Below are 72,089 nucleotides of genomic sequence, written 5' to 3'. Positions count from 1 at the left end.
TTCTGTTTTCCAGAACCTCACCACATGTCACATGGCTCCACCTAATTGTAGGAGTCGTGTCGTGGGTTTGGGCCTCTATGTAAAAGCCAACAGAGTTTGGAGGACACGTCACTATCCTTCTGCAATAGCAGCGTCACTGGGATATTCTCTGTGCTGTACTGTACATAATACAAGTTGTAGAACAGAGATGTTGGTTGGAAATACAATGGCATTCCTGGGTAATGATGTTCCTTCATATTTATAGAACTCTGTCCAGTTTATGCTACCCTCTATAGAAGAGCATTAATGCCATTTGAGAGGGTTTAGGGAAGATTACTAAAGAAGATTAAAGGGATAAATTACATGAAGATAATTAAAGGAACTGGACCTGATTAGCCCATGATTTAAAAAATGACAAAAGGAGAGATTTTCAACTCATGATAATGTGAGCAACAAAATTTAACTTTTTCTTTTCCAAATCCAATGAAAATGGCCAATGTAAGAGTAATCTATTTCTGGAAAGTGGCGATTGGTCCATCTCACATAGAAAAAAACGGATAAGGAAGAATGAAATTTCCATCAAACTGCAGTTCACTTGGGAAGGGAAGCCTTACCCTACACACACTCTTTTATTGCCTAGTACAAAAGATATTGGTTGCAATCCAGTTATGTCTTAGAATACACAACACAGGTGAGAAAAATGCCCATCTGATGGCATTTTGTGAGGGGAACAAAGCAACAGACTCTGCAGGGCATGATTTTTGCTCTAAGGTGCATGCCTAGTGTATTATATTAAGAGGCTGGCAAAGCTTTCGAGATTGGGCATTGTCAATCTGGCTCCTTAGAAAGCTATGGTGCCAGTTACATAAGATGTTCCCCATACCCTCCAATTACCAATAGAAACACCAGACTAACAAAATTGTTCTTCATCAGAGAGGCTACCTCAGTCTATAGCAATCCCTCCTTGCTCTGTGGGAAGACTGCCACCATAGATCAAGAACAGGAGAGATTAAATGGAAATGGTGTCTGAATATTTAAAATTATAATTAGAACAGGGAAGTGTATGTTAGATGTGTAAAAAGGTGGATTGGAAGGTGAAATTTAGAAATTACCCTATAATTCAGATTTTCAAAAAATAAAGAGGTGCAGTTGGTGAGAGGAAGATGTGTTATAGACAGCATCCAGAAACTCAACATCACAGGAAAAAAATAAAGATGCAGTAAGGAATAATAGAACCAAAGGTGACTGAGTAGGAGACCTTTAGTTTTTATAGTTAGGTGGGCAAAATGAAAGATACCAATGTATCCCAGTGATTTTCATTTTTAATATGTGCACTAAAAAGAGGATCCAATAATAAAAGCTTTTTGGCAGGGTAAAAATATCAATAGAAGATGGTATAGAGGAAGAAACTAATCAGACTTTTTTGACAGTAAATTCCAGAACACAATATAGCAATAGATAGAATTGTGAGAATAAATGGATATGACATTAGATTTCAATACTCATTTTAAGATACTCATTTATAAGGGTAATAAAAACATGTTCTTAAAGTTTAACAGTCACATTTTTTTGTTGTGAAAGCTACTTCAGAAAATTCTGTAGCGTCTATATATTCATGGTAGATCAAACCACTCATTTATCAAGGTACTTTCTTGACTCCAGTAATACGATTATGGAGATAAATTACATATAGATCCATAGGAATCAAAACACAGAAAAATAATGACAATCCAATGAGGGCTTAATATTTTTGGAAGCTAAAAATTGTGCATAAATCATATTTATTAAATACAGATCTTCTTTGCGGCATCTGGTTGGCTTATTCGGTTGAGCAACCGACTCTTGATTTCCACCAGAGTCATGATCTCAGGGTCATGGTTTTGAGCTGTATTGGCCTCCCCACTCTGCAGGGAGTCTGCTGGAGATTCTCTCCCTTCCTCTCCCTCTGCTCCTCCTGTTCATGCACTCATGCTCTCCCTTTATAAAATAAATAAATAAATAATAATACAGGTCTTCCTTGACTTATGATGGGACTGTGTCCTGATAAAACTCACCATAAACTGAAAATATTCTAAGTCGAAAATGCATTTAATACACCTAACCTCCTGAACACCATAGCTTAGCCCAGCCTACCTTCCATGTGCTCTGAACACTTACATCAGTCTACAGTTGGTCAAAATCGTCTCACCCAAAGCCTATTTTATAATGAAATGTTGACTATCTCATGGAATTTATTGAATACTATACTGATTGTGACAAACAGAATGACTGTCTGGGGACAGAATGTATGTTTCAGCATTACACATTTTCGAACAAGTACATATATTATGGGGATAATTATTTCAATATTGACAAATAAGACAAAATTGCATGGATAATCAAGAGCATAACTTTCAAATCACAGTTTTATCTCTTGTTCATATTTATGCATAAGTAGAACAGAAGAAAATTGTCAGAGAGAAGAAAAGAGGAGGAAAATCATGGGAAAAAAAAATCAATCAATAGACGACAACCCATAACTTGTCATTGTATCAGTTGTTGGCCCTCATGGTCCCTTGGTTACTGGCAGGTGCAGCCTCTGCCCAGGATGACAAGAGAGGAATTGTAGCACATGTCATTGGCCTGGGGAAAGATCCAAATTCAAAATTCCAAGTATAGTTTTTACTGAATGCATATTGATTTTTTCAATTCTTCTCTCTTTGTGTTTCTTTCTGTATAGTTTTATTGCTATACATCAACTTCACTAATCTTTTCTTTTGCAGTGTCTAATCTGCTGTTAACATGCACTGGTGTATTATCTCAGACATTGTAGTTTTCATCTCTTGGAATTCAACTTTTTTTTTTCCATTTTGGGTCGTTTTTAATCGTCAATATAACGAACTTACTTTCTGAACATATGCAATGCAGCTATGATCACTGTTTTAATGTCTTTTTCTTTTGTTTGTTATGGGTTGTCGTCTATTGATTGATTTTTTTTCCCATCATTTTAGAACCAAAGGTGACTGAGTAGGAGTATATCTTTGACAAGGAGCTATTTACTTGGGTAGGAAATACTGGCCCCTTCCATTCATTCATAACTCCCCCTTGGATATAAGTCAATATCTTTTTCATTTGATATCTCCAGAGCTTTATTTTTTTCACATAACATCACTAAAATCAAGAGCCGTACTTGAAACTGATATAATTTCAACTCATGACCATAAACTCTAAAAGCAAATTTATTTTGATCTTATAACACAGAACGTGTGTGCATTGTAATCATGGATGGTGTATTTTTAAATTATGAAACAAGTTTTATCAATACTATTTATATTACTTTATATTTTATAATTGGAAAAGTGCATTTAGGAACTGTCTTTTCAGGTTGGCAATGATCAATTCACTTTATTTTGGTAAACTCAATGAAAATAGTCTTTGCTTCAATGAAAATATTATACTTTATGTTAATGTTTGTACATTTGAAAAATAGTTGTTTACTGGGGTTTTATTCATTCTGTTCTCTCATCTGACATTTTACATTGTTTTCTTTCTCTGGGATCCTTCGGAAATTTTGAGGGGTGTTTTATGGGAGAGAGTATGAGGCTCTGGCTTTTCTTGTTCGGGAAGGTACTACCCATTCTTTTCTTCATAGCCCTGAGAGTGCCCCCGATGTTCTGCTGACCTCCTGTGGCTTACTTATTCTTGAAGTTGTTTATTATGCCTTCAGATCACCAGCTATCTTTCCTTGTCAATCTCTAATTCTGTGATCTTTTTCTCCAATCCCATACTCTATTCTTTGCCCCTCCTCTTGTGGACTGACAATTTACCTTCATAAAGTATCTTGCATGCATTTCACCTTGCTTTGAACTTGGAATGCATTTTCTTTTTTACCCATACTTCTCACCGGGGAACTCAGCCATCAAGTCCCCTGTTATTCTGGCTTAGATCCTTTAGCTTCCATTCTTTACCATGGCTTATTTTTTTCATGTTTTATATTTTGTTCTTAAAACTAAACGATGCCCCCAACCCTCCTGGTGACCACCTCCACACGCTCCCTACCTATAACCACACTCAAATCTGCCTCTCTAGCATTATGTTAACCATGCATTCACTTGGAGGATTTTTTCCACTGTCCTGTTTTCAACCCTAATTAAGACTGAGTTGCTGTTTTCTCCTGTTCAGTCTTATCTCCATAGACCAATTTTCAGTTCCAAGTGCTCCATATGGAGATACATAGCTGCACTTTGGTGGTGGAAATGTAAAATGTAATGTATGTAGCCCTAAAAATCTGGATGTCAAAATTCAAGACAGGTTCCTATATAAAGCCAAGCAAACTTCTTCTGCCCTGACACTTTCTATGCTTGTAAATTCCCCAAAAATTTGTAATAGAGATTCCATTATCTTTTCCTTACTACTTGTCTGAAGTGATGATAAAAATAGGTCTCATTACATGCAAGAAAGTAAGCTGTTATTACTACCAGATGGCTCCCCGTGATTTGCTCTCAATTCACACCAATTTTCTTCAAATTTATGCCCAGCCCTCAACCCCCACCCCATCTTCATGTCTTTATACACCATTACTAGTCTGTAGAACAGCCTTACAAGTTCCACTGTTAATCCTGAATGGTAAACTGAACATAAACATGCTTTTTCAAAACTTTTCTTCTAGTACCATTTTGTAAGAATAATTTTTCAACAGTATATTTTCCCACCTCTTTTAATGTTGGCATCTAAAAATTTTTATGTGCTAAGTGCTGGCAAGGGATTTTATTATCAGCTATATTTACATACAGCTATTGTGTATCTAGATCTACAACCTTTCTATAGAAATATTGGACCAGCAGATTCAGCTTTTGTTGATGAAAAAATGTATATTATATACTGAAACTTGTAAAACCAGTCCTCCCGGTCTGACCAAAAAGCCAAATTGGACCTGTTGTCTATCAAAAAGTGTGATTCCATTTTTCAGTTTGAATAAATGTGTTGATGTTGTGAGGGAAAACTCTCAGTCTTGAGCACTGTTTGAGCGATGAGTCACTTTATCCTCAAGGTGAAGGAAAACAGTGCCATGAGAAGTGTGGAGTGAAAGGGAGATGATGAGGTCTGTCCAGGGAGTGATGATCAGCTTACTGATGCCATTTTTATATTCTGCATGGCACTTGGGGAGTTACGTGGAAGGGGCTGTCTGTCCCAGATCTTTGCTCTGAAAGAACTGAATTTCAGCTGATTCAATCTGAATGTCCCATTGGAAATTCACGCCAACTCTTCCCCTAAGTAAAAGTTCCTAGCATCCTTCTTGTCAACTTGACATCAAAAATGACAGCTCAAACATTACCTTGACTAGATGACCAAGTCAAATTCATAGTAAAGATCAAGGTCATTACCAGTGAGAAGTTAGGGTGCTGGCTTGTACTCAGTGATATGATGTGAACAGAAAGGTCCTTCACCTCTGTGGTCTTTAACCCCTGTCTAGTCATGCGGGAAAGAAATCATGCAATCTCGTAATAAGAAACATACTACAAAATACTTGCAGAGTACTTCTCAAAACTATCAAGGTAATGAAATAGAAGGGACACTTGACAAACTATAAGAGACCAGAGGAAACTAAGGAGACATGCAAACTTAATGCAGTGCAGGATACTGGAACAGAGAAGTACCACCAATGAAATCCAACTAATGTGTGCTGTTTAGTTACCACAAATATGCAATCGCAGTGTTTTTCATTGTTATACGCATATCATAGTTATGTAAGATGCTGACATTAACAGAAATGGGAGAAATGCATGTGCTGGAATTTTCTGCAGTGTCTTTCCAACATTCCTGTAAATCTGAGTTTGTTCTAAAATCAAATGATCATTGAAAAAGCAAACCTTGATTCTTACCTTAGGCATTGCCCTACGTTTTGCAGGTAGTAGCTTCCCATCCGCCTGGGAGTTGTTTCTCTTGTTCCATCATCAAATTGTGACCAGTTGAGTTTCCACGCATCACTTGGGACATTTGTTCTCAAGCTTTGGTGCCACTTAAAGCTCCATGAGTCCAGAGACAGTTGGCTTTTTGCTTTTTTAATTTGGTAACTGCCTTAAAGGATGCACTCTCCTTTTCATTATCACTTGATTAGGGTTCATTCATGACATTGTGTATTCTGTGAATTTGGACAAATGTCTAACGACATGTATCCACCATTACAGTATCATACAGAATAATTTCACTGCCCTAAAAATTCTCGTGCACCAACTATTTTTCTCTCTCTTGCCCCCCAACCTCCTGACAGCCACTGATCTTTATACAGTCTCCATAGGTTTACTTTTTCCAGAATGTCCTATAATCGGAATCAGGCAGTGTGTCACCTTTATAGATGGGTTTCTTTTACTTAATCATATGCATTTAAAGTTCCTCCATGTCTTTTCATGGTTTGGTGGCTTGTTTACTTTTAGTGCTGAAAATATCCCATTGTCTGGATTTAGCGCAGCTTATTTAGCCATTCACCTAATGAAGGATATCTTGGTACCTTCCAAATTTCGGCAATGATGAATAAAGCTGCTATATACATCCATCTGCAGGTTTTTGTGTGGATTTAAGTTTTCATTTACTTTGGGTAAGTACCAAGGAGTGTGATTCGTGTGTTGTGGTAGGAGTATGCTTTAGTTTTGGAAGCAACAGCCCAATTCTTTCAAAGGGTCTCTACCATTTTGCATCCTATTTGCTGTTGAATATACTTTTAAATCAGGACCTTGAATTGCATCTGGTACACAGGATACTAATAAGTATTTGTTCAATACTGAAGGATCAGAAGCACCTGGGCTGTGTATTTAAAGTGTTTATTTCCCAGGCAAATCCTTAGAGACTCTCTGATTCAATAGGTCTGGAATGGGTCCCAGGAATCTGCCTGTATAATCAGTACCCAGGGAATGATAATGTGCATGGTCTGAAACCCACGCTTTGAGAAACACTGCTTGATGAGGTCATTCTGGTAACCTTCCCTCTGTTGCCTTGTCACAGAAGATGGTTTTGCCCACTTCTGAAAAACGGCAGTTCCTCGTTTACCCTATTAACATATCACTGTGTTCTGAGATTGCTACTAGATTGTCTTTAAAATAAAATAGGCTGCTATGCTGGGAGTTGCTTCATGAACTGTGGTTCATTTTTAAAAATATTTTCTTGAATGAAAATCAGTGAGCATATATGTAAATTCTGACTGTAGGATTTTGGGTAAGCATGCAAGACAGCAAGATTGGAAGGGATATATTTTTCATAATATAGAAACGTGAATCTTATTCAAGTATTTGACTATGCTTCCCTGCAACAAATTCAAGACTTTGCACAGATAAAGACCAAAGGAATAATAAATAGTAAAATAAGGCATTCTCTTACATAACCGTATGTAATGCATATGATGAAATCAGAAACTTAACACTGCAATGCAATGATGAAAATCAGGAACTTAACACTGATCCAGTACTATTCTCTATCTAGAGACCTATTCAGATGCTGCCAGTTATAAGAATAATGTCTGATATTATCCCTCAGTGGCTCTGTTTCTTTAGTTGTTGTTTTTTTTTTAATCTCAAATAACTCCTGAATTTTTCCTGTTATGTCACGACATTGGCACTTTTGAAGAGTGCAGGTCAACTGTTTTACTGAATGACTTCATTTTGAACTTGTCATGACGTCTCCTGATTAGGTTCTGGTTATGCCATAAAAAAAAAAAGGACTGGATTTTACAGGCAGTGTACTTTCCCCTTGACTCAAGGTAGGTAGTGTAAGGGAAGATGGATAGCTGAAATGTGTTGGAAAGCTTTCAAGATGAAATTCTGATTTTCTGTAAGGGGAATGATTTTACTGAGGAATAAAAGAATTATGTAGGGTAGGATTCTTTCTTCATTTTATTTGTATCCCAAAGTGAGAGCATAGGGCGTGATATATCACTGAAATGTATCTTTTGGTTTCTTACCTTTTATTTGCCCTCCCTTTGCCCTTTTCCACACCATCAATTTGTTGGGGAAACCATGTCATTTCCGGTAGAATATCTACATTCTAGAAAGAATGCTTATTGCTGTTGTGTTTTAAAATGGAATTCCTCTTAACAAAGTAAAGTGTGCCTGAGTAATAGAGATATCAAATCCTGGGCCAAATTCTAGAACAGTTTCTTAAGCACTTGTCATTTAAGCTTTTAGCAAAAAATAACAGGCATTTGCAAAAATTCGACATGGATTCACTCGACGCATTTTGCAAGGTCCTGTTCATTTCTTTTTCTTAATCCCAGACTGATAGTCCCAGAAAATCCCTTAGTCATAGTATATCTGGTTTTCAGAAAAAGGATTGGCATAAGCTTCCTGTTTGTTTCTAATGATAGCATCCACCTTTTCTTTTGCTCCTCTCATATGTGAAGAACTTTATAAATACCATCTGGATCTCCTGACCCTGCAAATCAGAACTTAGGAGCTAGGCAAACTTAGATACAGTTCTCAGTTTTGCCTCTTTCTTGCTGGGAGAGCTTGAGTGTGTGCATAAACTCCTTGTGTCCCAGCTTCCTTATCTGTAAGACAATGATAATTATTAGATCTGCTTCAGACAGTACACATTTAATGAGGATTAAATATTTTGAAAATTAAGTGCAGGTAAAAATCTTCACATGGTGCCTTGCATGTAGTAAATTCTCAAGAATTGCTATTAGTTATCACTACCCTCATTGTACAGATGACGAGACTGAGGGTCAGAGAAGCTAAATCTCTGGAATAAAATCTTCCAGCTCCGAGGTCCCCTGCCAAAGTCATTTCCATAATACCATGTTGTCTTGTTATGGACAATTGAAAAGAAAGCATTCTGGAAAATAATTTGATTACCCAGATATGTTTCCAGCTGGGTAGCTCCAGAGGTTCTAAGATGAAACCCACCAATGCTGAAAGTAGAGTATGTGGTCTATAATGGTGCTACTGGATCCTTACAACCATTTTAGTTTTGTGAAAGGGAACGTGGCTGAAATTAGGGTCATTTTTCAAATGCAAAATTGAAAGAAACTGCTCTAGATAATGCCATAAAGGAATTAAGATTTTAAAAATACAAATAGATTTAAATAAAAACTTAAGTTTCAGTTGTGAGATTCAGTTATCTATACATGCAAATATCTGACTTATTCCCATAAAAACAAAACTTTACAAATACTAGCTAGATTATCTTTAGATTTTGAACTTGCTGTGAAGTGTAATAGGGGACTTTTGTGCAACACTTTAAACCCCTGTCTGCCCTTCAGGGAGTTCTTTGGTCCAGAGTAGGAGAGATTATGGATTCTGCATATGCTACAGGTCCCAAGCACGAGGATTTAATGAGAGTGATTGGCACTGGAGGCCTCCATGTCTAGGCACTGAGCAATAAAAAACCCCCTCAAACCATGTGCTCTGATGCTAGCCGCTGGGGAACAACCAGAAAGTATGGTTCCATGATGCTCTGTAGAGATCTGCTTGAATTGGCACTTGATGGTGACTCCATCCTCCATCCTCATAACTAGAATAATTATATATGGCCTGTCAAGGATAAGAGAAGCAGACTACAGCATCATCATGGCCATCCAGTGAAGGCATGTCTGAGGGCTCCTCTCCTTCCTCCCTGACTCAATGTCAGAAGAACTTGTGTTGTACTTGGAAGTTACCCAACATAAACATGTTCTTTGTGTGCGTAGTGGATAATAAGACTGTTCCAGCCAATGAAAGTGATAAAGGTAGGGAATTAGACTGAGGTGATGTTATAAGAATAAACTTCTCTGGTGGGCTCAGTCATGTCCCGCCAGGTCCATATGGTGTACCCTGATTCCTAGTATTTGAGAATGAGGCTGTATTTAGGGACAGGGTTTTTAAAGAGGTGATTAATGTAGAATGAGATTATTAGTGTAAGCCTTATTCCAGTATGACTGTGTCTTGATAAAGAGAGTTGAGGACAGAGACACGCACAGAGGGCAGACCATGTGAGGAGACAGGAAGAAGATGGCCATCTACAGACCAAATAGAGAGGCCTCAGGAGGAACCAGCCCTGGCCATGCCCAGATCCCAGACATTTAGCCTCCAGGATGTGAGGACACATTTCTGCTGTTTAAGCTGTCCAGTCTATGGTACCTTTTTTATGAGCCACCTAACACAACTTCTAATGTGGCAGTTTTTATAAACACAGAATGATGCCATGTTTAAAGCGCAATGAGTTTAGGCAAATGGGCATATCAGCTGGTTTGCTCATCGAGTACTAAAGCCAAATGGACAAAATCGGGGAAGCTGTGCTGGAGATGAGTAGTAAAGGAGGCTCTATTCCTGTCCTTCTCCCTCACCTCCTTTCCCCCATACTTGTGGGCTCTAAGGATGTTTTGCAAAGTGTGATAGTCACTGATCTAGAGGACGTGGCTGCAAACTGCACTCTGAAGGCCTCACCTAGCCCCTCAGTTATCAGATGCCTGGGTGCAATCCACTCAGTTGATTTGAGGATCCCCTAAGGCTTCTAATTCACATTTGTAAAATACTACTCTGGATTAGTTTGTTAGGGAAGCCTAATATCCTGGATACATGACTGAGCGATTTCCATCACTAGACCATCACAGACAACATTGCTCATTTGCACAAAGCAGTGTTTTCACCCATGATGAGTGCTCAGAGGGGGAAGATGCTTTTCCCATGAATGAAGGTCACACTAGATCTGAGGTGGTAACAGCTGGAGCACATGCAGTCTTCCATTCATGAGGCCGGTGCATTCCTCGTGAGGGTAAATGTGGATATATTCATCTGGGGACCACCACTACTGAGCCTTGGAGCATCATTGTTGAGTAATACCAAGCAATTTGACTGTCAACAGTAGAAATGTGTAAGTTAATATTCACCTTGGACCTGGGGCAATAGATTAGTCGCCTAGAGTAGCTATTGCCCTGGACTACTGGGACAGGGTGTGCTTCACAACTGTGCCACCCCCTTGGTCCCTAACACAATGGCTGACTCATAAATATTTCTGAAATGGGGACCCATACTACCATGATGAGAAGTTTCCCACAGAATATGTTTCTATTTCAGTCCTATGGGAGGAAAAGCATGCTGTTGATCCTCAGGAAAGTGCTGTATTTCCTCGTAAACCTCTACAGGGATTACATTCTGACTATCAGCTGTCACAGTCCATGATCTACTTTTATGTCAGTAATGGCGGCCCCAAGTTCATGGTGAAATAACACACCTCCCGTAAATGGACAGAGGAGGTGGACTCCGTAATAGCTACTCTTCGGTGTGTCAGCTCAAAAAGGAGACAGGAAATCATAGTGAGATTACGAAGATTGCTTTACGGTGGTGGCCCTGTAATTACCCTAGTAGAACAGTCCCTTCCCATCTCTTGGTTCTCACTGTAAGATCCAAGTACTTGAACTGAACACTCACAGCTGAACTCCGTCTTCCATCAAATCCAATTGAAAATGCCATTTTGTTTGCTCCTCTTTGCAAAAAGGCCCTCCTATCAAGATAGCTCTAATACCTTTGCACTACTTGTGCTGGGAATCAGTTCAGATGAAAGGCTATAATTATATCCATACGAGTGTAGAATGAGGGGTAAGGGGAAAGAGGGATGGAGACAGAAATACCTGCTTTCAAATGCTGCCTTTGGGATAATCACCTTATTTATCTTTGAGATGATTGTGAACAAGCTCAGGTTAGGTAAGGAGGCAAGTTACTATTTATCTGGCAGTACTCAAATTCAGAAAATTCTGGAAATGCATACTTAGTAAGAAACAATCCTATCAAAGTCTCTTTCTCTTCTCTTTAAATTCCAATGATTAAATTTATTAATTTTCAATTTTGGTCAATTTACATCTAGACTTGACTATTTCTAGGCAGATACCTACTGTGAAAAATAAAAAAAGAAATGATGGTTTTGAAGTAGTTAATTGTTTGAATTTGAATATTTTCTTATATAATGCTATGTTCCATCTTGTAAATCACTTAGGAATAGACTAACATGCACGTCTACACACATATATCCCCTTATTATTTATTTAAAAATCTGTCTGGCATTAATGGAAAGATAATGTATAAGGGAAAACAAGGTATTATCTTGTTTTCCATCATAGGAAGGCTATAATTCAATTCGCCGTTTTCAGTATTTTGAGAGGCTGTCATACTCTTTGTCAATATATTGCAATTAAATTCTGTTTCACTGATGTTCTAATTCATTTATACTGTGAAATCTGATGTTTCCTTAATTGATGAATCCTGTATTCATTTGAAATGTACATGAATTACTTTTATTTATATTTGAAGTGCTACCGAGTTTGGATTTTCATTTCCTTAAGTGGAAATCTATGATTTCATTACAACGACAAAAATTTATTGGTTTGCAGTAATGATTGCACATAGGGGTGAATCACTTAGACTTTACACTATCCATAGCTGCGGTAGATTAAAGGTGGTCATGGATTTTGTACAGTTCTCCTCCTCAAATGATGGAGTCCATTTCCCAACCCCATGAATTAGGACTGGCTTCATGGTTTGCTGTCGCCAATAGAATGCAACAGAGTGATTAATGTTTCAAGCCTAGAATCCCAACAGGCTTGCACTTCTGCTCTCTTTGAACACTGTTGCTGTGAACAAGCCCGTGCTAGCCTCCCGGAAGTGAGATAAGATAGGCAGAGGCTGAGGCAACTTTGCTGTCCCAGCTGAGGCCCCAGAAAGTTGACTGATCCCAGAGATAATCACAAGCAATCAACATGAGCCATCTCAGCTGAGCCCTGTCCCAAATTAACAACCCACCGTAATGTGAGAAAATAGATAATTGCTGTTTTAAGCCATGAAATCTTGAGTATGTCACTAATGCAGCAATGGGTAACTGAGACAGTATCCTCTACCAAACATTATCAGAAAATTCATCACAAAATATATCTATATAAAGGCTGATAAAAGATAGTGACACTAAATTCAAACTTCAGCTAATGTAGAAATTACATTTATGTCCTAATATTTGCTCTGTTCTTTGTAGAATAGGTAAGTTATACGTTTTTTTCATCGTAAACTTATTGGTCAGATAAACAAATGTTTTCATGATGCCAAATTTCAAGAGGGATTTGTCTTGTGAACAGTCCATATATAGCAGCTGTGTTAAAGAAAACACAAAGTTTTTTTTTCCTGTCTCATACTAAAAAAGGCAATTAATGAATAGACAAAGGGAATTAGTCAAATGTGAATGCAGTGAATATTTCTGGAGACATACTTTGACAAATTTTCCCACCTAGAATATCTAAAGAATACATAAGATTCACATGGCCCATAAACCACTTTTCACAACCTGTCTCTAATTCCAATTGTTTTATGTTAGCAGTTATGATCTAAATTCAACTCTACACAGTGTGTCCATAGATGCCTTTAATGGGATTGTTCTCGAGGACAATGGAGCTCATGGTCTAGAATTGAAAGAAGGCTCCTTATTTCCGTGGCTCTCAGGATGTCACGTCCTTCCAGACGTTGTCCAACACCCAACTGTTACCGAGATTTCTCTCATGAAATTGTAGCTATTCAACAGTGCATGCATTTATTCATTTCAGACTTCTTATTTTTGTGACTTCAAGCAGGAAGAGAGTATTTTGGCATAGCAAATACCATGTGTTTGTTGTTGTTGGTTGGTTGGTTCAAATTTAAAAGCGTTGGTCTGTTGGTTGTTGTCCATTGGTTGTTTCAAAAGTAAAAGCGTCACTTCATCATATGTAGGTACTTACGGTTTTAAGAATCATGGTCTCACGAGGCAACTGCCAGGATGAATTAGATGTGAAGTGCACCCCATCTAGCACATAACACTTGTTCAGTGAAACAGTGAAAACCATCTGCTGTAAACAAAGCTTTGTAATGTCTACAAAACCATTGTTGAGCTCTTCTTTCTACTTAGAACTTTTCACCAAATTCCAGTGTTCCTTGAGGTATAGAGATTGGCATCATGCTCTCATTCCTTACCCCATCCTGTAGGCATACACTTCATGACGGGACTCTGTAGCTTCTGCCAGCATTGGGTTCAACTCTGTTGGATTGAACTTGGTTTTGCCTGTAGGTGTCAACACCGTGCGACAGCAGAGGTTGGAAAAGCCTGTGCTTTTCTGTTTGCTCCTGCTCATCTGCCCCATCCTGAGAACACTCCAGAGCTAGATAGAGCTGGTTGGGGCCACTATCTCAGCTGACAGCCAGGCAACTGCAGGCTTTTGTGAGTGAAGTCAACAGACAGCCCAAGAACTGCCCATCTGAACCTAATCTAAGTGCCCAACCCACAGCCTCAGGAGCGAAATAACTACATTTTAGTTTAAGCCACTGAGGTGAGGGATGTTTGGTGTGTGACATTATGGTGGTACTAGACACCCGATTTTTTTCTCACGTCTGCCCTTGTTCAGTTGACAACACATTGAAATCACCCCATGAGAATAGAATAGAGAAGAGAATGTGGGTGTTCTTTCCCCCTGGCATGTGGTCATCCGCATCAATCCATAGCAATCCAACCACTGTCTGATTAATCAACTTAAGTTATTATAAATTAGAGAACATCCTCTGCCCCATCTTATGTTAACATGTTAATAATTGTAATCATTATGTTCCCATCAGAGGGACAAAGTTCAATTGTGTTTCAGACCACATGAGATTAACAGCTGCTTCACCAAGATGAAAAGTGGGTTCACAGGTTATCACTTTTGAGGCATGCTTATATTAGTTCATCCTGGCGCCCTCTGGATGAAACAACTGATAAAGCAGGAAAGTCTTTAAAAAAAAAAATATTCAAGTACTCTTAATAACACCAGAAAATTGGCTGAATAATCGACACCAACATAGAATCCGTGTTTTTGGCACTTACATTGTTGCCAGAAGGATAAGGCAATCTAATGGACTTTGGCTGTGGTCTCAAATGTTAGTAGAGCTTGCCTAACGTTGGAGCAAAGGATCCTGGGTTCAAATGCCAGCATGGTAGTTTATCATTTGGAGGAATGTAGATAAGATCTTTAAAATCTCTGAGTATCCACTTTTTCAGAAAAATATGGGGTTATTAATATTACTTCCATAAGAGTGTTGCTTAGAGAATTAAATCCAGAGGTACATTTAGAATGCTTAGCAGAACACCTGGAAGATATTTAACTGTTCAATAAATTATCATTATTATTAAGACTGCTTGCTGCTCATATAAGCCTGAAAATTTGGGAACAGCACTTTATTGAGAATAAAATTAGTGTAGAATCCTGATAAGCTATGCAGAGAAATCATGAATCACAATGTTTGTGATGCAGAGAGTTGCCTCTTTTTGAAAATGGTGCAGATGTTTATTTTTTTATCCTAACAGACTCATGCCCAAGGGATTAGAGGAAGCACAACAAGGATTGAGGTGTCTTGTTTGAAATAGGTTGTGAAGGGGTGCCTGGTGACTCATTCAGTTAAGCGTCTGCCTTCAGCTCAGGTCATGATCCCGGGGTTCTGGGATCGAGCCCCGCATCGCGCTGTTTGCTCAGCAGTGAGTCTGTTTCTCCCTCTCCCTCTCCCCCCTCCGTCTGCTTGTTCTCTCTCTCTCTTTCTCTCTCTCTCTCAGATAAATAAATAAAATCTTAAAAAAAAGAAGAAGAAGAAGAAATAGGATGTGAAAACAATGGGGAAAAAGACCATCCAGAGCAATATTCAGTTAGGCTGATTTATCATATGACTTACAACATGCCAGGTAACATTGCTGATGCTCCCAAATCAACAGTGATTTTTGGAGTTACATGAAGAATTTCAGAACTTTGAAATCACCAACTTTTGGTATATTTTAAAGAACAATTCCAATGATAAAAATAATTATACTTTAGGAGAAAATCTGACAGTACAGACAAGTGAAAAGAAGAAAAAAATAGAAATCTCTGTTTTTCAGAACATAAATGTTTTGGTGTATTGTCTCCCAATCTTTCTTGACGTTTAAAGGAGAACCACAAACTAAATTCAAAAGTACTTCATAGAAACTTGTTGTTGTTGTTCTTTTTTTTTTCTGAAAAAAGAAAATAAGGTGTTACTTCATAGTCTCTAATAGAGGAAACTAAACAATGAATTCTGAGATTCCAAAGACAACATTCCATTAAAATAACAAAGTTCGGGCGCCTGGGTGGCTCAGTTAGTTAAGCGACTGCCTTCAGCTCAGTTCATGATCCTGGAGTCCTGGGATCGAGTCCCGCATCGGGCTCCCTCCTCAGCGGGGAGTCTGCTTCTCCCTCTGACCCTCCTCGCTCTCGTGCTCTCTGTCTCTCATTCTCTCTCTCGCAAATAAATAAATAAAATCTTTTAAAAAATAAATAAATAAAAAATAACAAAGTTCTTGTTTGTACCCTTGGAATTGCTGTAATAGAGCTTGACATTTCTGAATCCTTGTTCTACTGAAAGGTGAGAGGAAACTGTAAGCAGCGTCTAACAAAAACAAAATTATATTAGACGACCCTATATTAGTAGGTTGGAAATATGCTGATGAAATAAAATCAACAGTATTTTGAGTAAAATATAGAAGTATATTTTCTGGTGTCTCTGCCCCCCAAAAAAGCCCATCTCTGGAATTTGCTTTGGTTTTAAGTTTATGGGCGCTCTGATTTAAGGAAGGGATATTTTAAAATGATCTCATAACACTTCATATCAACATAACCCATGAATCATTATGGTAGAAACATACTTATTTCCTGATACCGATTTTAACTAGTTACGTAAGAATTGACTTTTAACTTCATAGTTACACCAGAGTCCTTGTAGGTTATGGATCCAAAAGGGGGTTGGCTGCAATAAAGTCTGCCTGTAGCTAGAAGGCTGTTGGAAAGCTACATGGGTAATTGCCCTTTCAGGATTTAAAGTTGGCTGTGTATCCTGGCTTGAAGTAGATGTCCTGAATTGAAGTGAATCTCTTGGATTCTTTGAAAAACTACATCTTTCCATGGACTCATATACTCTGGGTCATCGAAGACCTTCCTGGGTGTCTTACCTGATTGACAACCACCCATCAGCTCAATGATCCAGCTCTGAATATGCATATGTGCTTACATGGTTCTGGACCTGGCCATACACAGCCCAGGACAAGGAAACCTTTAAGGAGATAAAAGAAATTGCTAGCAAACCACTTCTGTGACCCTGGACCTAAGCCATATTAAGAAAAGAGAAGCCTATTTATCATCTCTACCACCTGCCCCTTGCAGAGGCCACAAAATGACTGAGAAGAATCTTGCAGTGCACGTGCCAAACACATGAATTTCCCTTTCGATTCTCTGTAAAGCTGATTTCTAAAGATACAATAGGAAATAACAGAGTGATGAATCAGTGCGTGGCAGATCCATAAGTCTTAACACAGAGGAATGACTGGTAGCCTGCCAGTTGATGGAGGAATTCCCCTTCAAATTATTGCTTTAACTCAGATTTACAAACAGATCTTAAAAATACAGAGGGGGAGGTCCCAAATCACCACCTTTCAAAGTTAACAACCAGAGAACTCATCATCACATTTTTCTTTCCTAGAAAAGAACTCCTTTTTGCCACGTATTAATTGAGTACTTACTTGAGTCATTATGTCTTTGCTATCAGCATGTCATGATTTTGGCACTTCCTAATTGGTGCTCACCCACTACATTGAAATTTCACCATTTTTTACTTCAATCAGCCAGATGACTGATTTTCTCTACAAATATATACAAGCATTAAAACTATGAGTTGATAGCAGTGATTTAATGGGATTTCTCACACCACATACCAGGGTTTCAGTAAGGAACCCCATGTTTTATTTCCAGAGTGTGCTGTTTGCTCACTGCAGATGGATGAGTGAAAAAGAAACGTGACCACTTCCCTTCCCACAAATTACATTGCTTCCATAGCTGACTCCTCTATTTTGTTGTTTTTATTGCTATTGCTGTGCTCACCCTAAAGGAAAGATTTTAGTATGAAAGGAAAGTCTGGGTCTGGGCTTTGAAAAAGTATGTGGAAGAAGATGGTGACAGTTGTGTTCATTGTAGCATACGCATCATGGGGTGTCAATGACCAGGCATCAGCCCTTTACAGATATGAGATCTCCCAACTTACTCGTGTTCTAGCAACCTCTTTTGGGGTTTTCAGTGTCCTCCTTGCCCCACAATTTAAAGGCAATCATGATTAAATGGGGGACTATCTGGGATACTTCCATGCATCAAGTGAGGTGTTGACAAAGTGTTATTAGGCAGCATTGGAACAGGTGGAGTTCATTAATCTAGAAAAGGCAACATTTTTTTTTTAAACTTTAGTTTCTTTTAGAGAGAGAGAGAGAAAGAGCATGTGTGAGCAGAGGGAGAGGGAGAGGGAGAAAGAGAATCTCAGCAGGCTCCACACTGAGCACAGAGCCCAGCACAGGGCTCAGTCTCAGGACCCTGAGATCATGACCTGAGCTGAAATCAAGAGTTGGATGCTTAACCAACTTGAGCCGCCAGGCATCCTTAGAAAAGGCAGCATCTTGATGTTGAAATAATTGAAAGTCGCAAGGTGGAAGAAATTATTGTAGGCTGTTGGTTTCCAGAGGGCAGATCTAGATCTCAGAAGCATAAGTTACTAGGAGGCAGAGATAACAAGAGACATTAAAATATGCTAGGTGTGAGAATTCTAAATATGCTACTGTTTCTGAAAGAACATTCATTAATATCATTATGATGTATATTGAGTTTTCCAATCATATAGGTGTTTCCTCATAATAATAATTTTATTGCCTTTCATTTTGTCGCCTCTTAAGACATGTTCAGTAAGTACTATTATTGTTATTCCTGATGTCGGTATTCTTATTATCAATTCAGAGTTTTCCTAGATATTAATAAAGTCTTGGTAGACACATCATATATCACTTGCTCACTTCATTATTGTCTGTACAAAGCTTATTCCTGACACTCCATTAATGCCTGTTCAGTAATAAATAAAAGCAACCCATTGCAAGCAACATACTCTTTTTGGGTCTGATGGTTGAATAAGTATAAAAAGACACTGGAAACCATGTAGAGAAAGCAGGATATAATTATATTAGGAACCACTGTGAAACAGTCACTAATATTGTGCAATACCTTTATTCCCGACAAGAGTTTTTTGTAAATCAAAGGAGGCCTGTTGCCAACATGCACTGTGTATTGAAAAATGGAGACGTTCACAAAGATATCAGCTGGGTCCCTCAAGAGGGGCCCAGGTGCTTCTATTTAGATGTGTCAGACACCATGAAACCCCCAAATGACTTTTAGAAGAACAGGGTTAGAGCTACAGATGTGTCATTTTAATCTAAGAGGAAATGCAAATCCTTTTTTCCTTTATTAAAAATGTGTGTGATGTAGAAAGATTTCCTTACGTAACTAGATACCGAAGAGCAAAGACTATTTGATAGACAAGTATTTGGGTTTGGGTGAGTTAGTTTATAGTTTCCATTGGTTATGAGTCTGCTAGTTCATATATTAATCTGGGTATGAATAAGCAAGTCTACAGACTTCACTGGATTTGAATAAGCTAGTTGACAGACTCTATTGGGTATGGATAAGCTAGTCTGTAGACTTCAGTGGTTATCAATAGCTAGTCTACAGACTCCATTGGGTATGAACAAACTAGTCTATGGGCTTTACTAGGTTTAACTAAACTAGTCTATAGACTCCAGTGGATATGAGTGAGATAGTCTATAGATTTCAGTGGATATGGATAAACCAGTCCACAGAGTCCAATCAGTATTGATAAGCTATTCTATAGACTTCACTAGGTATAAGTAAACTAGTCTATAGACTCCACTGGGTATGGGTAAGCTAGTCTATAGACTTCACTGAATATGGATAAGGTGGTCTACAGACTCCATTGGGTATGTGTAAAGTAGTCTACATTGTCCATTGAGAATGGGTAAGCTAGTCTACAGACTTCACTCCATATAAGTAAACTAGTCTGCAGAATCCATTGGATTTAGGTAAGATATTCTATAGGCTTAACTGGATTATGGATAAGCTAATCTATGAATCCATTAAGAATGGATAATCTAGTCTATAGACTTAACTGAGTATGGATAAGCTAGTCTACAGACTCCATTACGTTTGGGTAAGCTAGTTTATAGACTTCCCTGGGTGGTATGTGTACAGTAGCCTGTGGACTTCTTTCGTAGAAATAGAACTATTTACATGGGGGGCAAATGCACAAGTGAACTTGACAAAGTGTCACGGATGGGCCAATACTCTTGAGAACAAAGACCTGGATAAAATATCATCAGTGTTTTCCACTGAGTACAGGCTTGCCTCTGTTTTCCATGTGTTCTCACAATCACGAGTACAAAATTAAGTGAAGTAGAACAACCTTGTAACTAGTGCTTGCTCATTGTTTAGGAATCAGAACCACAGGCTACTTCCTGATGTTGCTTCTAGTAGCAAGTAATAGTAATAATAGAGATGACAGTAATATTATTAAGTCATTGTGAGAAGTCCTTTGGCTGATGGAGTCTCAGATAAAGTTTTCTGAATGTGTGTTTGGTTAGAGAATGATTCTTAGAACTCAGAATGATTAATAGTGTCGAGGGTTTAGAAATACCTAAACAGTTTGTGACAATCATTTAGATGATTTTAAATAAGCATACAACGAATTCAGAGCTTTTAATAGAAGACAGAGGCAAATTTAAATACTCAGCTACCTCTGTAACATAGGTATTCTACCAATTTAGTTTTAAAATATCTGTAATAATTTGATTAATACATTTCTAATATTGATAATTATAACTAGAGAGCAAGTAATGAATTAGACATTTAAAAGTCACACATGCTAAAATTTTAATTATGTGAGTCATAACAAAAAGTCATAATAGGTTGAAATTAGTCTTTCATTGATAACATGTCAGTGATACTTTAGCTCACGGAATTTTTTTCGTAATTTTTGCTTCTCTGTCACTAATTGTTTTCTCTGACAAACTGAGTAAAAGAATATTAGACATAATAAATGTGAAGAAACTATTTGGATCATTGTCAGGGTCTAAGAAAAAGTCAGGAAAATCTGAATGTTTATTTTCTTTCTCACAAATGATTCCTAGTAATGAAGTGTGTTCCTTGGCTAAGCCTTGTTAAAATGACAGGTTATTTACACCTCTGTTTTAGATGGGTGTCGTCATGGCATTTTAGACTCTCCAGTTTTTAAGTTTTGAGACTTTCTAATTGTGTAAGCAACCAGGCTGTGCAGTCCATAACAAAAGGCAGGGATAATTCAGATGGTAGAGTTTATAATACAGCTGAACAAGGGCTTTGTTTTATATAAAACTGCATCCTGGACTGTTTAGTAAACAGAAATTATTATTCTTTTACCTGCTGCAGAAAGATGGAAGTTGTTTAAAATACAGTATACCTATTACATATTGGAATTAAGCGTCTTTTAGAACATTAAAATATCCTAGGGATGGAGAGAGTCCAAATCACTGGACTCATTTCATGGTTTCACTGAGCCCTGACAGATCAATTTAATATGTGAACATCATTAACGTCAACATTTCTCATGCAATTTAAGGCTCCCACCATATAATATAGGGACAAAGTCCCGATTTGGACTTGGAAAGATAGTTAAGAAAAACCATTAAGATTTAAGAATAGGAGGGGTGCCTGGGTGGCTCAGTCGTTAAGCGTCTGCCTTCGGCTCAGGTCATGATCCCGGGGTCCTGGGATCGAGCCCCGCATCGGGCTCCCTGCTCAGCGGGAAGCCTGCTTCTCCCTCTCCCACTCCCCCTGCTTGTGTTCCCTCTCTTGCTGTGTCTCTCTCTGTCAAATAAATAAATAAAATCTTAAAAAAAAAAAAAAAAAAAGATTTAAGAATAGGAGAAATTACAGTGGTCACTGAAGTAGTATGAAATATTCTAGAACATTCTCCATTTTTAAGCTACCAGATACTTATTATGGAGTGAAGTTCACTACAAATGTGCTGGGCAGGTTTAGATTATTGTTTCAGAGCTCAAGTTTGTATACTTTATCCAATATATATGCAGAATCTATAGAGACACAGCTCATTTTTATCCCCAGCCACCTTTCTACCATCTTGTTTCTTGTGAAGAAGTTGTGACGGCAACACGGAAATCCATTGGACATGGACTGTCCCTGACTTTTAGGCACTTAGTCCTAAAATAACGCTTCCTTTTTGGTCTTTTCCATATGTAACAGGAACATAACTTAGGGCTATTTAGAACCAAATGTGCTTTCTCAAATACAAAGACTGAAGGCATTCATTTTACGCAAATTATCATAAATACTGCCATAAAATTTTTCAAAACTAATCTTTTTATCTCTAATATTTTCTACTGCAAAGAGTATGTTTTTAAATCATATTACAGGGGGCACCTGGGTGGCTCAGTCAGTTAAGCGTCAGACTTAGGCTCAAGTCATGATCCCAGGGTCCTGCTCAAGGGGGAGCCTGCTTCTCCCTCACCTCCCCTTCCCCCCTCTCCTTCCTTCCCCTCCCCTCTCCACTGCTCATGTCTCTGTCGCTCTCTCTGTCTCTCTTAAATATATAGTATCTTTAAAAAATAAAAAGTAAATCATATTACAGGTCTTTGGACTTGTAATCAAGTCATCAAAAGAATGCATCCACAAAGGATTTGACTTTAGGCACTTTTGATTGTGTCTATTAAAAAAAATACTAAGATAGAAATTTGAAATTCTTTTAACTTCATCTCACTAGTGTTTTAAATGGAAGTATGAGGGGCGCCTGGGTGGCTCAGTTGGTTAAGCGACTGCCTTCGGCTCAGGTCATGATCCTGGAGTCCCGGGATCGAGTCCCGCATCGGGCTCCCTGCTCGGCAGGGAGTCTGCTTCTCCCTCTGACCCTCCCCCCTCTCATGTGCTCTCTCTCATTCTCTCTCAAATAAATAAATAAAATCTTTAAAAAATAAAGAATAAAAAAAAATAAATGGAAGTATGATTGTATTTAGAAAAGGTAATAAAACCTTATAATTTGCCTCTCGGAAATGTGAAATAAGGTACGAATGACTCACCTTTGGGAAGGTGATTTTTCCTCGACTTCATTGTGCCTGGATATTCTCATTCTCGGTCACATAGTTTGTGATGACATTCTTTAGACATTCTTGCACACAAAGGAATTTAAGATTCCTATCACAGAATAATTATTATTCTGTGTTTAAAGATCCCTATTTCAGGATGCATTCATTGCAGAGTCAATACTAATAGATCCTGCACGTGTAATAATGCAGTTAATGAGAATTTTGTTCTCTCCTTGAATGATGAGACAAATTTTGAGAATTTTTCCCCTTGGTGCTTCCATTCGCCTATCTCAATAAATGAGATGTCAATAAGGAGCTATTGGGTTTTGTTATTAATATGGGTGACCCTTTTGCTTTCAGCCAATCTTAGGGGAGAATTACAATCCAAGAACTTCTCCATGAATAAGCAATAGCCATTTGGCAAAGTCATACCACAGCAATGTCACTTCATCTCCTAGTCATAGTTATGAGTTCACGTCTGAATTTTCTTCTGCCAATATTCAGGCATCAGTGGGATGGGAAGGACACTAAGGGGGCGTCAGGGAGGAATTTCGTACTTCAGGGAGGTGAATAAACAGGATCTTGTGTCATCTGTTCATCTTTGTGCCGGCCCACTTTTCCAGGTGGTTACAGCACTAGTTCTAGGCATGAATTATAACGATGACAACTCAGTTGTCATAAATGTGGGATGTAGTTAAAAGGAGACTCATTAAATTGATAAACTCAGAATTGTTTTCTTTAGTTTATGTTCCCTCTTAAGTAATCAAGTAGTGAAATAGTGCTCCATACACAATGGAACCACTGATGTATATCATATTTATATATGACATGTATGTATATAATGTATATGTATATGACATGTGTGCATATAGATCATGTATATTATATACACGATAATACACATCATGTTCATATATGTATATATGGTATGCTTTTATATACACGTGTATATTTACATGATACTGAATTCTACCTACCCCAATAGTTTAAAGTTCCTTTGGTGTAATGTTTGTTATACCTATTTCAGTTTAGACTTCTATTTCATTTTGTTTTCTTTTTTCTCTTTCTCTCCTCTCTTTCTCCATTAACTCCAGCAACTTCCGTGAAGAATTGAGAGGGTCAAAGTCCTAAAATGATATGATATTTAAATCTAAGCATGTAAAAAGATTCTAAAGAGCTGTAGAGCTTACTTTTTGCATAATATGTAGAACTTACTTTTTACATCATACTTTTTGCATAATATTTTAAATAACAGTGGATTTGGTTATTTGATCAGTTCAATTAAGCCAACTCATTGTTGCATCAGGAATGAAAACACGTTTACAGGTCCATTTCACTCTCTGGACTCAGGGATGAGCTTCTGAACCATTCACCTTATGCTGTACCTGCTTGCATAGAGTAAATGTAGACGATTTAATAGAAACTTATCCATTGGAACTGAGGGTATGGAAAATTCACATGCACCCTTCTTAAATTGACAGCCATATGCATTCATAGTAGTTTACATAAAAAATATGTACACTCCCTATAAAGAGTGTTCCTTTCTGTCTTTGTGTTTGTTTTCACTTTATTCTGTTGTTTTTGTTTTTACATAGACAATTCATCTTAAAGTATGAAAGAAAAGTTCTCATTATTGGGGAGGCTTGCATTTGCATGATTTTGGAAAAGTAACCATTATCCTCATGAAATGTATCAGATTAAATTCAGCCTTTTCACTGATTAGATTGCCAGCGAGTTTCCTTATTTTCTGTAGCTCTTCTAAGAGTGGGTTAAGGGGCATCATAAACCTACTGAAATCCTGGTTGAACTGGAATGGCTAACCGTGAGCTTAGGGTTTGCTTGGTTAAATTGCTTTGTTTCTTTGAAATGCACACATGGCACGTTGGGCCGTGTTCTTCCCTAGAAACCTCAAAGTAAGGAGTTCTGAAACTTGAGGTTGGCGGTCCCCCCAACCATATCCCATTGTGGCAATTCAGGAGGTCAGATGTCTCAAAGAAGAACCTGGTGTTTCAAGTGTGATACTGTGTCAGATCATGAGCATTATTTAATAATGACCGAGGCGTGAGCAGTCAGGTGAATGGCTCAAATCTTTTATCAAGAGCCTTAGAAGACATTTTATTGTGAAAAGGTCTAAAGATGCCTGGGGGGGTGGGGGGATCCATGAAATGTTCCTCTCGTTGTCTTATATGTGATTATAACATTCTAGACTCTGTTTTGAGGACAGAGGATTTTTAAAAGCCAGCATTTTTATCTAAAAGATTTTTAAAGGCAAGTAAAAAAAAAAGGAAAAATCCTTTCAATCATATATACTATATTTAGCTAATTTGGATGTCGCGTAGGTATTGTCGTTACTGGTCTAAATTTTAGAATATAGATGCCAACATTGAAAGAAATGAGTATTTGCAGATTAAAAGAGACGCATTTGAGAAATTCACCTCATTTTTTTTTCTTCTTTTCCTTCCCTAAGTGCTAATAGAAGTTGAGATAAATTTTTAGAATACAGGTTTTTTTTTTTTCCTGCTGCTACTGTTATCATCTTTCATAGTGGTGGTATTTCAAACTATTTTTGAGATTTTTATTACGCCTACGGGGGATATGCAGGAAAAAATAACTTCATGTGATTTTGTCTGTTTCTTTTCTGAAAACTTCAACAAGTGGCTCGTCAAAGGGACGCTTCATTATAATAACATTTTACTGTGGTACATTATTAGCAGATGATGGTGTGAGGTGTTCATTTCTGTCACAGTCAGGAAACCATTTCCTTGCTGTGCTCTCAATTTAACTTAAATCTTATGATTTCATGTTTTGAACAAACACCTACTTAATTTCTGGTGCTCACTCGGTCCCGCTGATAGCCTGATGCCTAGCGGCTGTGATGATTAATGCGTACAAAGATGGCCAGAGGAATGCATTAAGTCAAACCTTAACTTGAGGATGGTTTAAATCACTTAGAGTGTAGCAACATTTCCCCATACATTTAAAATATATTAGTAGAAATAAATCTCATAGAGCCAGATACTTGTTTTTTTTTTTTTTTTAATCACAACCACAGAGGTTCTTCATATTGCTTTTGGCACATACACAAGCATCTGTCCTTTGGGGAAGATATGCATTTTGACTTATTACTCAACTCTTCACGAAAGAGGAATTAAAATACAGAGTGACCTGCAGATACCTGAGATGCTCCTGAATCCTCTGAAGTCTTCCAGTATTTCTTTTAGGGGCATGTCTGGGTGAGTTGGCAGCAAACACATGTTCTGCACAAATCTATTTTTTGGAACACGTGGTTGTACTGATGGGGGAAAGGCAACAGATGTTGATTCTGAAGAGCCCAGCACTGTTGCATCTGATGTTATGACATCAGATGCAAGGTGGTGAAGTCAGCCTGCTGCATCAGCATCAGGCATGTTGTAGATATTCCCCTCTGCCAAAGACTTATGACAACTTCACGCACATCTATTCACTGTCATGTTTATATCCAGTCTTCTGTATGTCCAGGTCAGCTTTAACAGCTTCATATGGAATCACCTGGAGAAAAATGTTCTGTGGCCACGTAAAGTTTGTGTGTATACTGCGGGCTGGGATCTTGCCACTTGGCTTCCCTTCCTGAATCCTCTCTATACCTACAGGGGATTCCTTGTGGCTTCCGCATCACTTAGTCATAAGGCTGACAAGGCTTGGGCTCCTGTCACTTGATCTCGCATACTGCCTGTCCTTGGTGCATGTGATTTCCCCCTGTGTCAGCCAGCCGGGCATCCTCAGAGTCAGTCTCCATACTATAGGAGAAGTTTGCAGCACACACAGCTCCATAGCCATGCCCCGAGCCTAGCCACGCCCTCAGAATAACCCCGCCCTCAGCATTCTCCCCTCTGCCCTCCCCTGCAGCACACCCTCTCTACATGGGTTCCACCTGAAAACCAATATTTGGAGCTCTGCCTTCACAAGAATTCACCTGACTGCCTGCCTGGAATTAAGCCCACATGCTAATGTCTCCTTCTACACCTAATTTAGCCAAACACCCTTTTCTCATCTTTAAGCTGATGACCCTAAAGAGAGAGCATATCCTCACTCTAATGCATGAGAGCCAACTCTACAGAGTTGGAAAATTCAAAGTTTAAAGGGCTTAAGTCTGGCATTTCAATAAAGGACACCTATTTAGTTCTACACAGATAATTGTCGATAAATCAAGGCTTGAAAGTCCTTTGAAACCTATGGGAAGCAAACAATTTTATTTAAAAGGATTCTTTTAAGATAAATATGACCAAAATAGGGGACAATGTCCAGAATATACACACACCCACACACACATATTTTATTAATGTGACATAAACATGTATGATAAAATTAAACAATAAATAATTATTTGGTAATAATGAATAGGAATTGACCTCTAAAGTCACAAAGGTCCAAAATATGTGCCTATGAGGAGCGTCTGGATTGTTAACAACAAAAAGGTACACGGTGTAACAATGTGTATGGAGTGATTAGATTTACAGGGTTTTCCATGATCCATTTACAGAATGCTTTATCACATGATTCTGCTGATAAGTCCCGGGAGAACATGGCAGGGGGTGGGGGGCAGGCAGGATCACTACTTGACATTATCGGGGGGTTTGGCCAAAGCCCAGGAGCCAGTCCTTGTCTGGGGCTCCTTTGTTTCCTCCAAAAATCTCTCTCCGCTTTTCTGAACCTCACGAGGTTATGATTCTGGTTCTTGCACTGTGTGTGACTCACTCAAGGTCTCCACACGTTTTTACATGACTGTTCAGTGCTGGTGGAGTACCTGAACAGGGACACACTAGTAACGCAGTGGGTCATCCCCAAATCTGGCAGGACATCCCAGTTAGCTCTGGATTGTTTGAAAATCCCCACTACAAAGCTCTACCCCAGAGAGAAGGCAGTCAGATCGCTGAGGAGAATCACAAATCCAAATGTAGAGACAAGGTCCAGTGTCCTATTTGGGAGCTGGCTGTGGTTTAACTCATCCAGTTGTCTCAGTGACCTCCTCCATCCATATTGGCTGTTACCTCTTATCTAATCAATCTGCACGAGCAGTAGGTTGGTGGAAAGGTTTAGGAGACCAGTCCAGGTTTCCAGTCAAAATATACATTCAAATGAGTCTGGGCAGCCACCTCCTGGAAAATATGGAGGAAGATCCCCAGTGACATGAGAGAGTAGGATATGGTCCAAGACCCTTGGCTTTGGGTTCAGACACCAATTCCAATATTGGCTATGTGTCCTCCTGCAAAGATAATTCACATCTCACTTTTTTTCTCTACAAATTCCACGTTACTTCAGTGTGTTTCTGTGAAGATGAAATATGCAAGAAATGTAAAAAAAAAAAAAATCACCGCACCTACTCAATAAATATTAGTTACTCACAAATCCCCATCACAGACTTGGGGAAGTTAGCTGAGACCCCCCAACTCTCTTTTTAATAAGAAAAGAAATGAAATATACTATAAAATATATTTCTGTTTTTTCTTTAATAATTTTTCACCTCATTAAGGTTAAATGTATCTAAACATTTGCTATAAGTTTTCAGTGACATTTAAACTGAATTATCATTTCACTAGTAAGCTTCTTTAGGCACATTGGTTTGTATGTTATAGAAAACACTTACCTTTAGGTCACAAATAGGAAGGGGTAAAATTTGGAAATGTTACAAAGACGATTCCAAATCTCAGCTAACCTCTTTCCCAAAGTGCAACCACTCAGTCTTTAATGAAAATAGAGACCAAAAACAGTTGCTTAAATGTATCAGTGTGTGAAATTCTGTTCACTAAGAAATTCCTCCAAGAGCAGTAATGATAAGCTGTGATTACTGGAAAGCTCAGAACACTAGCAAGGCTTAATTCCAAAGTATTTCACAGAAGGCCACAAATTGTGTTTTCCTAAGAGGAGCTGGGAGATCCAGATTTCATTTAGCACTGCCTAATGTGAGTATTCCATGTCACCTTTTTTTATTTTTTTAAAGATTTTATTTATTCATTTGAGACACACAGATACAGAGAGAGAGACAGAGAGAGAGCATGAGCAGGGGGAGAGGCAGAGGGGGAGGGAGAAGCAGACTCCCCGCTGAGCCAGGAGTCCAATGTGGGGCTCCATCCCAGGACCCTGGGATCATGACCCGAGCCGAAGGCAGATGCCCAACCATCTGAGCCACCCAGGCAGCCCCCATGTCACCTTTTTTTCTCTTATTTTGGATAAGCTTGCACTGATATAGCATCGCCCTGCCCTCCATCTGAACAGGTAGCCACTAAGCCTTGTATGATCTCTTGGCAGCCACCTTGACCAACTGGCAGCCATTAGCTCCAAATTGGTGTCCCAGGGACAGCCATCCACCCCAGTTGTTAAACTTCTCCAAAGGATGTGACCTAACCTTGGTTTTTCTTTCCGGGGTGTTTTGTGCAACCCAGTCAGAATCCATGGCTTTAAAATTAGCCACCATCTGACTTGAGAAGAGTTCATGAGACTCCGAAGCATCAATATCATTCATTGTTAATACTACCCTTTCTAGGACTTTTGGATATGTGGGTCCAAGTTAAGGTTGATCTTTTGGATCCTGAGAAACATACACAAAACTCTCTCCCTTAAGCCTTCGGATGATCATGCTTGGCCAGAGCTTTTTCTTTTGCTGTAATCAGCATTGTAGATCCACCATCAGTCAGGAAAGAAGAATTTGCAGTTGTCCGTGTGCCATAGGGCTTGATGAATGCAGCTTTGAGTGTGCCCATCTGCTCAGGAGAGGAAGGAGAAATGCCATCATGTTTGTGAACTGTATCTTTTCCTGGTATTTTGAAGGGTAGAACATCAGACAGGAGTCCTGTGCTTTCTTGGCCAAGCTGTGTAAGCACAGGGTGTACTCATCCTGTTCCATTTGGGAAACAGCAAAGGCAGTGGCCAATCCATCTGCAGAGTGGCCCATTTTCTCATTGCTGGAGGACTTGGCCACTCTGGGGAGCTCTGACGATGGGAAATTCAATCTGAAGTTAGAGATTAAAGACACTCGCTGACCCACAGTCTTGGCTTCATGAAGATCAAGCATCATATTCCTCCTTTTCCTTGAGTAAAGTCATCAGACATTCACTGTCATGACCACACCACCCTGCCCCAAAACTATCAAGCCAACACCTGTAGTCTTGGGCTTGGTGGGCAGAGATGCAATCCGTGGTGACAGTGTGAGCAGGAGTCTCATCAGGGAAGCCAGCTGCGAAGGGAGGTTCTCTAGCCACATCGCTAGTTTCACTTCTTGCATAACCGGGCCAAGGATGATAGATGCAATGGACAGCTTCCTTTGGGACATTGGTTCTATGTCGCAAACCTGAAAGTGCTGCGCTGGCCAAACCATGCGTGGTCTTTCTGTGAAGTGCCTGACTGCAAAAGTGGAATATGCTCACCATCCACCACCACAATACTCCTTAGATTGGATCTGGCTAAGGTTCTCTTTGATTTGGTCTCGGCAGCTGGAGCACCTCTTGCTTGGAGAAACAGCACAGAGGTCTTGTAGAAAATCGGAGGGCCCATTGTGATGTCCTGGGAAGATTTTTAAATGTGCTGGGACTAGACTATAATTTATTTCGTAAGCCGAAAAAAAAGAGGGGGACGTTACGGTCTGAATCTGTTTCATACGTAGACTACTTTAGAAGTATTTAAATAAGCTCCTTTGGAGTTTGAGTCTCTGTAATGACCTAACACTATTGAATATTTAGCAATCAGTGGTGATTATTGGTTGGTCCATTCAACGATTGGGAATGATAGTCGTTCTGTTCATGATACCCTCTATTCTCAAACTACTCTTTTTTTTCCTTTTTTTGTCTTTTTATCTTATAATAAGGTGGCAAAATAAAATAGATGCATTTTCATGTGTTAGAATAACCTCAACCTAAGCTTAAAATCTGTCCCCTGAATCTCGGTATTCATAAGTCCATCGATGCTGCGCATACACACATATATACACACACTTATCAAAAGTTGATGGTCAAAAAAAGAAGTTGATGGTCATTGGTTTATTCATATGTTTTTTACTTATGTAGAGCTATGAGTGAACATTTGGAATCAGCACTGAAGGCTCTTTCATTAATGTCATTTTTTTGAATTTTATAAAACTTCCTGATAATTACTCTTTTCCAGTCTTTTGATTTTCTGCTTCTGGAGTTCTGGGTGACAAATATGCTTTCTTTTCATTTGTTTGATTCATGTATCTGGTTTCTGTGCTTCAGTAAAAATGCCAACTGAGGGGTTTTTTTTTTTCCTTCTGTGAAGAATTTTTTCAGAGTTCCAAAGGAAATACAGAAAATACAAGATAAGCTACTGCATGAAATAAAATTCATAAAAAGCCCTTCCTGAGTGGTTCTCCAAGAAGCATCCCCTGCAACTTTCTGCAGAGTGCTAACTTTATCTCTTTGATTCAGTGGTCCAAGCCAGCCTCCACTTTCATCCTGCAGATGTAGGGTAGTTTACTTTTCAAGTAGGTCATAAAACACCCTGTTTATAAAGCACTTAGCTACACTGCACAATGCAAAGAACAATATGTTAAAACACACAGAAGCCTTTCCTACAGAATTTGAGATGGAAAAGCATCACAGCACAACGAATCATTCTCAAAAATCTGCCTTGCAGGATTCGTGGGTTTTTTTTGTTTTTTTTTTTTAAGATTTTATTTATTTATTTGAGAGAGAGAGAATGGGAGAGAGCACATGAGAGGGGGGAGGGTCAGAGGGAGAAGCAGACTCCCTGCCGAGCAGGGAGCCCGATGCGGGACTCGATCCAGGGACTCCAGGATCATGACCTGAGCCGAAGGCAGTCGCTTAACCAACTGAGCCACCCAGGCGCCCAGGATTCGTGGTTTAAATGAAAGAACAATTACAAGGGCGAGCGCTCCAAAATTAGCCAAAATAGGCAGACTTCTGCTCTCCTGTCCTATTTATTTGATAAGAAAACTAAATACAGCACTGGCTTTTACTATTCTATATCACATTATAAAAAACCAATTATTAACACCAATTGCTCAGTTAACATGTTTCAACGTATATTAGCCAATCATCCATCAGTGAAGTATTTTGATGTTAATTTTGTACCAGTAAACAGCAGATGTATTAGGCATGATTTGGAGTAAGAGCTCCCCAAGGGTTTCTCAACGTTGCAAGCTTTGACATTGGGGCTGAATAATGGTTTCTCCGGGGCTGTGCTGTGCTCTGCAAGGTATTGAGCAGCATCTCCAACCTCGAACTTTTCCATGAATGTAACCTAGCGTCCCTTGTCTACGTTGTGATAACCAAAAATGTCTCCAGATATTGTCAATGATCCACCGGGGAAGAGAATTGCCCTTGTTGAGAAGCAATGTAGTTCTCAATTTTAGGATTTTTAGCCATAGTAATGTTAAACCACTCTCGGTGATTTTCCTGCACAGCCAGATTCGAGAACCAGTGGCCCATTTGTCTGTGGCTCAAGGTCTGGTCCCCAGATCAGGAGCATAACCTGCGAGCTTGTTAGGAATGCAGATTCTCAGACCTACAGAATCGGAATTTGCATTTTACCTGCCTGTCCTTCAAGGAAATTATCTCTCTTCTCTGAGAATTTTCCATAACTCTCAAGTCCTGTTTGTGTCAGCAGTTTGCGGCGGAGACGGGGAGATGTGTAGCTGGAGTTTTGGAAGTTGGGGCAGAAGCCATCGCAAGATGGAGAGTAAATCAAATTTTCTCTAAAGAGTTTGTTACTGTGAAAGACTCAAGAGATTGTGCTGGTTCTTCTTGGATAAGGAGTAAGGAGAGGAGCTGGACAAAGCAGAGAGATAATGGGGGAGCCCCTTCTGCTCTCGACCTGCAGATCCTCCTCCTCTTTCTTCCTTTCTTTGCTTCCTAGCCCTGCTTTATGGATTTTCCATTGCCGCCAGCTGTGGTTGAACAGTATATCAGGAGATTTTGAGTTAGCTTGAGAGGGCTGTGCTCCTCGCAACCAGTTACACCCACAGACAAGAAAATGACACTTGGTTTTACTCTAATAAATTTGGAGTGTAGGGATATAAAATAATGGTAATACACTATGCCACTAAGTTTATAATGAAAGTCCTGTAATCACAGATCGTTGGTTCAAAGTTTCTGAATGGCCGTTTGATAAAGACCTTTAAAGTGGCTTAGAAATGAATACCTACTTTACTGTCTAATATTGCTTTTATATATATGTAATTTGGAAATAACCCAAAAGAATGAAAAAGGCAATTAAAAACAACCCCATGTTAGTGGATAAATGAGTGAGAAATGTTTTTTTAAACAGAACTAATGCACAGCCATTAAAATGATAATCCCTGTGTTTATATAAGAACAAAATATTTGTGTCCATTATATGACAAAGACAAAACCCAAATTTTATTCATGGCAAGATTGCAGCCGTAAAATGTGTGCCTGCATAAGGAGGAAATGTGAATGAAATACAAAGAATAAGCTTTATTGTTTAAAAAACGAGATTGTGCACATTTTTAGATTTTTGTTTTCATAAAGTGACACAATGGATGAAATGTGCCTGTGTTTCTAGCATCCAGGAGACCATAAATACAGTGTAATTTTACATAAGGCTTAGGTGGCACTAATTTAGGTGTTTTCTTCTTTTAAATAGTTTTCATAACTATTGAAAACATGAAATGATTCAAAATACGAAACGATTACTTTGTCTATAGAATCAGATGCGTTTAGGGTCCCTGGTTAAGACGCTGTTTATTTGTGTTTTCGTTAGCAGAAATGTGGGTGTGAATAACTTGGTCATGTCTGCCTTCAGAGCTTTGCTGCAGTTAATATGATTTTTTAGACTAGGCAGGCCCTGTAAACCTCTACATCTTCATGCATCAAATAGGTATGCCTGTAACACAATGGGTGCCAAGGTTTTGTTAACATTACAGGGGACACTTACACGCAAAGCTTACTGGAGTGCCTGGCACATTATTATCACTTAATGGATACCAGTTGTCATTCCTGTTGCTTCCATTTTATGTCACCAGCAAATTCCCATGTGAGAAGATAATTATATGGTTAATGTCTCCTTTTTACAGGTTTTCAGTTTCAGTGTTTTATTATGGTACATAAGCATTAATATTTGACTTACATTTATTAATATGTTAAGTGTCAAGGCATACTTAATAAACTTCTAATTTATAAAGATGATTTAATGAAAGTGATAGAAGAATACCCACAGATACTTGAATTACTGTTTAAAATTTTGGCTTGATTGGACACACACAAAGACAAAACCATTTGTTAAGAAGTCCTAATCGAAAAGTACATCTGCCTAACCCAGTTTTCACGAATTTAGACTACAAATTGTTTTCTCTGTTATTTTTTTTTACTGTTATTACATTTAGATGACCTAACCTATTGGAATTAGTTAAAACTCTAGCAAACTAAATCCTTCACAGCTTTGATATGGTATTTTTTGTTCCCTTAGAAATGTGTTCCTGGGAAGATGGCAGCACCACACTGGTGTTCAGTGCCTACTTCCCGTTATAAAGCATTCAGGTTCCTCAAGCTCAGGATTCCTCTCCTGTCATGTAACCCACAGCACCTGTAGGCTTCCATCCCAGCACCTCTGCTTCACCCTGAAGGACATCGGGGCAGGCAGAACTGATGAAAATATGGTAGTATTCCTCCTCTTGCTGTGTTGTGAATAATAATCTTTCCTTCTTCTCTGACCCGGGATCTCTTGTCTTCTGCCAACAATCATGAAGCTGTGGCAGGTAGCCTGTTGACTTGCAGGTTGGGAATGATCTCAGATCCTTCAGGTCTTGATGTGTGCATGTGTCAGCATTTTTAAATACTCAGAACTAGATGCTTGTATGGCACTTAGGAGTAAACATTCTCAATAGTCAAAAGCTCCACTTAGTCCCAATCATGTCTGGGTTCTCTTTGTGAATACTTTCAAATCCACTCAATTCATGTTGTTTTATACTACTTGCATTTTTAAAGGATTTTTTAAAAGATTTTTTTTTTTTAAGTAATCTCTGCAGCCAGTGTGGGGCTCAAACTCAAAACCCCGAGAGATCAAGAGTCATGCTCTACTCACTGAGCCAGCCACTACTCCCTTTTTTTTAATTCTAATCATCCATGATCAGCTGTTTGGTTCGGTAAAAAAATTTGCCTGTGATTGTGTGTGGGTATGTATATACATACAGATCAATTTTCATATTTTGTGTTTTGCAAAGCCTAGGGATTTTTAAAAATTTTCTTCTCAATACTAATTAAAACAGTTCTTAATCTTGGCAGTTGCACCTTAGCCCAAAGGAGGGGTACATTTAAAAAGTGCCAGTGCTTCCATGGAACAACTGTAACAAAATCTCTTGTTAAATCTTCTTATGTGGGTCAGAGTACAATGGTGTTTACAATTAATTGATCACAGCCAGTTACAGATTTCTTTATTCCTTCTCCACTCCCACTGCTTCGCTTAACTAACCCTGTGTACGTGGAAGAATGTGCCTTACTAAGCCCCTGCTGTAAATCATTATAGACCTATATCATTGTAGAAGGTATATTAGATTATGGAAAATAAACCTCGGCACCTCGGGCTGTTCGCTCGGGGTTCCCTGTGCCTCGCTTTAAAAAAAAAAAAATCTTCTTATGTGATTTTTAACGTGTGTCCAAATTTGAAAAGCATTGGGCTGAATTTACAAAATGAGATGCCTTGCCATGCCTCACTTTTTTGCTTCCCGAACTTTAAGACACACACAGATCACCTCGCAATCTTGTTAGGTTTCAGAATGTCATTTGGTCAGTCTGGAGTGGGAGCCCGTACTCTGCATTAATATCAGGCCCACAGTTGAAGTCATTGCTCCCTCCCCAAGCTGAAACTTTGAGAAGCAACATCATCATGATAATTCCTGTCAAATATCGTGAAAGCAAAACAGTATAAAGCAAAACTTAACTCAATGATCAAATATTTCAGCTATAGAGATGTAGAACATGCTCTTAAAGACCTTTTTTGAGAAGAGCAATGAATGAAAACCAGGGTCTAAGACAAAGAGAAAAATAGCTCTACTAGGAAGTGAGCAAACCATCGCTCTCTATCCAATGCACTGAGTTTTGCTATGTGAATCAGTGTCTGCTACAGAAGGAAGCTCACAGAATTAGAAAGTTGTAACCAGCTGAAGGCCCCCTGCCTTGCCTTGGCATTTATGCAGCTGAAAGGGGCCATTAGTCTGGGAAATGGTCTCTTTGTGTGGTATGATCCTCATTAAGACCGTGTTGTCACTTCCCTCATATTTCTTCAGTACACCGTCCTGGAGAGACAAACATTGAAGTGAATTGTACCATGACACTCTTACCATGTGGGCCATTACAGGTGGTCTTAATGTGGTTTTAAAAGCAGAATAACTGAAACATAGGAACAGTATGAGGTCTAGAAATTCTTACTCTGTTCATTTTTTCCCTAAAGAGTGAGTCAAGTTCCAAAGGCAGTGTAAAACACAAATGACAATATGGTGTAGCTGAAATCTTATTCACACACACACACACACACACACACACACACAGGAAACAGATGAATCCACAAGTATAACTTCAGGTATGGGTATGGACAAAACACAGGGTATGAATAATAAATTTATTATTAAATAATAATAATAAAAGTGTATTAACTCAGAGACAGGCATACCTGTGTTTTCATTGATGGGATGTTACTCAAGCTTGGATTATAGCAGTGACACAGAATGTGTTGTTCAAAGATGGATAGACATGCTATAAAATGTTGGTATCAGACTGTATATTCAGAAGTCCTAAAATTTATAGAAAGTTTCGAACTTGACCTAGGAAGTGCAATATAACCCTTTACGATCGAAATAATTGGACAACTGTGTAGCTTGGTGTGATAGCAGCTTATGCCAGTGGTCAATGTGCAGTGAGTTCATATGGAAAATCTTTTCTTTTCCTTTGTCTTTTCTTTTCTCTTCTTGTCTCTTCTCTTCCCCTCCCCTCGCCTCCCCTCCCCCTTCTCCTCTCCTCTCTTCTTTTCTTTTCTTTTCATCTCTACACCCAACATGGACTTGAACTCACAACCCAGGGATGAAAAGTTACATTCTCTTTCGACTGAGCCAGCCAGGTGGCTCCAGAAAACGTTTTCTAAGCACAAACTCACAAGTGACCTTCACTATAATAATAAGTGATAGAAGGCTACTTTCTGTGACGAATAGAGCATGAGAGAGTCTTACTTGCTGAGATTTTGACAAAAGAAATGGAAATGAAATAATATTTATATGTTTGGACACATACATATATGAGCATACATGTATGTATGTTTGCAAATACATCTATACCATGTGTATATATATTTATAATCATATATGCACACATCTTTGTATGCATATATAGAAATGCACATACATTTTTTTCTTTACACATGTAATTTTTGAATTTTCACAAAACCTCATGAAACACTTCCTTTATGGAGCCAAGGGAGTGGAGACTCTGAGAGCTTAAATAAAGTATAACGTGTCAACCAGCTAGTAAGGGACAGAACCGGAAATTAATCGACTATATATATATTTTTAATGTATTATGTGGGGGTGCTTTGGTGGCTCAGTTGGTGAAGCATCTGCCTTTGGCTCAGGTCATGATCCCAGGGTCCTGGGATCGAGCCCCGTATCGGGCTCCCTGCTGAGCAGGGAGTCTGCTTCTCCCTCTCCCTCTGCCTGGCACTTCCCCTGCTTGTGTGCACACTCTCCCTATCAAACAAATAATAATAATAAAATGTATTAAGTGAATTTACCAATGTACTTCCACTGCTTGATTTGACCAGTGGGTTCCTACACCACAGATAGTATATGCTATGTAATCGTATACAAAAGGGGCCTATAGTATAAAAAGAAAGTAACCATTTCCCGTGCTTAAACCAAACGGGCATTACTGTCCTTAAAGAGGAGTTGCCTCTTGTCCAGGACTGGATTTGTGATGAGGACTTGTCTCTAACCCTACAGACAGCGCTGAGAGTTAGGTGTGACTATTCTCAGTTTGTCCGTGAGGAAACGGCCCGCGAGATGGGAAGCTGTCCCCTGGTCAAATAGCTAGCAGGTGGCAGAGCCCCTCGAGGCTCTCTAGAGGTTCTGTGGGCTGCCCTCTTCCTTGCCCTGTGGTTTGCGTTTCGTAACACCTACACACCCTTTCATGTAGAGAACACACCCATCCCCATCACCCGTTGGCCCTGCCCCAGCCGTCATTTCTTCCCCATCTCCATTCCCCGTCGCCAGCTCTGCACACGGATTCAGACCTGTGTTTCTCTGTGGACAGCGACCCGTTCCCGTTCCCGTTAGTTGCCCTAACAGATTTGCAAGATTGCCTTTACTTTGGGGCCCTGCATTCACCCAATGAGAATGGGGGATCCAGAGCCTCAGTTAAGATCAGAGCGAGATGGCTAGGCTCAGCATCCTCTTTTATGTCTGGCAACATGGTCCTGCTCAGAGGAGTGATCAATAATTAGGAAGATACGGTCCCTGTGGCAGGTTGCAGCCTTTCAACTGATCAGATGCTATTCCCTGGACAGTTCATCTGGCCCGAGCCACAGACCTCCCTGTGCCGCCCTCTGCGTCACCGTCTCACCGAGGATCCCTTACTTCCTATCGGGCAACTTTCTCTTTCATTTTTATTTTTATCACATCGCAATATTGGGCTTACTTGGAAAGTGGTCTGTAATTCTGTTAGTGACCCTTATGTGCATCTAGACAAAACATCCTTGCTCAGCGGCCCCTGAATTGAGATATTGCAGTGGGTTCAAAGATGAGACTCCCAGGGGCCTGAAAATGGATAAATAATCTGTTCCCAAGCTTGGTCCTGCATGAAATACTTTGACCTCTACTAAGCTATACTGCAAGCCTCTTTGAGTGTCGTCATTGGAAAGGGTTCATGCGCAGGCATGAGGAACGGCGTGGAGTATCATGTTACGGCCCCAGTTGGTATCTATTGCTATGGTGTGGCGTTGTGAAAGAGTTGTTAAACAGTAAATAAAAGAGTGGAGGAGGCATGAGATGAAATTGGCTCAAAACTCAGGGAGTGTTCTTCCACTGGGTGACATTCTTTGCACTCTTGCTAAGTGAGATGTGACTGACTGGGACAATATTTTTGTTTTTATTAATCTGGTTCTCAGATCCCTGGAATAATACATTTCAATCACAATGTCTGGCCAAATCAGGCTTCTTCAGTGGTGTCGTGAGAATTCCTGCCCGTGTCTGAGTCCTTTTGGGCTGCTATAACAGATACCACAGACTTGGTGGCTTATACCCAACAGAAATTCATTTCTCATAGTTCTGGAGGCTGGAAATCCAAGATCAAGGCATTGGAAGATTCAGTGTCTTGTGAGAGCATGTTTCCTGCTTCGTAGATGGCTGTCTTCTTGCTATTTCCTCACATTGCAGAAGGGGTGAGGGAGCTCTCTGGGGTCTATTTAATAATGGCACTAAACCCATTCTGAGGGTTCTCTCTTCATGACCTAATCACCTGCCAATGCCCCACCTCCAAATACCATCCCATTGGGGAAAGGGTTTGGAGGGTCACTAATTTTCAGGCTGTAACAGTTCTTAAGGCTGAGCTGGCCTCTTGGCACCATCCTAACTGAGGATATGACACAGACATGGGAAATGAACTGGGAAGCCTACCCCTTTTTCCTGGTAGACTGTAAGCAGGAGTGTGTAGTGATTAGAAACCAGGACCCTCATTTCCCTCAACTGTTTTAGGATGGAGCTATAGAAACATTGAGATAGTATGACAGTGCCCTGGAGTGCTGGATCCTGTCTCTGTGGTGTCTACTGGCGGCAGGACAGGCTCTCAGAGAAAGCCGATTCTCACAATGGCTCGTAGTCTTACTTGGTTACAGAGACATTGTCTGAAGGACCTGTCTTCGTAGGTTGGGGGTGTGGCCTTTGGCTCCTGTGAGCCTTTGTGGGACGTGTAGGGAATGGAGAATTTTATGCAAGTGTAATGAAGAGATATTGAGGTGCTGAGAAGGTTAGAGGGTCAACAGAGGCTGGGGAGAGGGAGATTAGTCTTTCATGTACAGCTTGGAAACCAGAGACATATGGCACACCCTCCCAGCAGGATAGATTCCCCTGATATAGGGCGCCTGGGTGGCTCAGTTGGTTAAGCCACTGCCTTCGGCTCAGGTCACGATCCTGGAGTCCCGGGATCGAGTCCCGCATCGGGCTCCCTGCTCGGCGGGGAGTCTGCTTCTCCCTCTGACCCTCCCCCTTCTCATGCTCTCTCTATCTCATTCTCTCTCTCAAATAAATAAATAAAATCTTTAAAAAAATAAAAAAAAAAAGATTCCCCTGATACATAACCGAGTCCAGGAGCCAGACCACACAGCTTTCTTCTGCTGCAGAGAAGAGTGAGCATTCAGGGAACCCACGTGGATCTAAGTCTTCCTTCTCCCGAGCACTATGAGGTCATGGTAGTTTGCCTATAGATGTGGATGTCATGCTGGCGAGGAGCAAAGCATGGGGCAGTGAGGATATAAAGACTGAGCCTTTACCCAAAAGCCCAAGCCATACAAGAGACGGAGTGGAAGAATCTGTCATGCTCTGGTTTGATGGGTTGAAAGGTGTGTGATCATCTCCCTCTCTTAACGAGGTGGGAAAGATTAGATCAACTTTTTGACCAATCGAGAAGTCATACAATTTCTTTGCACCTCTGAGTGTAGAATGAGAACATTTTCCTGTGGAGTAGAGAGTGGGATGTAGGTTTCTAATCTCATTCTCTGATATTATGCAACTGTATAAACTATAGATCAACAAATTGCTTTTTCAATAAAGCCCACAACGTAACGTTGGCATTTAGGTTGTTTTCATGGAGAGATTGAAGAGAATTCAGAGTTTAATCATCTACTGTGTTTCTAGGGGCAGAAGAAGGGCAACCCTTAAGACGCGTACAGGAATAACTCTGTAGGCCGTGGAGTGAGTTGTGAGGGCTGCCTTGGCTAAGTTTACCTCGTACACCTCTGTTCTTTCAGCTGGCTCCGGGCACCACAGCTCCCAGGCAGCCTTTATGACAGACGCACTGCAGTGCCGACGATCAGAGTCAACACTTAAGGTTGTATTATTAAAAACATATTTTTCCTGGAGCGTTTACCAAAATGAAACGTCTTGCTCCTATTGGTCTTAGGAGAGGTCTGGCTAGTTTACAACATCACAATTACAGAACTTTGGAAACACAGTAATTTACCTGTGCATATCAGTGGTCCTCGCACCCAGATTTCTTTCCTAGGGTGTGTTTTAAAAATGCATGGCTTGTATACTAAAATAATCTCTTGAAAGACTCCTGCAAGCATTTAGCTTAAACATACGATGATTTCCAGAGCTGTTTTTTTTATTCCCCTAATGGTTGAATTGCTAAGGGAGCCTGTGCCATCCTCCACATCATAGAAACAAACAGAAGCCTTTATTTTCCCAGATCCATGCTGGGGAAGTATTCTATTTTGATTACATCCCATTTAGAGGGGGCGGGTCATAAGGGCCTTATGCAATTTTAAGTTTTAATAATTGTAGATGAACAGAGGATTGATGCAGATACCTTAATCTGATTGTTCATTCATCAAAACCCAATTCTTCGGAGGAACTCTGGGTCAAGGTCACCAACTCAATTTACAAAATTGTTAAACAGCATCCAGGGAGCATTTCGCTAAGTCATAAACTTGTCCACTGGAAACTTGGAAAATTTGAAAGAATGAGTCAAGCATTTGCTCTTAATGGAACATGCTTTTATGTAAAGAATGAGATTGTTTCAATCATATGCACACATGAGTTTTTAAATCTGAAGGTAACCCAATAAATGCCCCAGGTGGATTAGAATGCTGGGGGATTTCTTGATGCATTAGGTCCAAACATTTTCCCTTCCCAGAGAAACATTACAGTATATTTCCTTATAAAGTTGCTTACAGGTTTCCTTTTCATATTCTTCATCTATCAGTAATGAAGTTTATTTTAGATATGAGAGGAAAAGCCCATGTGCTTTATTTTTTTCTATTGATCACCAATCATCCCATCACATTGATTGATGAGCCCCTCTGTCATGGAGGATCTGTAGTGCTACCTCTGTATTATGTCAGGTTTCCATACATGGATTGGTATATTTCTGGATCAGTTCATTCCTTCTCCTCCAATGATGAATTGTCCATTTTCGAACCAACAATTATCAGTGACTCTTGAATGTACCTAAGGCTACTTTAACGTGTTTCTCTATAAACTTCTACTAGCGTGTTTACCTTTACTGGGTACTATAGATTTTATGATAAACCGTAATTTTAAAAAATATTTATTCCAAGTCAGTTGTAATATCTTTAAATGTCCTATGACTTTTATATTGATCTTGTGGTAGCCTAACTTGGAGAATTCTCGCATCTGTTCAGTAACTGGTCTGTAGATTATTTTGGGTTTTCCACAAAGCAGTCATTTCATCCACAAGCCAAAGCATTTGTTTTTCTTTGTAATCCTTATCCTTTTAATTAATGCATGCATTTACTTTATTCTATTGTATGTGGCCTTCCATGCAGAATACAATAGAAATGATTTCTGTCTTGGACTTGCTATGAACTATACATTTGTAGTAGTTTATTAGGTAAGATGTTTCCTTCTTTTCCTGTTTTATTGATGGTCAGTGTCATGAATGAGTGTTGAATTAAATGTTTAATAAATTTGCTCTAGGGAGATATGACTTTTTTTTTTCTTAAAAATATCATATTTGGGGGGCACCTGGGTGGCTCAGTCGTTGGGCGTCTGCATTCGGCTCAGGTCATGATCCCAGGGCCCTGGGATCGAGCCCCACATCCGGCTCCCTGCTCAGCGGGAAGCCTGCTTCTCCCTCTCCCACTCCCCCTGCTTGTGTTCGCTCTCTCCCTGTGTCTCTCTCTGTCAAATAAATAGATAAAATCTTTTAAAAAAAAATACCGTATTTGGGGGCGCCTGGGTGGCTCAGTCTTTAAGCATCTGTCTTCAGCTCAGGTCATGGTCCCAGGGTCCTGGGATCGAGCTCCGCATCGGGCTCCCTGCTCGGCGGGAAGCCTGCTTCTCCCTCTCCCACTCCCCCTGCTTGTGTTCCCTCTCTTGCTGTGTCTCTCTCTGTCAAATAAATAAATAAAATCTTTAGAAAATATTTCATATCTGGGTGTGCCTGGGTGGCTCAGTCAGTTGAGCGTCTTTTTTCGGCTCAGGTCATGATCCTGGGGTCCTGGGATCGAGCCCCCTGTCAGGCACCCTTCTTAGGGGGAGTCTGCTTCTCCCTCTGCCTCTGACCCTCCCCCCACTCATGCTCTCTCTCTCTCAAATGAATAAAAAAAGACTTTAAAAAGTAAATATCATATGTATAACTTGTAACCAATAAGAAGTTAGGTGTGTAATATTATGAGTTCATTCCAGTCCTTCTGAAGACTAAAATAGCCTGTTTTTACGAAGATACTGTTGAATAGATAAAAAAAACTATTTGACAATTGATTCTTAGGAATTATGCTGTCGTTCATAGTTATCAGGCCATATCATTGATAATTTGTTACTGAATTATGAGATAATAATGTTTCCACATTACAGTTCATAATACTGAAGTGGATTGGGTTAGTGGTAGCATTGGGATCACTCCAGGCATATTAATTGGTTTATCTAATATCTTGAATGACACTGATAAATATCGGTGGGTAGAACCACAAAATTTCAAAAACAGCATGTCTTGCATAAATCTGCTACAGTATCCTGTCGATGCCGTGTTCATACAAATGACATGCCTTTCCCAAGGGACGCCTGTTCCATAAAGATAGTGAGTGCCCCAAAACACTGTTGCGGACTGGATGCTGCAGAGAGCAGAACAGCGTCGCTGGACTGAATCAGGTGGCTTAGTCCATGGGGAGTCATGGGATAAATAAGCTTGACCTTCAAGGCTGTGTTTAGGATTTGGCTCTGTTTGAGCCTGCTCCCTGCTTTCCACTAGTCTGTATTTGTTCTCTGGAATTTCCAGTCCTGCTGCAATGTGATTTGGTGGCTACTGTCACACGGATATAATCATCTTCCTGGAAGACGCCCCCAAGGTGACTTTCAGAAAAGGCTACACACAAATTCAGATCAGATGGGCAGGCCTTGCTTCCCAGCATGTTGGCTGAGTCACAGTGATATAAAGACCTTCTGATCTTCAGGGTGAGAATGTGATCTCCCAAGAGGTCTTCCGTCATCATGTTCTGCAGTCCTCTGTAATTCAACGGTCCCAGCTCTCATCGGGGCCCCCATTCAAGACATATATTTACTTTAAAAAAAAAAAAATCTCTGTGTTTTGTTCAACTCCCAAAGAGCTGAGTCTTCTCCAGAATGACATGACGACTTTGAATGAGGACCCATTTGAACAACATCGCTCTTTATGGTAATGAGCGAGAGGACGCTCTGTTCATTTATAACAGCCAGTTATTTGTTCGCAAGAATTGAGTTCATGTTCTTTCCAGTTTGTTTCATATTGTGGTGAGGAATTCAAGTTTGCTATGCAGACAGGAGTTACGTACCCAGGCTTGTCACACTTTTTTTGCATCTGGAGAGATGCCTCCATGGTGTATATTTAAGGGAAAAGTGTAGATGACTATTCGCTTGGGACAGACAAATTTCCATCTATTTTGTGCGAAAAGAGGCCAAAATACAGATTCCATGAACTCCTTTTCCTTTGTTGACTTAGGGCCCTTGTTTCACAATAAAGTAATGTATTCAAGAGAAGCGTTGAGTTGAAATGAAATTCTCAGGGATTTCCTGAGGTTCTGATTTTAAATTTTTCCAAAGAACCATAGTGTTGTGAGTAACTCAGTGTGTCTATTTAGATCATTAAAGTGAAAACCTCAGCTGCTGGTGACAGTGAATGTCGACCTCTCTTCACTCCTCATTTCCAAGGGCTTTTTAAAAAATAAATTCTTGCGGTTTCATAAATTTGCATCCCGATAATCTTGCACTGAGACTAACAATAGTGTGGAATGTAGACCCTCTTTCATGGAACATATATTTTCTAGGGTAAATTAGATTTTGGGGGTAAAACATGTAGATAATTTCCCTCCAGCATTTTCCCAAGGAGAAACAGAAATCGTTTTAGGTTTATGTCCTAAGAGCTTGAAACATGAAGAAGTCAGATTTACGTTGGTTAGGAAGCACCCTCTGCTTGGCCATGATCCCAAGCTTTGTGACTATTTCTATGTGCACAGTTTCCTTCTAACCAAAGACCTATTTCATGAAGCTTACCGGTAGTATTTTTTCTAATACTATAGTTTCATAAGGACTGGTTGGTAGAAATACACTTAAGAAATCACTCTCATACCTGAGTGGGAAATTGAGACAAAGTTTCTTCTCCTCTTTTATGACCTGTGTGCCTGGAGCTCAGGGCCAAGTTTGTATATAATTATAGATTCTTTAGTTTTTGGTTTTTTTTTTTAACATAAGTATTCACTCTTACTTAAACTTCTTGGCTATTGCCTTCTTAGTCAATTCTTAGTGGTTTGGGATTTCCTCTATCCAAATCATTTATTATTGAGCATTTTCAAATATTTGTATTATAAAATATTAAAGAGATCACTTTATAGTTTTACAGTAAAATAAGATCACTCTACAGGTTTTGAAACTTAATCTAACCTTTATGTTTTCAAGAGTGCTAGGCCAGACACCAGCAAATGTTTTTTGTATCTGACCAGAAAGAAGATTCTTTCCGCTTTGGGGACCTGGATTTCCCCACTGCCACTGCTCTTTGTTGTCTTTTGTAAAGTCGGATTAGCCAGAGGAAACACTTAACCAAACAGGCACGGCTGTGTTCAATAAAACTTGATGTATAGACACTAACATTTGCATTTCATGTAATTTTCACATGCCATGAGATAGTATGCTTCTTTTAACATTTTCCCTGATGATTAAACCCCATTCTTAGCTTGAAGGCTATACAAAAACAGGCAGTGGATAGTGAGTCGATTTCCCAATCCCATTCTGCATCATACCCGGAATTGAAGTTGATGAAATGCCCATTGTGGATCATAACTAGCACCTACCTTGAAGAGGTGCCCATTCTGGGTCCTACCTACTGCCTAACTAGAAGGGGGGCCCTCACAATCCTGCACTCAGCACCCCCGAGTTTTTCATGTATCTGGACAAATCACAGAGACACGTCGACATTGTCCCATGTGTTTAGGTTGATGGGACATTTTAGTTTCTTTCCTTGAGGCAGAGTACATGGGAGTTATTTATACTATTATTCAAGAACACGTTTGCAAAAGATAAACTACATAAGCTGTATCACAGGCAGACCCTTTATATTGATAAGAATCACTAAACTGGTATTCAGTAACCCCAACGGGCAGCTTGGTGATTTATTAGGATGATGGTTTTTTTTTTTTCATAAAACAAATCATTTAGGTTTACTTAATGGTAGGTTCATTCTGCCTTTTAAAAAGAAATATGTGACCTTTTCATGAATACATTGCTCTTGCAAACTTTTCTGGGAATTTTTCAACAGTCTTGTGATAAAAGTTGATTTCCAGCACACCTGAAGCGATAAAGTTCCCCACATAACCTTCACTCTGTCATTGCGAGAAATCTGCTGTCTCCTCCCTGCACTGCCATCGGATGCTTCTCAAATATCACCAAAGACTTCCTGACTGACAATTTCAACAGAATGTTCTCATTTCTCCTCATGCATGATAGAATAATACAGTCAGGCCCATCATTGAACACTGTGGCTATGGATACTGTCACCCCAAGTCCAGGTGGGTAAGGCTGGTAGAAGTTTTTCAAATCATTGCCTCTGAACATCAAATTCATGGTTTGAAGATTGCCCACCAGCCCCACTTACCTACTTAATGAGCATGAATTGATTACCGAGTGTATGCTAGACTTTGTCCCTGATTCTACAGAAACCAGTATTTCTGCTGTTCTCTTACACATTAATAATTAACATGGAAATACATACTTCGTTTATTTGGATATCATCTTGAAAAAGGATTGGGTGAGCTCCTGAGTCCAGTTCCGTATTAGGTTACAATTGTGTAAATCAATCACAATCTAGACCTGCCATGTTCAGACACCACAGTGAACACTTGGATTTAATTGTCAAGGTTTCTGAAACTCTCCAAATGATAGGTTCCACATTGCTTAAGCAAAATGCATTTTAAAATTCTATTTTGCCATACATATCCAAATTGTGAAATATGGTAACTGCATACACTTTCAATTAACTTACCACTTACCGGGTGAATATAAGATGAAATAAATGGAAGCTGATTATTTCAATATGTATTTTTCAATGTGAGTGTAACTCTGGCATTTAGACCAGGGTAACAGACAATTAAATACCCAACCATGACTACTGCATACACTTAAACGTGAAAATTAACTCGCACAAGATAGCTTCAAACACTGATTGCATCATCTGTAAATGACTGTAATCCAACTGCATAAATATTGATGAACTTCTCAAGTTTGGAGTTGCTACTATTGAATTTTAGTACATTCCATTTGCATTTCTAAAATGGAAATTCCTCTCTGGATCTTGGGAAAATGCCATTATTAAAGTGGCCCAAACAGGTCACATGCAATAATGTAGGTGAAAGAAAGAGCAGATGTGTGAATAGAATGATGCTAAATGCATTTAGCTCAGGCTGTCTGTTTAGTATGCCTGAAAAGTCTGTCTTTTGACAGAACCCACAAACATTGCCAGAGACAATTATCTCGTTCAAGCACACTCTCAGCAATCAGAATTAACTTTCGGTTATATTAAAAATTGAACGTGCAATCCACTTACTATGTATTTCAGAACAGCTCCTAAGAAAGTTGATCCTGAGTGATGGGTGATTTTGTCAAAAATTCAGGGAGTCTGAAGAGCTTAGACCATTATCAGCATGATACCTACGTCAGAACAAACAAGATGTTATTTTCATAGGCCACAAGGTATCTGAAAAAGGTAGTTTTCCTTTCACTTGACTTTTGAAGCACCCATCAGGGGCTGTGAAGGGTTTTGTTTGGTTGGTTCGGGCAAATATTTGATGAAGTGTGCATTTCATGTATAGATGTATTCTGAAGCTGGAGAGCTAACACTCAGGCATTGCCTTAAAGTGCTTGTTTGTTTGTTTGTTTGTTTGTTTTGGCTCTAGAGGTGGGTGCATGCCAAATGGGTTTCGACATTCGTTCTGCACATTTGGGACAATTTCCATGTATGGCCATTTTTCTAGGCAGAGTTACTCAGGGACAGGAAAAGGGTAACAGAACTCTTTGTTTTTTCTGTGACAAAAGGGTTCAGATATTCTTAATACTTTTTTTTAAGTGGACCTCCCATGGGCATCCATGGATGTATATAGACATGCACAGAGCCCTAAGCAGAAAGTACTTCTCACTCCTATCTTCACCCTTTGCGTCTTGAAGCTGTTCTGCATTGTAGACAGACTCGAGCATAAATTAAACATTACAATCTCAGATTGAATTAATTCAGCCAAATGGACATACATGGTTCAGTGGGCGGCCAATGTGGCACCATCTCCCACCCAGACATCCAACCCAGACTCACTGGTAAGAGGCAATTGGGTGGGACGGGAAAGAATGTTACCCATTGAAAGATGTAATAGAAGAAAGTCATAGCATTTTAATAAAATGCTTCACTCTGGGAGAAGGAATGTTGTACCTGACGCCCTGTGGATACCAGGAGGAGCCCTGTGTCCACAAACATGCTGGTTGGGAAGGATACCATTTGATTGTGGAAGGTCTGATGACAATTTTGGAGAAAGTCTTGGGTGGGTTTCTGGGGTGGGGTATTGACAACACCAGACCTCCTGCTGATCTTTGTGGAGCTCCAACAGTACTATGGGACATCAGTGTGGAATTTAACAAGCTGGTGTCACCCAGCCCATATTCATACCATCCCCACAGGTCCCTTAGTAGGCATTCTCTGACCCCAGGAAGGAGCAAACTGATAACGCCGGGCAGCTACTTTTCGAGTAACCCTCAATCAGCCAGGGCTGGAGTTGCTATGAAATGTCCCAGCTTCGAGGTGGCTGGGTGGCTCAGTAGGTTAAGCGTCTGACTCTTAATTTCAGCTCAGGTCCTGATCTCAGGGTCGTGAGATAGAACCCTGTGTGGGGCTCTGTGGTCAGTGTGGAGCCTGCTTAAGATTCTCTCTCCCTCTCCCTCTGCCCTATCACACCTCCTTGCTCGTGTGCGCATGCTCTATCTTAAAAAAAAAAAAAAGGCCCAGCTTCTTGGCCCCTTCGTTGGACAACTTTGAGACCTGTTCTACAGTCCCTTAGAGGATTGAGCCCCTGTTCTCCACAGGGATGCTCACTTGTTAACACAGGCTTTATTGACTTTTCTCTCTTCCCTGTCTCCCAAATCCACATCCTCCTGGGGAAGAACCACCTCCCAAGCACATGATATATGTCCTAATCCTTGCCTGGGAGTGTGGGTTTGCTTTTGCAGGAGTCAAAATTAAAACGGTTCCTGTGATTGAGAAGCAGGACCCTCAGCTGAACCAGTGAACATATCCGGTGAGTGCTAGTACTATTATCGAGTAACTTTCAAATTAATCCTCAGCTGAAAACCACATTTGAAGGAGTCTCAGGTTGTTATCCACTAAACTGGTGATTCTACACAATAAAGTAGACTTTTGGTCCTGAATTTTAAGAGATTCGATTCAAGCGTCTGTATTATCATTTAACACCCTCCCCCATACACATACACAGTATCCACTGCTTTGCTCCGTCAAACAGCCGTGGTGTTATCTACTGTCCGGTTGAAACATTAATTGTATCATGTTCTGATTCTGTGGACCAAGCAAGTGAGATCAATAATTTTCTATCTGGGCTTCAAAGATGTGACTTTGGACTGCAGTTCCTAAAAGTTGACTGTGCTTATATAGTTCATCAAGAAAATACTCAAATCCTCTGTGATTCTGCTTCCCTGGGCCAATTCAGCTCTTGGCAGGCTTTGGGGGAAATGGCCCAACAGCTCTTGGCATCTACGATTCGGCGGCCTGCACCGAGGGAAGGATGCTGCTCATTTTTCTAACCCTGAACTGCAGGATCTAGACAGTCATTGTTTAGGATTTCCCTTGGATCTTTATCTAAAGCTATTGATAAAATGAGATTTAAAAATATTTTAAAAGTCAATAGCAATAGTCAAAGCTAAAAATTTTTTTTAATCCTTGAACATTTGAGAGCAGAAGGAAAAATCTGCCTCTCAGACCCAATTTCATGCAGAGCATAGCAGGAGACTTGTGTGACTATGACATGACTCCAGATGTAGACTGGTAAAACCATTTTCTGGGTGTAGGTAATTAGGGAACACCCTGCATGCAGCAGTCAAGGCCATCAGGAAAGGGATGACACACAAATTGGGCCACTGTTCTACAAAGTCTGGGTTTTAACATCACACTGAACTTTCCTTAATTAAGAAAAAAATTACATTATATTTTAATTGTCTCTTTGCTTCTAGTTTTAACTTGTAAAGCCCCTAGTGCACTGGAGTTAATCAGTGCATAGATATTTTTGAATGTAAGAATGCATCGTGTATGTGTCTTTCATTCCACTTTGTATCTTTTTACTAATCCCCAATTACTCTGTTGTACATACACTTTCTTTAACTTAGTCCTAGTGATAAAACAGAAAAGAGCTTCCCCCCGTTTTCCTAACAGCAACACAACTAAAGCAACGAGAAGCACCAAGCACTCAAAATGGTGAACGTGCTCTTTGTGCTTTGTTGGAGGGAGTATTTAAGGAGGCATCGCCGTATACAGACTTATATGTAAAGAACACAGTGTGGAAACTGATGGATTTATTTCAACAATTCCAATACTGTCTCATCCGCCCGATTTCTTCCATTGTGAGCTAAATAAACGCATTTGGGAATAACACTCGGTATCCCAGACAATCCCCGCTTCAAGACTTGAAACTGAACTTTTACTTAGTAGAGTGATGTTAAAGGTGATGAGGGTAAAGGTTTGTGAGTGAAAAAAAAAATCTAACTATGAATGCCAAGTACTGTTGTGGACAGAAGTTGGATGATAATATGAGGAATAATTGGGATGTTTCCCTCAAGCATTTACACTGACATTGTGTATGTCCTTACTAACCTATAACTGGTACTTTGTAATTTTCCGTCAAGAATTTCCCACATTTCCACCTTGCATGATTGCTTTAATTTCTGTGATTAAGTACCCAGGACACTTCACTAAAACAGCATTCTTGTCTAGGGGAAGTCCCGTGACACAGCACTCAAAACATAAAGTGATAAACCGACCTTCCTTATCTTTCTAGTGTATTTGACCAGAAAATGGTTGACCTAAAACTAATCTTATCTATTATTTATCATTCTGTGGTTGCCATGAGATTGCCTCATTCCCAGGTCTCAAATGTTGTTGTAAAAATTGTTTGTTTCTTCTGGTACTTCTTTTTCCATCCTAATGCCTTCTTATAACAATCAATTTTACATAAAAGAAATGGTAACTTAAGTGATTTTTAAAATGAAGAATTGGATCTCTTCTAATGCGTTTTGTGACCAAGAATCTTAGGTTAATGCTTAATAACTTTTACTGTCAAGACGTTCTTTTTCATCTCAAACCTAACCTTCCCTTGTTGGCACTTAAATCCATTTATTCGTGTTCTGTGAAGATGAAGAAGAGTTGACCAGAGTTCTCCCCATAATAACCCTTCATTTGCTTGATGACAATTAATGAGTCAGCCTTCTGAGGCAATGTCTCCAACCTTCTTTGCCTTCCCTCAATCCCACTTATACTGTTGCTCACATAGGTTGTCCTAGACCCACGCGGAGACGTTACAAAAGTAGGGGGTGAACTGCCTTTGAACATGTCCTTGTCCGGGTTCCTCTCCCTTCTCTGGAAATGGTACCTCAGAGAGGTTGGCCCATCTGTTCAAGCCCAAATTGTACGAGTGCTTGCTCTGCTGGTTATAGTAGACTGACTGAAGGTCATATGGCCAATTCAGGTTGGACATTCATTGGATTAATGAAGAGACTGAAATTTGGAGTTGATATTCAGAGGCAGGCAGTTTTGGTCCCTGGGATGTGTTTGTAGCTAATCCCTGGGCGATGTGCCATCCTCTTCAGTTGTCCTTGTGTCTGGGCTTTGGGGTGTTTTTCCAACTATTTTAGTCAGTCAGTGGGAAACTTAACCCATATTCACATTCCCATTTAGGGCTTCAGGCAGCAAAAATTAACATCCGCTTCTTGAAATCCAAAGTATCTTAGAGGTGTCTGAGCGGCATAGTCAGTTGAGCACCTGACTCTTGGTTTCAGCTCAGGTCTGATCTCAGGGTCCTGATATTGCACTCGGCAGGGAGTCTGCTTGAGTTTCTTTCTCCCTTTCCCTCTATCCCTACCCTCTGGTCTCTCTCTCTAAAATAAATTAATTAATTTAAAAAATTATCCTAATACATGTTTCAATGACCCACGTCTCAAAGAAAAAATATTCAGCCTAGGGTTCTTATGGGGAGATTGGGTGAGCACAAAACATAGCTCTCTTGTTATTCTGGAGGAAGAGATGGTGCTCTCCGGATCACTACTGTTGACTGACCATCAGAGGTGGCATGAATGACACTAAATAACTTCTTTACACCTGGGTCTCTCCTATTTGCTGAGGTGTTTGCAGGAAGAGATAGGGGTTTATGAACTTTGGTTTTGCAGGTTCCCAGCAGATGTTCCCTGAATGAAAGCTTTAACAAGTATAAATACATGAGTCCTGCCCTTTGCAAAGATAAGGGAATTCCAAGCACTTTGACTGAAAACCCCATAACCGAAAGAAGAAATAGCCTAGTGTGTGCAGCATGAAAAATATTTACAGTGGAAATCTAATATCTCTTGAGAGCCTACAGTAAGTAACGAGGTATGCTAGATGGTTTTCGGACGTTACAACATTAGTAACGAGAAGAAAACTACAAGTACAACAAAAACAGATAAGCCTTCTGGACATGTTTGTATGCAGAGGGGAGAGGGAAAGGTTAGGTCAAGAATAATCGTGGGGAGGTAGCTGTGGTCTTTATATCTCTCTCTCCTACTGCTTCTCTCACGTTCTGCTTTATCGTTATTATTGTTTTAGCGTTCCTCACAGTCTACCGGGACATAATTTGTACTTACTCATCAGTTGGTGTTTTGTGTCTCTGCATCCCACATGACTCACAAGGCCCAGGATCATGTCTGTGTTGTTCCCTCTTGCATCCACAGATCCAGAACGGTGCCCGGCATATGGTAGGACCCAATAGTTCTCATTGAATGTGTTATGTCGATGGTTCCAGTGCAGAACGAGTAAGGATTCTGTCCGGGAGCTTTGTCTCCTCACAGACTGCTGCAAGGAAGGAGTGAGATTCGGGTCATGGATGAAATCACTGAGCTGGTACATTAGGCATGTCAGTCTGTGTAATTTCTTGCAATCCTTCAGCAGCTTCAGCAAATTCCCCTTGTTCTCTCCTAGGAGAAAGGGGTTGAGCAACTGGGGAGAAGTAAGAGAAAAACTCCCCTGGTACCATTGCCTCGTCCGCCCAATCCCCTTGGAAAAAAACAAAATAGATTCACCTTTAGGGCCACTGCAAAGACCTAGACTAGCTGGATCCCTCCAGTGCTCAGAACATTTCCCCATCTGCTTGGGCATATCTGATCATCTGTCACACAAGGACTATTGTTTGGGGAGGTTTAGGTAGACGCCACAGGAAATAATAGCCTTCAATTTAAAAATGTCACCATGAGACAACACCTTTTTGCACATGTTGTCTTTAAGTTGTAATCAGATCAATCACAAATAATAAAAAGGACACCTGCTGCTTTGAACCCCAGCAGAAAATAAAGATACAAGGAAGGTCCACTTTTGGAGCTGGGGGTGGGGGATAATGCTTCCAAAGCTCTTGAAGTGAAGCTTGTGGATCGACTACACAGTGACGCATGGGACTGTGTACTCAACGGAGATGTCCACTTAGATTAACATTTGTTAGATTGACGTGCATACAGGTACCAACATCTGAAATTATTGGTGAAAATACGTTTCTTTTTTTAAATAACTGATTCCTATTGGAAACTTTATTCTCCAAGGGATGGCTAATTGTAGTGTCTTTATTCTTCAAGGCAATAATGTTTAGGACTTGCCTTGCCTTGATCACACAAAGGTCACAGTTCCTAAGTTTTTGCTGATGAAGATATAACTCAGAAGAATGAGTTGGCAGAGAATGAGTTGGAATTACTATCAAGGGTGATGGATATTTAAAAAATAAAATTATTCAACATAACATTTCCACTCAGGCAAAATGCATTCCCTGTAAAGAAAACAGAAAGGGGTATATGAATGTAAAAATATTTTAGAAACGGATAAAGATGATGTCATGTTAGCTGATCCTGCATTAGTCATTATGTCACAGTAGATGTAAATCAAACCCTTATCTTGCACACACTTCAACTGAAGCCACAGGGATGTGCCAATTATTTCTTATTAAAACTGGAGAAAAAATTAAAAATTTATTTCTGCATTTTGGGTAGCTAATGCTGAAGTAGGAAGAGAAAGGGTGGATCCAAGTTCGAAGAACAGTCAAATCACTCTCTGGGGAAGGAAATGTTGGGGATACTGAGACACAAATGCAGCTGAACCCACTTGGGGTTAGTGAGTATTTTGGAAGGAAGGCAAAGCCACCTAGAAGCTAAGAGTTTCATCTGTGCAGTTGCAGATCTGTGTTCAAATCCTGGCGGGGCTACATTGGGGAATGTTGAGTGAGTATTGTCTGATATCCTTAAGCTCCAGTCTTCTCATTTTTTTAAAAGATTTTATTTATTTATTTGAGAGAGAGCATGAGAACACAAGCAGGGGGACAATCAGGCAGAAGTAGAGGGAGAAGCAGACTCCCTGCTAAGCAAGGAGCCCCATGCGGGACTCGATCCCAGGGCCCTGGGATCATGACCTGAGCTGAGCCACCCATGGCTGAGCCACCCATGCACCCGAGGCTTCTCATTTTTAAAATGTATATTTAAAAGGCGTTCAGGGGCACCTCAGGTGTCCAACTCTTGGTTTCAGTTCAGGTCATGATCTCAGGGTCGTGAGATCAATCTCCACTTTGGGCACCACGCTATCCTAGTGGGATAAGTAGTGGGACCTACTTAAGGTTCTCTCTCTGCGTCTGCCTCTGCCCGCCACGTTCTAAATGAATGAATGAAGGAATGGCATTCCTTCATAGGATGTTGTGTGTTAAATGTAATAATGAATGTGAAGCCCTCAGTAGAATTGTGGACACACCCTAACTCAGGAGATCGAATCTCTAATGCCAGGAGGCATGACTCCAGATAACAGAACTGAGGGAGGTTTTGGTGAACCAGAACGTGAACACTCCTTCAAGAGGGAGCCGCTAGCCATCAGCTCCAACCGCTGACCTCCAGGCCACATATGTCCAGATATTGCCACATCTTTAAATGACCTTCCAAGAGCAGCTATAGCAAATTTGGGCTATTAATGTGATTTTTTTTTTTTTTTTTTTGGTAATGCTTGCAAGTGATTTTTTTTTTTTTTACAAACCTTGTGCTCGGCAAGTGAACACCTCTGAGGGCTGTGAATATCTATCTGACCACCAGCTCAGGACCTCTATTAAAAAGTATTTTCTCTTACGATCAGTGTTAGTCTGCCAGCCTACTATGATGATGGATATTGTTATGATTATTTTGCCTTTCTTCTGGTAGCAAAAATCTCTCTCTTTGGAGGTACAGAAACTGTAAGAGAGAGAACATAACACATACTGTCATAGAAAGTTAAATGTAGAAAATCAGTTAATAAAATCAGTATATACAATTAAATTTAAGATATCAATGTTTTATAAATGTACTATGACAGAAGGGGATTTTCTTTCCATTTTATTTTATTTTTTTAAGATTTTATGTTTTATTTGAGAGACTGAGACAGAGATAGTGAGAGAGAACACAGGGGGAGGAGAGGGAGAAGCAGACTTCCCGCTGAGCAAGGAGCCCAATGAAGGACTCGATCCCAGGACCCAGGGATTATGACCTGAGCGGAAGGCAGGTGCTTAACCGACTGAGCCACCCAGGCGCCCCTTCTTTCCATTTTAAACACAACTATGTTGTGTGTTCTCTGAAGAGCTTCGCTTCATGGTATTCCCATCCGAAATGGATTTCAGAGTGATGTGGGTAATGCCCCGAGAGAGTTTGATATGTTATTATTCATGAATGTCATCATCATCATCATTACATGTAATCAGACAGCTAACCTACTTACGTATGTCAAGTCTCAAAACCTGCTTTAAATATTTCACATTTCCTCAAGGTTAATGAACTTGACACCAAGTATGCAAATTAAAAGTTGTTAGGCATTTGAAGAACTGAAAAAAGATGTTACATCCAAGGAGGCTTGCTGCTGTAAGGGAATAAAAGCTTCCATAGGGCAGTTGTCACGTGCCTCCTATAAAATATGGTGCTGTTGTTAAGAAAATTAAGTTACTAATTTATTTTATTTTATTAATTTTCTTTTAAGTAGGCTCCATGCCCAGCATGGTGGAGCCGAATGTGGGGCTTGATCTCACGACACTTAGATCAAGACCTGAGCTGAGATCAAGAGTCCCACACTTAACGGACTGAGCCACCCAAACACCACAAGGCATGCGATCCTTATACTCACCCTATAATAGGCCAGTGATACTTTGTGCTCATTTTTCCGAAGAGGAAACTGAAGTATGTAGAACTTCAGGAATTCATAGGTAGGAAGTGGGCGAATTGGAGTTTCCACCCAAGGAGTCAAGGGTCAGGGTCAATGCCCTTAACTGTCTTCATAAATTGGTTTTCTGGAGCTTGTCCTAGTAGTGTGTCACCGACTCTTCAAGCATAGTAGTGGAAGTTGTAAGATGCAGACAGATATTCACACCACAATGTGACTTCCATAAATGATATAGTAATTCCTCTCGCGTATTTATGTGCATATTCTATGTCTTGGTAGATACTCGGTACACTCCTAACTGTAGGCTTTGTCTTCCACATCTCTCACCTTTACTCGATTTTTATTTCCTTTTTTCCTGGCAGGAGAATTTCTTCAGCATGACTGTTCAGTTTTCCGTGGTATCTTTCTCTTTCTATGTCTGCTTGTTTTTATTTGTTTATGAACTCATTATTTTAGATCCAGACAGCCAATGTGGATTCCTAATTAAAAGTTTTGAGAAAAATTCGTATAACTTGTGAATTTTTTCTCCTCTATTGTCCATTATTTTCACTGGGGTAGGAATTATGGGCTCCAGATATGAGACTCAGGCTTATTCCTGTGGCTGGCACGGGCCGTGTAAATGAAACGCACTCCTTTTTTCCTTGCTTGCAAGAGGTGATGTCTTGAACCCTACTTGTGGCAACCTGTGGGTAACTCAGGTGGCTGTAGAGGGCCAGGAAGACTTTCCTTTTCATTCATAATGCTCTGAGTGAGGGAAACACCATGGTGATCCTCCCCTGTTTATGTGCTAACAGGTGTCTTCTGGGCTTCGGTAGGCATGAGAAGGTCCAGGATCTATCCAGACTGGCATGTGGCCTGTGTGGTTCCTTGGGGCTCTAGCAGAGAATGGAGACTGTGCAAAAGAATCAGAGAAGTCAATCTGCTGCCCTTGTACCCAACCTTCAAGGATATATTATCTTTCTTCTAATTCACTAGCTTCTGGCTTTTGCATGGAAGCACAGATAATAAACCCCCAGCACCCACCACGTGTGTTCTCTCCCTGGAGACCTCAGAAACATCCACACTCTAGGACCACACACTCTCCATACTTTTCCAACATGCTCCTTGGGCATGGTGTTACTATAGGGGCAGAGATGGGAAAGGCTGTGGTCAGTACCTTCCTTCCCTAACCCTAGGTAAACACTTTCAAGTGGCCACATTGTCCAAATCATATTCTAGGAAATTAATATCACATCTCCCATATTTCTGCATCTATCACATGCTGGTCATTTTCAGCACATGAACCCTCCCATTCTGCACACAACAGTTTGGTTATGCTTGGGATGGATTTGTACAAATATGAAACTGCATCAAAGAGCATAGAACTTTATACATTTGCATACGTGTTTCCAAATGGTTTCTTAAAAAGTTGTACTGATTTATAGGACCACGAATATTGTCCAGTTCCTGGAACCTTTAACCTCACCTGTTACAGCATATAATTTCATTGATTTAAAAAAAAAAAAAAAAGAATTGCAGATGGGGCCTTTTCCTCTCTTACTTTGTAAAATACCATCTAGTTCCTCATAAAGTTTGTTGGATCCTTATAATAAAAAAGTTTAAAGTGCAGAAAATGCATGAGCAACTCTCTTCAGCCAAAGACGTCCCTTTTTATCCTTCATTTGCTTCCCGATCTTTAAAGATTTTGCCTCCGATGGGCTCCTCCAGGTTCTATTTTCTCCTGCAGATTTCTAGATTCCTTAGGGTATGATCATTCCTCCCACTACAGAGCCCACAGGCAGTTGATTTCTCCCAGGATCTGGCCCCTTCCCCAGTTCCTCTCAGAAGCCTGCCATCGCTGCTAGTTTTGAGGCTTAGTTTTGGCAAAAAGTGACCATTTCATTTTTTGCATAATTTCATAATGAATTAGAAGAGCGATATTTTGCTGTAGGAGGTTGGCGGCAGCAGCTGAGTTTATGGCTAAAAGGGCTTTAATACAACCTTGAGACATGGGATGAATTTCTGACACTGCATTTGAGTGTTCTGATCGTATTTGTGATCATCATGGTGTTGAGCGGGAAAACCTAACCCTGTGATCTGTGCTGACCGGTAAAAATGTGTTCTCTTTGGAAATATTGAACCATCTCTGTTTCTGATTTAAATTATGTCTGTATCTATCTTAGTCCCCAGGCCACTAAGTTTCAGTGTGAATTTTGTTTCCAAGAGTCCTCGTGGCACGAGGCAGCACCTGCTCTTCATATGAATGTGTTTATCCAGTATACTTGCGTAAGATTCTGCTGTCAGACCCCCAGACTTCTGTAGCATCATTTTCTTTGGTCTGTGGCATTTCCTTTCTCTCGTGCTTTTCCTGAAATATCACATGTGTGCGTTTTTCACGGTGACACAGCTAACCCAACTCATACAACAGAGACAAGATAGAGATGGAGAGACTAACCGAATTACACAATGGTTATACAGTGGTCCTCTGGAACCCATTCGGCAAGATAGGCTTCCTTCTCTGTTAGAACGTACCAATTTGACATAGCTGCTCCAAGAAATCTAGAGCTCTTTGCCCTACTCCTATAACATTGCCGTTGGCCTGGAATACAGATACAAATATTTATAAACGCGTCCCGTCACATTTCCCTACATGGTTCGCGTCACCCAAAATCTCACTAGAAAATGTAGATTTTACTTGCAGAGTCCCAGATGGTTTACCAATAACAGCCATCTTCTGAGCCAAGTTCTCCAAACTGGCATAGAAACCATCTATGTGATATTTTTAATCCTAAAGCAAGCCAGATAGATGACTGTGGCCCTCCTCCCCAGCATTAGTAACACGATCGGTGCATCTCAGTTGGATGGGCATACATCGGGAAATTTTCAGAAGCATGCATTTTACTATCTATTGTTTATACTCTAAGGGAAAGGGTAAGTAAACATTTTACCTGAAGTGCTCTTTGTATTCTTTTTTTTTTTTTTTAAAGATTTTATTTATTTATTTGAGACAGAGAGAATGAGAGAGAGAGAGCATGAGAGGGAGGAGGGTCAGAGGGAGAAGCAGACTCCCTGCCAAGCAGGGAGCCCAATGCGGGACTCTATCCCGGGACTCCAGGATCATGAACTGAGCCGAAGGCAGTCGCTTAACCGAATGAGCCACCCAGGCGCCCGCTCTTTGTATTCTTGCGACAGAAATCCCAAGAGACAGCTTTGAGATCTAGATATATATGTTGAGCACAGGAGCTTCTTTGTGTTTCAGAAATCCTGGCAGGAAATGAGCCTCTTGGTCGTGCTGCTCTCTCAAATGCAGGGAGGTATTTGGAGAGGATGAAATGCCATGCTTTGGTTTCAACTAGTCTACCTTTACCAAGGGGTTTCTCAACCTGACACTGTTCATGGGGGGGCCTCAATAATTCTTGTTGGGGTAGGGAGGGGCATTATAATGTGTTGACCAGCATCCATAGCTTCTAATGACTGCATGCCATTAGCACCTGCTCCCTCTTGTGACAAACCACAATGTCCTCAGAATTTGCTAGTTGTCCCCCAGGGTGGGTGGGGATAGAGTAACATCACCCCTGACTGAGTCCCACAGCTTTAATATATGCTTCTTCAAGAATCACATCATAAGCTACTCCTTGGGACTTTAATTATTTTCTTCTTACCTGTCTAGAACTTTGGTATCCAATATGGTAGCCACCAGCCATTTCTATCTAAATGGATAGAAATAATTACAGTAATTACTGTAATTAATAATTAATTACAGTTAATTACAGTTAAAATCAGCCCCCTAGCCACATGACTACATTACAGAATATTTCCTTCATTACAGTGAGTTATATTGGACCGTGGTGTTCTAGAGCAAACATTCTCAGTGGGAGATCTCTCATCTGGGAGGAAAACAAAGATTCTGGGGAGCAACGAATCTTACTCTTGGTATTTATCCAGCACAGATATACACAGAGTACCTAAGCATATGAAAGTTCAGTGCTTAGACAGCATAGATGCGGTTTTATTATTTGGATTTTGAAGTGCTAGACTCAAGAATGCAAAATAGCAGCTTTAAGATAACTGTGATGAAGACGCTCTTCTTACTCATTCGTATATTTATAAAGGCTTTCAAATAATTTAAGGTAACTGAACATGTGACTTTCATTGAAAAGCAAGCAACCGATTCATTGAAATTTTGCAGAAGAATAGTTTGAGATGTTAGAATCTCCTCTGTCTGCACCATTATTATACAAAGGGACCCTGTTTGAAAACGTTAGATGTATTTTGTATTATAACTACTGATTTACTATGTTAACATTTTAAATTCAGTAAGAAAAGAATGTTCTAAATAAAATGGTGCTTTGATGATGAATTAATTCATTCAATTTAAACAAAAAAGAAAGTACCCAGCTCTTTGAATAGAAAGGCTATTGTAATGGGCATGCATAATTATTTGCCCACCTGAACTTGACACCTGAAACCCTTCATGGGCTTGGGAAACTGTTAGTTATTAGGTTTAAGGGAAGACTGAGCTCTGCTATTTGCTTTCAAAGCAGCGAGCTCATATCCTGGCCTGATCAACCACAGACCCATGACCTAATATTAGCCGCTTGGATGTGCCCACCCAGGGATTTATATCTAGAGCAGTCGACACTAAGTTGTTGGGCAGTTTACAATTTTGGTCAGCTACATAATTTTTTTTAAATAAATATTTCTTTTTATGTTCCCCAATATCGATAACTGTATTTTGTGTCCAAGATTCTTGTCTAAGTATTTTCCAGGACATGATTCTCTGGTAGGAGTTTTACTTTTTTATTATATTTGTATTTTAAAAGTTCCTTGGGGCGCCTGGGTGGCTCAGTGGGTTAAGCATCTGCCTTCGGCTCAGGTCATGATCCCAGGGTCCTGGGATCGAGTCCCGCATCGGGCTTCTTGCTCAGAGGGGGTCTGCTTCTCGCTCTCCCTCTATGCTCGCGTGTGCTCGCTCTCTCTCTCTCAAGTAAATGAATAAAATCGTTTAAAAAAAAATGTTTTAAGTAAACTCTATTCCCAACGTGGGGCTTGAACTCATAACCCCAAAGTCAAGAGTCTTATGCTCTGCCGGCTGAGCCAGCCAGGTGCCCTTCTGGTATGAGTGTTCTAACGCTTTTGCTTTGGAGCACCATGCTTTCCTGAACTCTGCGCTGCAAGTTGTTGCCAAGACAGCCTCTCTGAATTCTGTGTGTGTCTTCTCAGCTAGACTGCCCTCCTCTCTTTTTATAGCCCAGAAGGTTCCTCTGGGCACAGAGTTACGGCATCACCTTGTTATTTTCTTCTATCAGTGATCACATTTCTGTCCTGACCGTTGTGCAATATCTGAATGTAATTGTTTCATACATTTTGTCCAATTTTCTGGTTGTTTATTGTTTATTCCTTTTTTGATCTAAGGGAGGAATCACACCCATCCTCATATATATTGTGATGTAAAGATATAATCAATATCAGTATTGATATGTCTGAGTGCCATGCCACATTTTTTCCTGTGTTACCTAAGATAGCCATAGCAGTAACTCCGTAAGTCTCACTCTGTTCCTTTTCTACTTACAGAATTTTAGAATATGGAAAAAAATCTTCCTTAACTCATCGGTGCACTTATCGGATGTCCTTAGGGCACTTTTATGTGTACAGAATATGTGCCATTAAAATGTGGTTAATTATCTAGGTGACATAACTTTATCTCACGAATTTGTGGACTGATCATTTCACAATTAAATTTATAAATTTTACCCCATTTTTTTAGAATACCAGCTCTTGGGGCGCCTGGGTGGCTCAGTTGGTTGGGCGACTGCCTTCGGCTCAGGTCATGATCCTGGAGTCCCGGGATCAAGTTCTGCATTGGGCTCCCTGCTCGGCAGGGAGTCTGCTTCTCCCTCTCACCCTCCTCCCCCTCGTGCTCTCTGTCTCTCATTCTCTCTGTCTCAAATAAATAAATAAAATCTTTAAAAAAAAAATAAAAAGATTTAGAATACCAGCTCTTGAAGGATTTTTTCTAGGTGTAATTTTGAGAAGAGGATAATTTCATATTGTTCATAGATAAAAATAAAAAAATACTGAAAGTTCAACTGGATAAGGTTTATGCCTCAGAAAACATTTCTCGGGTTATAGTATTGTCATTGAAAGAATCCCACAGATAGCCACTGGACTGTCAACAAGTACTCTGGGGCACCTGGGTGGCTCAGTCAGTTAAGCGTCTGCCTCTGGCTCAGGTCGTGATCCCAGGATCCTGGGATCGAGTCCTGCATTGGGCTCCCTGGTAAGTGGGGAGCCTGCTTCTCCCTCTCCCTCTGCAGCCCCCCATGCTCTCTCTCTGTCTATGTCCAATAAATAAACACAATCTTTTTAAGAAAATGCTTTGTATGGTTTTCCATGTATGCAGAGTACCATACAGCGATCTCACACAGGTCACAAAGATCACTTTTAAACATTTTACCTCTTCTATAACACCATAACCAATCCTTGGTGGCATGGAAGAGATAGAAGACACACACATTTATTACATACTATGTAGGAACGTGAATAAAAGTTTCTATGTCTTAAATGGTTCGCTTGCTGAATTTTCAGGCTTTATGATTGGCGTGTTCTCATTACTTTACATCTCCTCTGTTTGCTTATTAACTGGAATCAAGCCATATTCATGTTGTCCTCAGACCTATCAAAGTGCTCCATCTCCCAATGTGGCATCTTAGAGCAGTGACTGGGCTCTTTTACTTCTGATCACGGTTCTTGACATTTGTTATTCTTATTCCGTAGCCATAGTCCGACATCATAAAGCAGTGGGTTATCCCGAGGGAATAGACAGAGTGAGCTGTTCATCAAGATTTGATCCCAGGGGCGCCTGGGTGGCTCAGTCGTTAAGCATCTGCCTTCAGCTCGGGTCATGGTCCCAGGGTCCTGGGATCGAGCCCCGCATGGGGCTCCCTGCTCTGCGGGGAGTCTGCTTCTCCCTCTCCCACTCCCCCTGCTTGTGTTCCTTCTCTCTATTTGTCTTTCTCTGTCAAATAAATAAATAAAATCTTAAAAAAGAAAAAAAAGATTTGATCCCAAACGTACCTGAACTATCTCCTTAAATGACTTTTAAAACCTACTTGAAGTTTGGGGCCATAAAACATATTTATTTTTGATTCAGTTCAAAATAAGAAAGCCTATAGAAAATGGAAAGATGACCACAGCTGTTTTTCAAATCCTAAAACTTTAGATTACCCTATAAATTTTAGATTCAATGAAAAGATGAGAAAATAAGTTACCAAAACCAGTCTCAGGTCTAGAATTGGCTTTTGAAATACCTGCCTAAGAAAATAGTGTGGATGTAATCGTTACTTCTTTTGCATGGGCATGCTGCTCTTTTGGATAGATTCCTCTTTTGAAATGCATGGAAGTCTTTCTGAGACAGACAGGGTATAGCTGAAAGAGCTGCATCTAAAACTTAACTGTTTGGTGACTTGGACACAGGGTGGTGCCAGCTAAATTTCATTTTGGACCATTAGACTGAGGGTAAGGGAGAGCCCTCCCCTTGTGATCACACTAAGTTTTAGCATGGAGGTCGCATCAGGTTGCCCTTTCAGGATTAGAGGGAAGAAAACTGCAATCATAGACTACAAGTCTTGAGAATAAGAATGGACAACAGAGGAGGGGAACAAAGGCTCAGACACCACGTATTAGGAGATCCTGTGGATCCAATACCCAAAACGTATAGGCTCCAATGGAGACCGATGGCTAGGCTTTCTGGGAATTCCCCTGTGCATTGACAATTACCATACTGTGCTGTCCCTTTTCATAAACCTGAGACCCAACCACTACCTGCATTGATAGGTTGGCTCTTGGGCCACATGAGCATCCTCACCCCCAGTCATACTTTCTGCGGACTTGTCTCGATATCAGAGCTGGCACAGAACAGGAAGTTTCCATCCTTGACGGGTCCCATCATTCTTTAGTCTAAGAGAATAGAGAAAATAAAGGTTGAGAAAATATTCTAAGATCGTGAAAATTACGTGAACGAAATGATTTCCTAACTTCGCAGCTGGCAATAATTGTAGAGTCACTCAACTGCTTGTCCAGCCAACAGAATTTTCTGTATTTCCCTCAATTACATTAGTTGTTTGAAGTATCAGGGCTTCATAAAAATACAGTTTACGTTTAGACACTTGGATCAGAAGGAAAGAGAGCGAAAATGGGGTAACCTGTGAAAACGTTTCTTAAGGATTGGGAAGCATTCGTCTTAGGCTAGCAAGATAGACATTAGAGCACTATTTCTTAACTGGAGGCTACTTTCTCTGCAGAGGACATCTGTCAATGTAGGGAGACATATGTGGTTGTGATATTGGAGAAGGGTGCCTCTGGCATCTGGTAGGTGGTTTCCAGGGATGGAGCTAAACATTCACACAATGCACAGGACAGCCGTGACTGACCACAAGGATTATGCAATTGACAAACTGTCAATAATGCCAAGGTTGGGTAAAACACTACATTAGGCAATTCAGTGGCAAGATAATGAAGCTAGAAATTACCTTCAGTTTCCTTCTGGTAGATCAGTACTTTCTAACTTCCTGCATTTGCAAAGGTGTAGAATTCACCAACATTCCCGTCTAGAAAATCATGGCTTGTAATTGTAGGTGCCCACTTCAGCCAAATCTGGACAGCAAAGGTGAGTTCATTTAAGTATTCCTAATATTTAATCCAGATGCTTTCCACACTCACTCCTCTTCCCATCATTTATTAATTGAAGTGACTTTTGCAATCTGTACCTTCTCTGTTCCAAGCTTTCTTAAAAGGCCTTTTCTTCTAAGAGAATCTTACATATATTTTTAATCCTTGGCACCCTGAGTTAAAAAATATCCCATTAATTTCCAGTTGAAAGATGAGCATTTGTTACATCCACTTGTTTTCTTCTGAACACGCCCTAGCTCATGCTATGTGTTCCTCAGGAAAATGTTGGCTTCTTCACTGGTCCAAATGGCATCCAAGTCTGTGTCTTCTTGAGAATTCCATGAGAGTTCAAACCTCTTCTTCCCCCTGATCTCCCCAACATTTTGTTTTCTACTGTAGGTCATTCACGTGTCCTGTTTTGCACCTTAGACCATTATCTGTTACACATTGCGTTGCTCCTCAGTTAGACTCTATGTACCTTTTTTACCTTTCTTTTCTAACGGTGACTAGGTTTCTGCCATGTGTCAGTCATGGAGCTTTGAGAAAAGGCAACCCAGATGGTAATCTTCTGCATCTCCCACAGGAACCTCGTTCAACATCAGGACATAGTAGGTGTGTTCATCAAGGCACGCTTGTGGGCAGGTGACGGGTCCTCTTTCGCCAATGTTTTACTCTATTCTATATATTATATGACATAGGTGTAATACACGTGTAGATCATGTATGTTTAGACTATATGTATAGCATATATGCGTATGTATAAGATATATGTATGCCACGTATCTTTATAAATACACCTATTATGTGTGTTTATGTGTATATGTTACATATACACATGATATATATGTGTGTGTAATAGATATATGGCATACATACAGCTCTGTGGGTGTATGATATATATATATGCATTCCTGTTATATACATATTTGAAGACAGGAATCACAATACAACTTATGGGAGGAGGAAACCTCGAACCTGTAAGCTCTCAGAAATAGCAGAGCAGGTACTTTAGTTCATGAACCTGGCCTGCATTCAGGGGCATGTGATGTTTTACCTTCCCTTCCGTCTTCATCTCTTCTTCTCTTTTCTCTGTGTGGATGTCTCTGTTTCTTCATTCTTACAGCTCACACGTGTCTGCCCAGATTCCACCTACGTCGTAGTGACTCTGACCAAGCCACTGGTGTCCTAGGTGAGCTAACTTCCTTGATGTTGTCCGCTTCTGTTGACTTGGCATTTGTAGCAGGATGAGTGGAACTAATGCAGGCTGATGGTGTGGTAAAGGAGTATATTGAAGAGACACTGAACAGCTTGCATAATCACCAGGAAAAGTGGAGAAACATGCTTAGAATGCGGGTGGGAATAACAGGAATCCCTGGGAGATAGGTCCCTGCAGACGGGGGCACTGACAGAGTCTGAGAAGGACACCGCTGTCTTCAGCACAGAGTGTGGATGATGTAGCTATACCTCCATCCAAGAAGCACGGACACAAGAACTCCATAGCGAGCAAGAATTTTCTCTGACATTCCTGATTTGGGATCCCTGTTGTGAAACTCAACATCCTCATGGTAGATGTCTGGTCACATACTCAGTCAAACTCTGTCTGAGAGGTAGAGGAAAGAACCACACATTCTTTTGTTTTCTATGGTAAGAGGTAGACTCTGCTACCATGACAGCAAGCATGGTGGGGTTATCTCAATATAGGAAAGGGGTTTTGTGCCAAGTGATTCCATTTGGCCCACCCAGATAATTCAAGGTAATCTCACAATATCCAGGCCATCTGGAATTCCATGTGCAACTTTCATTTCCCTCTGCCAGGTAATGTAACAAATTCATGGTTTTTGCAATTCGGATGTGGACATCTACCAACCACAGTGACTTGACTTATCAATGATATTTTGGTTTTATGAAATGGTATTCTGTATAAAGAGACTTAGAGTAAGAAGCATGGTCTTACATGCTGACTTCACTATTTATTAGGCATGATCGGGTCAATGAATAACCTTCTCAATTAAATCTTAAATCAATTATGAGGATCGTACCACACACTCCAATGTTGTTTTTCTAATCTTTAGCTAAGTGGTGTCTGCAAAAGGGATTTTGTGTGGCAGTTCTGCATGATGTAGGAACCAGATCAATCTTGCTTTGAATCATGACTGTCCCTCTTCCTAATTAAGGTTAATAAGTTCCTGGGCCTATCAATCTCCATTTTCTCATCTGTATAATGGTTACCTCCTCACAGGACAGTTGTGGGAAGTGAGTGAGGCAGCTGAAATGGAGATTCTGTCACTCTTGGTTCATAGTGAATATAACACCAGAAAATACCTATGTGTATTTAGACCACGATTTCTCAAATATTGCACTATAATCTTTGAGCCTGGGTAATTTTTGGGGGGGGGTGGGCGGGGAGAGAGGGCTTTCCTATGCATTGTAAGATGTTTAGCAGCATCCCTGGGTCTTCACATTAGGCCTATAGCCTCCTCCCCCCTCAGCTGTAAGAAACAACTGATCTCCACACATTGCCAAATGTGGTCTGTGGGGGAGATTGCCACCCACTTCTGAAAATCCCTTCTCTAGACAAATAATGTGTTGGATAACCATATGTTCTTTATAATATTTAATTGTAAGTTATACATTTAACTCATATATAAAAAAATAAGTGCTCATATATTTGCATGCTGTCTTACAAGTAGATAATATGTAATATGGGCAACCTCCTCCAAGCATGGAGAGAAAAGAATAAATGTGACCTTTTTCTTTTTTTTTTTTTTTTTAACTTTGAGGTTGGCGGCAGACAAATACCTGATTTATTCAAGGCCAAAGAGCCTATGCTTAACATCCCATTTAGTTTGGGATATCCTTCCCTTTATAACTTATCTACATTCCTTTTGAGGAATTACCACAACATTCTTATCAGTTTAACTTAATCAACTGTGTACATTCCTATTTTGTTAGAATACAAATCCAAAATAACAAGTGAATGGGGAAAGCTTCTTTTTCACTAAAACCTATTACTTTTGCCCTCATAAAAGAGGCTCAAGCTGTGCCTGCCTAAATGCAAACCGTACAGGAAAGCGAAAACATGCTCAACATTTTAATTATAGGCTTCTTGGGGAGTGGGGTGACAATGACCCCACCTTTCCACCTTGACCTTAAGGAATATATAAATTAAACACTCCAACAGGTGAGAAAGCAACAGCATAGGGAGCTCCTCAATTAAATTTCAAAAAGTTATATGGATTATTGATTAGGTTCACAGTATGAAACAGTTCAGAAAGATCACCTCCAGTCGGCCTAGTAAATGGGAAAATTTTGCCAACTGTGAGATGGACATTGAAATCATCACTTTCTGACTGTCCATTTACATTGATCATGAAAGTCTTTCCCCATAACTTGGTGTCCAATGGATTAAAAGGCAGAGGTGAGAATGTAGACTCCACTGAACTTTATGACACAATTCTCAGAATTAAGAAATAGCCAGTTGCCTAGATGATATCCAGACATTGGCTGGGAGCCTAGGACACATCACACATTAAAGTTGGGTGGTTTCTAATGCAGAAGGATGGAGAGCTTCCAGAAAATACTAGACCCTTCTTTTTTATCCAGATGTTCATTTGAAGAGTAGACCAGGATCATAGGGCAATATGAAATGGATGAAGCTGAACAGGGACTTTCAAGGATATCCAACCGAGAAGATATAAGGTGACCCAACAGGTGTGTGTGGGCACTGAGAGACAAGACAATAAGCTTCTCAACTGGTAAGGGTCTCAGTGATCAAGTCATAATCCAGGGAAGTTACACTGTCTCAAGGGAATGTGATCAAGTGTCTCCCAGAAAAAGGTCATGTTCTAGGAGAAAAGAGTTTGGACCCTGGAAAGGTTACCAACAGTGGACATAAGCCCAGCAGGATGTGAAGAAATCACGTGTAAGAACAAGGGCATCTTGGGGGTCATCTGGGCTCAGGAATAAGGGTTCTGGTTTTGAGCCTTGGATCACAAGATCCGAGCTAGAGTTGCATCCAGAATTCAGGGAAACTCTCATTTCATCTTCAAGATGGCGTTTGGCAAACTGCCAGAATTTTGTCTTGGGCGTTGTCTGGGGGCATCAAAGTTGCAGTATGGACAGGATGAACTAGACTTGCATTTAGATCTCAACCCAGAGACTCAAAAACCAGTCTGCTAAAAACGCGAGGCTGCTAATGGCTCAGCATTTACCAAAGGTCTGCTGTTACCTTCAGATGAAGGAAACGTCACTTTCCCACCTAATCCTTATGTGAATTTATTTTCCAAAACAGACATAGCCTTGGGTAAGATTTTATTTTTAGTATCATCTAGACTCGAGATAAAGCATCCTCTGCATAGGAATATAAAAATAGAGAAATCCAATATCAGTGTGGGATTTTTTTGTCAGTTAAATTATTAGTATTATTCTCATCTCTCAAATAGGAAAGTCAAAAACTGTAAATAGGCCAGAGTCACTGAACCACAAAATGCATTCTGAATGAAAATAATCTTAATTATCTTGCCAGGGGAAAGTAAAAATAATTAGTATATGGGTGTTTGTCAGGTATCATCTATAAGGGGTCTTTAGACCGGCCTAATAATAACAGTGTTGAAAATTAGAAATGAAGAAGTTCATTTGATAGTCAACAGAGGAGGAGAGCAGTGAAGAATCCATTAGCTTGGAACAAAAGAAGATAAATGCACGTTGTCCCTACTGCATTTACGTGGTAGGCTAACCCTTCATTTTGTCCACTGAAGATGATTTCCTGGCCAACAGCTCCAAGCTTCAAACTAGCAGCTGTGGCCTTCAAAGAAGAAACACACATGCTCCAAATCTCCAGCTTCTCCTAATGGATAAATCACAACGAGGGCTACCAGCAGCCAACAGGAAGTCAAAAGGCAATGCAAAGAGGCAGCTTCCGGGGGAGAAATGGAATTAGGTCAGATTTGCCATCCACCTGACCCTTGGCAAAGTTTGGGTTAGCAGATTCTTGGAGGAAGAAGCTAGTGACAGAAGGGACTTTAGTCTCTGTAGGGTCATCCTTGCTCACTGCCATGGTGGCAGGGAGTGTTCTCACTGGTGTCATTTCTGAAGGTCAAGGCTTGATCAAGTTTTTATAGAAAGGCAGCTTTTTGAAACCTATGTAGATGTACATCAGGGCAACAGCCTTCTTGGGCACTGGAAAGGCAAGCAGGTCTGAAGCAGGACTCTAGAAGGCAGAGAGGCAGTCAAGATCATCCCAAGGTCATAGCTATCTTGTGTCAGCACAGCCTGAGTCAGAGATGCCCATTCTTCCTGAGGCCGTGGCCCTGTAGTGCCTCAGTAGCTGCTTTGGGATACCTCTACGGTAAAAGAAAGACTGAACAGTTTGGGCCCACACAACTTAAGGAGAAAGTACCGGGGCGCCTGGCTGGCTCACTCAGAGCACGTGACTCTTGATCTTGGGGTCATGAGTTCAAGCCCCATGTTGGATGTAGAGATTAATTACTTACTTACATACATAAAGAATGTATATACTAACGTTGTACTCAACATTAAATATATATATATATGAAAATTTTAAAAACACATATTTTTACTTTCTTCTAAGATGACCACATCTATTTAGTAATGTGTATGCCTGTGAGTCACTGCAAAACTTCACAAACTTTGGAATCAGTTTGAACTCACCCAACCTGTTCCACTTGGATTTTTCATAGCCCCAGACTCAGCTTTGTAGGAAGATAGCATGATTTAATGTTGCAGCTCAGAACACCTGCCCGCCGATTGTTTGCTGACATCTGACAGAAGTCAAGTGTTTCTGCGTTACCCTCAAAAATTTAAAATATCTTATGATTCCTCTATAGGTCATAGAGCCTCTGTTGACATGACCACTGAACTCTGTCACTGCAGCATGAAAGTCCCATAAACAGTACATAAACCAGTGGGTGTGGCCACGTCCTAATAAAATCTTATTTGTAAATTTGCTCATGTTTTGTTAAGACAGGCGGGCTATGTGACTGATTTGGCACATAGGCCATAGTTTGCCCACCTTTGTGCAAACACTTTCTATCTTGTGTAGTTTGTGATTGTCTCAAAGGTGTGCACTGCCATGAATCCTCATTGTTTCATATAATTCCTATAAAAATCCCAGTGTTATAGTATCTGCAGAAAATTCTAGAGGAAGGATTTGGGCCTAGAGATGGACTTGCTAAAGGTCGAATGGTTAGCCATGCCACGTGGCTAATACCTAGGTTCAAACCAATTCCAGGAAATTGGCAAAGCCCCAGGTCTTTCCAGTCCACCATATTGAAACCGAGTCCGGACCTAGGTTCCCAGTCACTTGCTCTTAAACTTTGTTGAGTACATTAGCTTCTCTGGGATACTTTCATGATTTAGACAGAGCTAGTCATTTTCTCTTACCCTTCCGGGCACCTTCCAGCTACGAAAAGATCACTAGTGTGAAAAATTCTGGAAAAGCAAGGGATATCGAAGTTGTAAGGTTCTTGCTCTAAAGAATGGCATCTTCATTCCTTTTTTCTAACCCACACCGGTTTTTGCACACAGCTGTCCATGCTCAACAAGTTTTGCAAACAGTTTGTCTAAGGATTGTTCAGTGTTGTTATTATTCACATCTCAATGTCTCTTCTTCCTCCACAGCGCTGAAGTTTATTGATTCCTTGTCATTTCTAAATTCTTCATGTTTTGACTACCACAAATTCTTCTCTAGGGTCCATTTACTCCTCTGATCATAGTTTGGCTTACAGGGACCAAGTAAGCTATCTTCCTTCGGTTAGAGAAAACAATTTTCTATTTCAGAAAATATTCCATTTCTTTTAGTCTGTTCTCAGAATACTTTTTTTTCTTAATTGCTCAGAATCCTAACAGCATA

The 72,089-nt window shown here is 40.1% G+C and overlaps 1 pseudogene; it reads right to left on the bottom strand.

Annotated features, from left to right (window-relative positions):
• Positions 1-28,962: 28,962 nt before the first annotated feature.
• On the bottom strand, positions 28,963-70,274 carry LOC102744909 (trifunctional enzyme subunit beta, mitochondrial-like; annotated as a pseudogene).
• Positions 70,275-72,089: the final 1,815 nt, after the last annotated feature.

The sequence above is a fragment of the Leptonychotes weddellii genome, chromosome X (assembly GCF_054177405.1).
Source record: "Leptonychotes weddellii isolate Sample4059 chromosome X, ASM5417740v2, whole genome shotgun sequence".
NCBI classification, from domain to species: domain Eukaryota; kingdom Metazoa; phylum Chordata; class Mammalia; order Carnivora; family Phocidae; genus Leptonychotes; species Leptonychotes weddellii.
Note: the sequence above shows the minus strand (reverse complement) of the source record. Positions and strands in the feature narration are given on the sequence as shown.